The 69,732-nt window shown below is 35.5% G+C and overlaps 8 protein-coding genes, 1 long non-coding RNA gene and 1 pseudogene across 20 annotated transcripts in view; 5 read left to right on the top strand and 5 right to left on the bottom strand.

Annotated features, from left to right (window-relative positions):
- The window catches only part of HAP2 (hapless 2), a 7,060-nt gene extending 6,843 nt beyond the window's left edge, over window positions 1-217 (top strand). The window contains exon 18 of the mRNA XM_086257599.1: window positions 1-217. This exon is cut by the window's left edge and continues 249 nt beyond it. Coding sequence (XP_086113725.1) covers window positions 1-155 — 155 coding nt within the window. The 3' untranslated portion in view covers window positions 156-217.
- A 28-nt stretch (window positions 218-245) lies between these two features.
- On the bottom strand, window positions 246-3,458 carry LOC147273969 (cytochrome P450 87A3-like; annotated as a pseudogene).
- Window positions 3,459-5,108: 1,650 nt separating this feature from the next.
- LOC147273968 (uncharacterized) lies at window positions 5,109-7,575 on the top strand. The gene is made up of 3 exons (XR_015119583.1): window positions 5,109-5,214; window positions 7,309-7,390; window positions 7,490-7,575. It is a non-coding gene; the product is annotated as an uncharacterized LOC147273968 (long non-coding RNA).
- On the bottom strand, window positions 5,713-8,339 carry CYP87A2 (cytochrome P450, family 87, subfamily A, polypeptide 2). Its single transcript, XM_086227508.1, has 9 exons — window positions 7,835-8,339; window positions 7,407-7,728; window positions 7,175-7,324; window positions 6,771-7,022; window positions 6,584-6,673; window positions 6,407-6,485; window positions 6,205-6,311; window positions 5,935-6,062; window positions 5,713-5,839 (listed from the first exon to the last, which is right to left on the bottom strand). Exons 1-9 carry the CDS (start codon window positions 8,026-8,028, stop codon window positions 5,713-5,715), a joined length of 1,449 nt encoding a protein of 482 aa, XP_086083634.1. The 5' UTR covers window positions 8,029-8,339.
- Window positions 8,340-16,001: 7,662 nt separating this feature from the next.
- On the bottom strand, window positions 16,002-25,643 carry LOC147273966 (GPI transamidase subunit PIG-U). 3 transcript variants are annotated; one of them, XM_086227817.1, is made up of 15 exons: window positions 25,334-25,643; window positions 25,205-25,252; window positions 25,038-25,098; window positions 24,660-24,692; window positions 20,494-20,618; window positions 20,197-20,331; window positions 19,044-19,120; window positions 18,851-18,914; window positions 18,652-18,718; window positions 17,551-17,607; window positions 17,285-17,453; window positions 17,082-17,139; window positions 16,914-16,999; window positions 16,775-16,831; window positions 16,002-16,440 (listed from the first exon to the last, which is right to left on the bottom strand). In XM_086227817.1, the coding sequence occupies exons 1-15, from the start codon at window positions 25,515-25,517 to the stop codon at window positions 16,345-16,347; spliced, it is 1,317 nt and encodes a 438-aa protein (XP_086083943.1). In that variant the 5' UTR covers window positions 25,518-25,643; the 3' UTR covers window positions 16,002-16,344. The 3 variants fall into 3 exon arrangements, with proteins under 3 accessions (XP_086083943.1, XP_086083942.1, XP_086083944.1); XM_086227816.1 differs by having other exon boundaries at window positions 18,652-18,914; XM_086227818.1 differs by lacking the exons at window positions 17,551-17,607; window positions 18,652-18,718 and having other exon boundaries at window positions 17,285-17,439; window positions 25,334-25,642.
- A 3,487-nt stretch (window positions 25,644-29,130) lies between these two features.
- Window positions 29,131-34,344, top strand: LOC147273965 (plant UBX domain-containing protein 8-like). 2 transcript variants are annotated; one of them, XM_086227937.1, is made up of 11 exons: window positions 29,131-29,422; window positions 30,717-30,787; window positions 30,886-31,435; window positions 31,552-31,635; window positions 31,717-31,832; window positions 31,901-32,108; window positions 32,234-32,434; window positions 32,513-32,644; window positions 33,564-33,707; window positions 33,794-33,850; window positions 34,070-34,344. In XM_086227937.1, the coding sequence occupies exons 1-11, from the start codon at window positions 29,339-29,341 to the stop codon at window positions 34,175-34,177; spliced, it is 1,755 nt and encodes a 584-aa protein (XP_086084063.1). In that variant the 5' UTR covers window positions 29,131-29,338; the 3' UTR covers window positions 34,178-34,344. The 2 variants fall into 2 exon arrangements, with proteins under 2 accessions (XP_086084063.1, XP_086084062.1); XM_086227936.1 differs by having other exon boundaries at window positions 29,136-29,422; window positions 30,886-31,477.
- A 3,028-nt stretch (window positions 34,345-37,372) lies between these two features.
- Window positions 37,373-40,158, top strand: LOC147273964 (GRAS family transcription factor). The gene has a single exon (XM_086227798.1). The coding sequence runs from the start codon at window positions 37,890-37,892 to the stop codon at window positions 39,987-39,989; it is 2,100 nt and encodes a 699-aa protein (XP_086083924.1). The 5' UTR covers window positions 37,373-37,889; the 3' UTR covers window positions 39,990-40,158.
- Window positions 40,159-51,993: 11,835 nt separating this feature from the next.
- Window positions 51,994-54,813, top strand: LOC147273963 (F-box protein PP2-A12-like). The gene is made up of 3 exons (XM_086256353.1): window positions 51,994-52,536; window positions 52,906-53,024; window positions 54,113-54,813. Exons 1-3 carry the CDS (start codon window positions 52,216-52,218, stop codon window positions 54,534-54,536), a joined length of 864 nt encoding a protein of 287 aa, XP_086112479.1. The 5' UTR covers window positions 51,994-52,215; the 3' UTR covers window positions 54,537-54,813.
- A 259-nt stretch (window positions 54,814-55,072) lies between these two features.
- LOC147273962 (putative transcriptional regulator SLK2) lies at window positions 55,073-58,954 on the bottom strand. The gene is made up of 9 exons (XM_086228051.1): window positions 58,481-58,954; window positions 58,195-58,326; window positions 57,853-57,901; window positions 57,549-57,763; window positions 57,359-57,427; window positions 57,104-57,204; window positions 56,682-56,775; window positions 56,536-56,605; window positions 55,073-56,046 (listed from the first exon to the last, which is right to left on the bottom strand). Exons 1-9 carry the CDS (start codon window positions 58,937-58,939, stop codon window positions 55,268-55,270), a joined length of 1,968 nt encoding a protein of 655 aa, XP_086084177.1. The 5' UTR covers window positions 58,940-58,954; the 3' UTR covers window positions 55,073-55,267.
- Window positions 58,955-62,805: 3,851 nt separating this feature from the next.
- On the bottom strand, window positions 62,806-66,402 carry LOC147273961 (uncharacterized). 9 transcript variants are annotated; one of them, XM_086257521.1, is made up of 6 exons: window positions 66,286-66,402; window positions 66,140-66,195; window positions 65,331-65,385; window positions 64,363-64,816; window positions 63,631-63,982; window positions 62,806-63,544 (listed from the first exon to the last, which is right to left on the bottom strand). In XM_086257521.1, exons 5-6 carry the CDS (start codon window positions 63,979-63,981, stop codon window positions 62,912-62,914), a joined length of 984 nt encoding a protein of 327 aa, XP_086113647.1. In that variant the 5' UTR covers window position 63,982; window positions 64,363-64,816; window positions 65,331-65,385; window positions 66,140-66,195; window positions 66,286-66,402; the 3' UTR covers window positions 62,806-62,911. The 9 variants fall into 9 exon arrangements, with proteins under 9 accessions (XP_086113647.1, XP_086113644.1, XP_086113640.1 ...); XM_086257518.1 differs by having other exon boundaries at window positions 64,399-64,816; XM_086257514.1 differs by having other exon boundaries at window positions 63,631-64,557; window positions 64,694-64,816.
- Between the last annotated feature and the right edge of the window lie 3,330 nt (window positions 66,403-69,732).

The following is a 69,732-nucleotide window of genomic DNA, read 5'->3' as shown; positions in this document are numbered from 1 at the left end:
GTGATTATGATTACCATCTTCACCATGTCCACAAAGACAAGCACAAGCATCGGCGAAGTAAGAATTCAAGTGTTGTTATGCAGAAAGTTGATGAAGATACTGGTTACCATGGTCAGAAAAAAGAAAGGAGACTAACAAAAGCTTATCCAAAGTGACCGGACACAATCAAGTGAAGCAAAAGTGAATTTGGTAAGAACATGGGCTGTTGGGTAACAATAATTTTTTTTTTGGCCAAGACAATAATTTTAAGCTGCATGCTGAACAGAAAAGTGGCACTTAAAACTGACACCGTCTTAACTTTTTTTTGGGTGCATGGTGAGGGTTGGGGAGAGAAATGTAAGTATTTTGGCATTCTTTGATGTGGTATTGCATTACTAAGGCCTAGTTTTTATTTCAGAATATAAACAAAAAAAGAAAAGAAAAAGATATGCTGAAACATTTTCACACGGAATGTTATGTCTTCTTTTTGATAGTTTGTATTATACTTTGTAATATTATATAATATTACAGTTGCAGATGCTTCTTTTAGATTTATAGTGTCTTCATATGATGACCATTGTTGCAATTTTGTGTGTGCTGCCTGTTCAATTTCAGAGAGCATATTTTTAAGGGTTTCAGGGCCAACAAGATGAAGCACCATGTTCTTGAGGTATTTGAAAATGGGGCCAGCCATACAAGAAACATATACTTCGTCGTTCCGGGCCTGTTGATATTATAAGTGGTCTTCCCACCAAACTAGTCTTGATTATTGGCCCATATCTGTACGTAAAGTGCAAAATCAAGTATTAGGGTTGTGTTCTTGTTTGGTTTTTAATTACTAAAACCAACTTACTTTTGGTTTTAACAACCACATCTTACAAATCAAAATAAAAAAACTGAAACCATTATCCAAGTTTAATTGTTTTCCAGTTATATGGTCAAACTTTATTGGGATGTAAAGGAGTTTAGATTTAGCTCTAAGGTGGCCTAAACTCTAGGATGTATCCTTCCCTCTAGGGCCGGGAATGTGAGTTGGACTTAAGTACTTAACACATTTAATGAAATTAGTAATTCATTCAAATAAATTCAATTCTTAAAGGCGTTGTACTTAGTTGAGCACTTCTGAATTCTGATCTAACAAAATAATAAGGGTTAAATACATTTTTGGTCCATGAATTTTAGGGTGTGTCTCAATTTCGTCCATTAATTTTAAAACGTGACAAAAATGCCCATGAATTATCTAATCTGTCTCAATTGAGGAAAAACGTTAGTTTCCATCTACAAAACTAACGGAATGATTTTTTTTTCTTCTCTCCCACGCGTCTCTCTGCTCTCTCACTCACGCCCTCGGATGGATGGCGATTTCGCCTCCATCTAGCCATCAATGTTGACAAAAACGGTCCCGTTCTCTCCCTCTTCCTCTCCTCTTTCTCCCCCAGTGCTCCGATGCCCGAAATCCAACCAATAGAAAAACCCAGCGTCGTTCTCTCCCTCTTCCTCTCCTCTTTCTCCCCCAATGCTCTGATCAGCCCGAAACCCAGCCAAGAGAAAAACCCAAACCTGAGTCTGATTGTCAACTTAGTCCCAGATCAGTACAGACACTCAAAAAAACTGGAAATCACAAAGCAATACAAAATCAACGTCTCCAACGCCACCACTTGTAGCGGTGGCCGTGAGACCCAAACTGATTTTTCAAGAATTCTCAACAATTGGCCAAAACCACTTTAACAAAACTGAAGAACACAAAGAGGGGAATCAATTCCATACCTGGGTTGACGAAAAAGGTCGCCGGAAAAGCCAGAAACAACAACGGAGCCGTTGCGGCTTCTTGGTGTTGATTCGCAGGCTCTGGTGGTCTGATGAGGAAACTGAGGCCACCCTCATGCCCAGAGTGACAAGAGGAAGCCTTTGAGGGTGGTGGGAGGTTGCGACACCGTCGGAATCACGAAGTCACCGCCGAAGTTGACTATCAGAGCACGAGGGTGGCCGTGAGACCCAAATTGATTTTTCAAGAATTCTCAACAATTGGCCAAAACCACTTTAACAGAACTGAAGAACACAAAGAGGGGAATCAATTCCATACCTAGGTTGACGAAAAAGGTCGCCAGAAAAGCCATAAATGGCGACAGAGTCGCCGCGGCTTCTTGGTGTTGATTCACAGCTCTAGTGGTCTGATGAGAAAACTGAAGCCACCCTCGTGCTCAGAGTGATGATAGGAAGCCTTTGAGTGTGGTGGGAGGTTGCGACACCGCCGGAATCACGAAGTCACCACCAGAGTTGACTATCGGACTCGGGGGTGAGTTTCTCTTGGCTAGGTTAAGGCTGATCGGAGCACTAGGGGAGAAAGAGAAGAGGAAGAGGGAGAGAACGAGACCGGTTTCGTCACCGTTGATGGTCGGACAACGGCGAAATCGCCGATCAACCTGTTGGCGTGAGTGACAGAGATAAGAGAGCAGAGGGACATGTGGGAGAAAAGAGAGAAAAATCATTCCGTTAGTTTTGTATATGGAAACTAACGTTTTTCCTCAATTGAGACAGATTGGATAATTCATGGACATTTTTGTCACATTTTAAAATTAATGGACCAAATTGAGACATACCCCGAAGTTCATTGACCAAAAATGTATTTAACCCAAATAATAACTTAATGAGTGGATCTAACTTTTTTGTATTTTTTTATGTGAGTTGGGTGGATCTCATTTAGATTTCATTTAAATATTGATTTAACTCATTATTAATTAAGTGAATTTCTCTCTCATCATTTAAATATTGGGTTTGTCGTTTATATTAAATATATATTTGTAACAAGTGGATCTCATAATTCAAATGTCACGGGTTGGTATTGGAATTTGGACCTATTGGTAAGGCCTAAAAGAGAATAGAATTCTTTTTTGTATGAAAAGAGCATATATGTTCAAATCCCAACTTAAGAATATATTTTTTTAAAACAATGCAATATAATTAAAAGAATGCACATACCATTCTTGTATCAGTGGATGGATAATCTAAAGCTCTGGGCCAAATTTAAGGTTTACGTAAGTAGGCTGGATTAATCCGAATACATCACGAAACATAATTAAAATTGTCATAAACATATCGGCCTGATCAAACAAATAGAAAAGAAGGCCTCATACAATCATATACATGCAAATAGTAAGATGAGCAAGAAGATGCATGTAAGATTGTGCATGTATAATTAGTTTTTTTTTACAAGGAATAATTAAGTAGGTGGTTATGAACTTATGAGAAAGATTTCTCCTTTACATTGTCCTTGAATCTTGATGAAGGGAGAAATGTAGGATGAGGTGTATAGGGAGTAAAGAAGAGTAAGGTCTCGCCAAGTATCGGCCAAGTGGCCAACCCATTGAACCTGGTGGAAGTTTGCCATTATTGCATCTCGGATTTCTCCACCTATAAACCCAATATGTGAATCTAATGCTTATTATAACCAATATTGCTCCAATGCACAAACCCCACATCTTCTATAATTGCCAAATGACCAGTTCAACTACGTGAGAAGAGATCGATCGATCGAATTAAGACTGAAAACAAAAGAGAAGGAAGTGCTGCCCTGCAGGCATGCATATGAGCATTTCATTAGAGCATCTTAAATAAATAGACATCTCACAACTAACAAGTAACAACTAATAAAAAATTAATATTAAACTCTTTTAAGTAAAATATTTTTTGTCGCCTTTGTTATTTTTAGTCTTTGTGGTTTCTTTATATCTTTTGGAAAAAATTTATCTATCACGGTTGTATACACTCTATGTGTCTATTTCTCTTATCATGTGATCTAGCACGTGATAAAAAAGATAAACACAATATTATATATACCCATTACATGGAAGTCTTTCACATTCCTTTTTGTTTTGTTGTCGTTGTTGTTTTACTCTTTCTGACTTTTATGCCCTACTTGTTTATACTTCAGCTGCTTTCTTGTTTGCATTCTCGTAGTCAATTGCTTTGCAAGCAACTTGTATTTTTTTTTTTTTCAAAAAAATTTGAAGGAGTGAGATTCGAATTCAGGATTGTATTCTTATAGTTCAGCTTATACAAGGAACTTAACATGAAGAACAAGTAAAGTACAATACATTTAATAATTAAATATAACATGATTGTAAAATTAATAATTTATTAAAATAAATCCAACCAAAGTAAAATTATAAATTGGTCTGAAAAGTAAAGTTGTAATAATGTGTAAGAGCTTTAGATCCCATTTAGTTTGCAGAATGGGGTCATTGGGAATGTTATACCCATACTTATTTCAGGGGGATATGAATGAATAATTCCCATTACAATGTTAATTTAGAAATGCTGGGAATGGTAACAAGGAAATTATTATCACTCTCATATTTGGTTTGTGCAGTAATAGGAATCAAAACTTGTTTTTCAATAATACCCTTATTATTATATTTAAAATAATATTTTTTATTGTTAGTAAGGGTAATTTTGTAATAAACACTACATTAAATGCTTTCTTTGATGTGGATAGCAAACCCAAGGGTTTAAGGGTTCAAATTCCCTCATTCATAAGAATAGCATATCTAGCATATCTATGTAAAATATAACACATTCTCATAACCGTGCTCACCTAATATAGGAGTAGAATCTCAAACCCATTCTCGAGCTCTGACTTTGCAAACCAATTTTGTACCTTAATCTATTCTAGGATTGTCTGGTAGGACAATTGGCAGCTTTCATTTTTAGGAAAAATTATTGGGTGTATCTGATACACCGTTATGTGGTGTAACTAATCTAATGTGTAAGAGTATTATTAGATAATATATTTATATTAGTAGGGTATAATATTAATAACATTCACCTATATTATGACACGTTAAATTGGTTACTATACGACGATGTATCAGATATACTAAATAATTTCTCCATTTTTAGGTAGATTGGTGGAGTGGGAAAAGAAGTTTGTGCAGTTTCTTTTAAAGCCTTGTACATGCAACTGTAAGGCCGTAAGGCCCGTATTCCAGCCCAATGCTCCCAGGCCCAACCCTCCCCTCCCCTCCCTTAGTGACTCATGCCCAGTTCCCCTTGTGGCCTTCTTCTTCTTCTTCTTCTTCTTCTTCTCTGTTGAAATGTTGTCACTATTTCCCCGTCCTAAAAGCATTTGCTAAAAATGGTGTCTGCCTTTGATGAAGGGATGCCAAGATAGTGGATACAATGGTCAGAAACCCAAGAAAGGACCAGACACCATCAAGTGAAGCAAGAGTGAATTTGGTAAATTCATGGACTATTGTCTGTTGGTAACAACCAGTTCAAGCTACATTTCAGTATTATACTCTTTTTAAGTGAAACTTCTTTGTAAGACTTTGGCATTTCTATGATGTTTTTGTTGCAGTACTAATGGGTAGTTTCTATTTAAATAATGGTGCTGAAACAATTTCACAAAGTGTTGCAAGTATATCTTCGTTTTCATAAACTGTATCATATGTTGGGTCCTATATTTGTCTGTAACCTGTTTCTCCCTTTTTTTGCTGCTTCCACCCCCATTACACAATCAAACATTGAGAAAAATTGAAGTAGAAGCATCAAAGTTTGTGTGTGACCTTAAGCAAAAATATATGTCGGTCTTTGTTTGTGGAGAGACAACGATAGTTGCCTTTCCTCTTTGTGCATTTTCCAAATGTGATGTTGATCAGTCATCCTCTTTGCAGCTTGAGAATAGCAATCCTGGTGGGAAATATGTCAAGGTGGATTTTTCCCAGAATTTTTTGTTTAAGTATCTGGAGTTAAATCCTGTTTCCTGTCCCTTATCTCTTTCTCTGATATCCGAATGTGAAAACCATCTGGAAATTGTAAACCGGGAGTTCGGACTATATTTCCTCCTCTGATTGCTTCCCACCTGAAAAATTTTGGATGTGAACATGTTAAGTCTCTTCCTCCTTACATCTCTCTCTCCCCTCTCCCTCTCCCTCTCCAATTGCAGAACACTCTTACCTGTACTTTGTAACTAAGCAATGGAGAAACACAGCCATTTGCACCTTAGTAAAGTCCGTTCCAATGCAGAATCTCATGCCACCACCAAAAGCCATGAAATGTTTGGATGCCCCACTTATTTCCACTCCCTGTTATTCCACCATTTTGTTCAGTATAATTGAGGGCTAAGAATAATGCATTTAGAGGTTTTCAAGCCAAGATCAATTAGTTTATAGTACTAAGCAGCTTGCAGATAAACTAGAGAAATGCCTTGTCTTATAGTCTACCCACCTCCCATCTAGATGGATTGAAGGCCACAGGATCTTCATATTTTTCTGGGTTTAAGTGTACCGCTGGGGGACAGACCATAACTGCCCAACCTGCTGGAATGGCATATCCTACAGAATTGGTAACATGTCAAATTAGGATGATATTTGTGAGTGTAACTGATTCTATAATTGGAAAAAATACTGTATATCATTCTTACACATACCCTTAAAATTTATCTCTCTTATTGCTTTGCGAAAGATACCTGGAACTATATTTGCCAGTCTAACCGTTTCGTTGATGAGCTGCAAGTTGGAAATGTCAGTTTTAAAACAGAGCTATGAACAGCAAATTATTTTTTGCATTTCCTTCTGAATGCTGAAAGTGGAAGTGTGAGACTAACCTGAAATGTGAATGTCATTGATTTGTATTCTTTCCATGTAAGTCCAGAACCAGCATTTTCCCTTTGTTTCAAAATCATTTCATGTTCTTCCTGGCATTTGATAGAAATATCAAGAACATGTTAGGTGGGGTAACAATAACCATTGGGAAATCAATAACATGGCTTGAAATTCTTTGAGAGTTCGGACCGTTAATTGCTTTAGCACCAGAGGATGGTCTGACAGAAACTTGACGGCTAAAGTTATAGCTAGCGAAGTTGTTTCAAAGCTCGCGAAAAGTAGCACAAACATTAAATCCAAAGAAATGTCCTCTGTCAGGATTGTTCCCTCTTTCTTAAGTTCTTCAAGCACGTAATCGAAAAAATCGATTGCCTGCTTTCGGGGATTTGCTCGTCTTTCGTGTAGCTGGTTTTTCAGCATTCTCATTGCCCTTTTCCTTCCCTGAGAAATTGTTTTTGAAAGAAAATGAATCAAACTTTTAGTAAGTCATTAGCACTTTTGGGGATAATTCAGTACCTCTTTTGAACTTTTGTCCATTAATTCATGAAGAAATGAATGTTAGAATGATACCGGTGCATCAGATTTATGTTTACCTGTAAACATTTGTGATAAGCTGTTCCAGGGATGTCCAAAGGGAAGGATATCAATCCCTGAATAAATGCAACGAAGTTTTCCCTTAGATTCTCCGAGGACCCATTTGAATCATAACTGATAAGTTTCTTTGCAGTGAGATCAAATATCATCTGCAACAACCAAATTAATCAGATTCAAAAGACATTCTTGGTGGTTTTTCAAAGACAAGAACAAAGGTTAGCCTGAAATTACACTTGCAGTTGCGTCTTTCAATTCTATAACATCCTGACATGACCATTGTTGTAATCTTCTGAGTGCTGCCTGTTCAATTTCAGGTATCATCTTCTTGAGGCTTTCAGGGCCAAATAGATGCAGAACCATGTTCTTGAGGTATTTGTATATGACCCCATGCAAGGAACCCACATTTTGTTTGCCAAAAATCTCTGTGAAGGTGTCTGGGTACCAGCTTTGAAACAACTTTCCCTCTTGTTGGAAGACAAAGTAATTCAGATCCGGGTCTGTTGATACTATTACTGGTCTTCCCACCAAACTAGTCTTGAATATTGGCCCATATCTGGAAAGTGCAAAATTCAGAATACATGTTAAGAAGATGAAAAAGAAGTAGAAGATTGCATGAAATTAATCTTTTACAAGGAAGTAGCTGGTTATCAGAATTTCACCTTTTCATCCTTTTCTTGATGAAAGGAGGGATATCAGAAGAGGTATTGGGAGTGAAGAAGTGTAAGGTCTCTCCTAGTAGTGGCCAACCCATTGAACCTGGTGGAAGTTTGCCATTGTATCTGGGATTTCTCCAGCTGTAAACCCATTGTGTAATGCATATAATAATCAATGCTCCAATGCACAAAGCCCACATCTTGCCAAACTGTCAGTTCAAGTTCGGAGGAGATCTTGAACTGAAGAAAGAACAGATATGCTGGACTTGATTTTTTGACAGAAAAGGAAAAGGGACAGTATGAGATTGCCAGAAATGAGAAGAAGTTGAGTGGGGGAAAACGTGGAAAGAATAGACAGGGAGGAGAAGGAAATGCTGGCATGTATCTGATCAACATCCATTGGGAGATCTTCTTAAATAGACGGGCCAGAAGTTCCAACTTGTCAGAAAAATAATATTAATTTTGGCTTCTCTTAGTTGGAGACAGAATAAAATATCTTAGAATAATTATGTCTAGAGGACACTTATTACCCTTTGTCAACGCCATCTATAAAATTGTGTTAAAGATCAGCCTTGCATGACTATGAAGCTCACAGGATGCTTCCTCTCTCTCCCCTCTCTCTCTATTGGTGAATGATTTTTGGTTATTGTCAGGATTGCATATAAGTATATAACACCAAGCTGAAGAAGCACGAGGGCAGAATTCCGGCCTTTTTTAAGGAGATTTTGCAGGAACAGGACACTTCCCTAGATTTTGACTAGATAGAGGTTCACAGTATGTGTCTAACCAAGCTTAGGCATCTGAAACCAACTCCATTGGATCTTAATTACTAAAATTTCAAAAATCTAATTGGGTTTTACCAGAACATGATCTGAAATCTTATAAATATCTATGCTAAATACTATAGTATCTATGTGGTGTTGTAGTTTCATTTTCTTTGTATCTTTGTTTGTTAGAATGAGATCTTTTCCTAGATATTTGTCAGATGCTATCATATTCTAACACTCTCAATCTTAATGCATACATCAGTGTTGATCTCAAATATGGAGAGCTCTAGAGGTGCATGTAACTACCATAAATGCTTTTGTATGAAATTTCATATTGAAAAATTTCAAGGAGTACTAGTAGGTTGCTAATTGCCTAATTCCTAAGCTAGTTGATCAAATTAACCCATTTGGACACATAGAGCACCGCCCCATTGAGCCACGGACTAACTGGGGTGCAACAACTACCACCACAAATGTAGGTGTAGGTCACTGTGAATCATGATCCACAATTATTTGCAAGTTTTACATTATATAATGTTTAATCCTCTCTGTCACCACAATATAAGAGAGAGTTTCACATGTAGTTCATCAATGGAGCTTAGGCTATGCTTAGGGTAGAAAACATAAGTATTGGAGACCCTCCAACTTTGTCTGCAGATTGTTTTTCTTTTGACTTCTTGTATGCAAATCTGAAATTTGGTGTCACTCATTATCTGGGTTTCCAAAGCTAAAGTTCCATGCCATTGCTAGGATTGTACCTGGTGTATTTATAGCTCATTGGAAAAATTTTATGTAAAATACGAGAATGTGACAACAAATAGTCTTTATGAGAAATTCTTACCAACCACCGGTGTATGCAATTCTTTTTACATTCATCTTCTAAAGTGTGGTCACTTAATCAGTTATTATGAAAAAAACGTTATATATACGAGTCTCTTTGAAAAGTTTTTGGACTTTCCAAACAATAATGACAGCTCAAATTGCTCATAGTTTTGAGGTTGTAAAATACTTATTTGTATAATAAATAGCATAAAAGGCATTGTTCTGAGGACAAGATTTCTGCAATCTTAGACCTTTAAAATAAGGTTTTCTCGATTTATATTTTTGTTCTTTTGATCATTAAGTAAGATTTAACATGGAAAATTTTCATGTCTGGTGGAGGACTTGGAATTTTGGGGTCCTACCTGTCTTGATTCTACAACGGCAAAAATCAGATGGTGGGAACCCAATCAAATTAAAGGGTGTCATCTGAAGATCTCCTATGTTTAGTTTCAATTATATCGGATGACTTCACCACCCTCATTTTGTCTTCCAATCTTATAATCACAGGGTGGCAGTGTGGCACTACCTGTATTAGGAAATCTGTGTGGGTGTCATTAACCATCAATTTTTTTTGGGGGTTTTTTTTTTTTTTGGCCAGGAATTTTTTTGGGGGTTAATCAGAAAAAACAACTATGAATGGCGAGAGATTTTCAGTTGAGCGGTGCGATCTCCAATGATATACGTACTGGCATGTGTTCTTATTTCAAGTAAAGTTTACAATTTTTTAAATTAAACAGTACACATAGCGTCATAGCACTCGACGGTCATGTACCACACGTGTGGTACGACTATACACCTTGTACAACTACTCATTTTAGACTTTCATGAATGGCCAAACCTATATACAAGGACTTATAACTCTTAAAATCATCACAATATAGTTATGAAACTTAAAATTTGATTTATTAAATTTAAGTAGTAATGTTATCTTATCATACAATTTGATATGTTAATTAGGAATGTTGAATAGGTGAAATTATATCAAAATTTTCAGTCTTGATTGGCAATCTGACAATATAAAGGTGCAGTATCTTTATAATTTTTGACTAGTAAGTTATTACTGGCAGAATCCGCCTCTAAAAGTGTTTTTAATTAGTGACTTTTTTTTATCATAATGTTTTTAGTTTTGCCAATGTTATACATTTCCCTTGTAGTTATAAACTACTTATAACATATCATGTTGTCTATATAAGAAATTAAGAAGTGCTCTCTAGCCAAACAAATCGACAACATAAGGTGGTATGGATTATTAATTATGTTGTTCTACATAATTAAACCTTAAACAAATCGGCAACATTAGAAATGTTCTACATTCGATGCTTATGTGGTTAGATTGTGAATATGAATTCTTAATTAAGTTGATTCTTATATAAATATGTAGTATAGATTCACAATATGGCAGCATAAGCAACTAATTATGTTGGTAGATCGACTATCTAGCAAGACAACATTACCTTTTCTCAATCATCTCCTTCTTTTAGTATCTCAAAGACAACATACCAAATATGAGAGAAGAAAACATTACTTATTCAAAGAGATTAAAAGCAAATTTAATTATTTTGTAAGTTGATATGTGCTTCGGGATTGAGTTACTCAAGAAAGGAGAGGATTGAGGAGAAAGTTGTTGGTTGTGTCTGTACCGTGCGCATTGGGAATGCGTATATATGAATCAAAAACCTAATTAAGCAACACCAACAAATAATAGTTTTATATATATATATATATATATATATATATATATATATATATATATAGTAGGAGTAGTCAAATGAGCAAACCGCCTTTCACAGTTGGCATTATCATCTACCCTAAATTATGCCAAGACTTTGAACCCCTTTTGAGATAAGAGTGTCATATATATAAGACAGTTAAGTCTTACCAACACGGGCACTAATTAAATTATGTAGAATTGTGTTGGGAAGTTTACCAACACAACGACATCAATTACTTAATTGTGAATTAATAGCAAAAGCTAGCTAGCCAACCCAGCCTATCTACAAAGATTATTATAAGAAAACAAGTAAAATTAAGTTTGAAATCTACAATATTGATGTCACATTCAATTCTTAGGATGTTTATATTTTTATGTGTATAATAAAAAGCTTGAATTGTTCACTCATCCAAGAGAATCAAGCAAAAGTTGATTCTCCACCCAAAAAGAGCGTTCAATCAAACGTGCCACACATTACTAAGTGCAGAGTGTTTATGTTTACTTCTATATTGGGATTTTCTCAATAGACTCAAAAAATTGAAAATGGTATTAAATTAGCAAACACGCATGAATGATTCAAGATAGATCGATATTATTTACAACTTAATCATCTAGCTCCAGCACAAAGTGTGACCAATGATTCAAGTGTGAAGTTTTATCTTAAAGACATCGGTAAAGTGATCGATACTAGAATATGATTTACTATTTATAATAATGTAAATTATCATGTCATCTTTCCAATATGAGATTAACACCATACACTCATTCAATTTTGGCCAGCCACACATCCCAATAATTTGCTTAAATACTCCATTTGTGCTCTCAAGTTGCCATGGAGTTGTACACGAGTACACGTCATGTGTCGATGATACGATGTATGTAAGCAAGAAACCAGTTGGGTTATGCTTTGTAATTAAATCTTCAGAACTGAGGGCAGAATGATTAATGCATATATATATATACACATGGTCACCAAATTAAATGATCATAAAATTAATTTTGGCGTATGGAAAAATCAAACATGCATGTGTGCGTATTATAAACTATATATGGAAAATTCTCGAATCATGTATTAATCATCTGGCGTTAATTAATCAACGACAGCTTTCATTATATTTTTGCATATTACCAAAGATCAAGCTAGTGATTATAAAACACCAAGTACTTGACTTATTAAGAGTGGCATCCATTAATTTCTCTATAGAACTCCCAAATAACGGGAGTGGGGGAAGGCAATTAATCTAATCCATATGCTTAAATGTTAATCAAGAAATTAGAACCCAACCAGGCCATTATCATGAACATACAACAACTCGATAATTTCTATGTTTTATAATAGATTTAGAAACTCAGCGTGGCTTCAAGTATACACTTAATGGGGGGTCAGCGTGGCCTTAAGTCTCTTTAGTTTCTTGGGTCATCTCTTCACTAATATATATAGACATATATAGTTCGTTTATACATATCAACTGTCACATCAATTGATAATTAAAAATTGAAATAATAATTAGTGTCTTCTTTTATTTTTTTAAAAAATAATAATAGTTAGTGTTTCTAATATTATTAAGTTAAAACATATATATACAAGCTCATTTAAGTGCGAATGTTCGCATGTTCACACCTGACGCCGAGCTTTTGGCGACCACCGCCGAGCGCTCGGTGCTGCCCAAAATCTCAGAGTTAAGTCTTAACATAACGCCTCCACCAAACTAGTCCATTCTATATCCTAGGAGGGGATGATGTGAAAAGATGAAGATTTATTCTTAAAACCTGGAGGTGGAAGCAGCGGCGAGTGCTGCAAGTGTTAAAAAATCATTGCGAGCACTCGGCGACGGGTACACACATATGTACATTTGCACCAAATCCAATATATATACATACACATAGAGCTTCAAGTGTGGGATCCCATATTTATGAGATCCCAATGTGGAGCCCACTCCACATTGTATTTCAACGATTCGAACCGTCTATTTTTTTAGTTTATATTCAAAGATCATTATTGCAAAAAATTAAAAAAATCGGAAACCATTTAACCGTTGATTAAATGGTCACAATTTCAAGTGTTTATTGAAAATATATTGTTCGTCTATTTGTATCATCACAATTACATATCTTAATGATTTCTGATTTGTCAAATTTTTTGTAGAGGTGATCTTTGAATAGACACTAACAAAATAGACGGTTTAGATCTTTAAAAGACAACATAAAATGGGTCTTATGAAGGATCCCTTAATAGAAGGGGTTCGTATATATATATATATAATTTCTAGAGCAATTAACCGTACCACATTCGCTGATCAACTGACAAGTGTGAGTTTTTTTGTATCCATTCATCAATTAGAGTTTTTCTTTTAACTAAATTTTAGACCCAAAAACCAAGTGTTAAACCATAAAATTTAAATTCTAAATAATAATTTTACACCCAAAAGTAATCACCCCTGTCGAAAGTGGATAAAAAATAATCAGTAATGCTACACTTACCACATTTTTATACCACAATTTTATACCATCTTACATGGCATTTATACATTGGATACTACAAATTAAAAAATAAAACCTAAAAAAGAAAAAGGAAATACCCTTCCAATAAAGTAATGACACATCAGGTGGGATACAAATGTGGGAAAAAAAATGTGGGACAACTAGCATTATTGAAAAATAATTGACAAATTTCAGTTGTTGACAATTCCACAGAGCTCTCAGCAGAAATTTTTTTACATGGGGCGCACAAAAAAAAAAAAGGTGTGGGCCGTTCACCCTAGAGAAATACTATATATATATATATATATATATATATATATATGCATATAGACATCTTCTAATAAGAGATCTCAAATAAAATTCATTCCGCATTGTAGTTTGATATTGAAACTATTTATATTTAAAATCTTTACTCAATAATCATGTGGGATGTCACGAAAAGGCCATTTTGACCATTTTCATCGAGTTGATATCTTTAAAATTTAAAAACAGTTTAGAACTTAGAATTTAATTCTCGAGCTAAGTAGTTTACATACTTTGATTCTCCACTTATTGTACATATTATATTTCTTGCACCCAGAAAGTTCCCAACAAAAAACCCTAGATAAACTTTCATTTGAATGCTGGTACTCTTAATTTAATATAGGTATATATATATATATTGCTGAATAAATAAATAAAGCTACTGAGCTAAGCAAGCTGAAAATAGTGGCAATCATTAATTTTTATGACTTAAGACCTATCAAAATTCATGGGCCTAGGAAACATGACGCGGCTGGTAGGGGTTTGAAAATACAAAGCTTGCCTTGTGAAACATTCAAATCCCATTCAAATTCATGTATTCAACAGTTTCTTGATTCAGCTGCACTGATGGGCACATGTTCCTTAAAGATTTATAAAAGTCAGCCTTTACTTAACCCTGACCTTATTAGACTATTTGCATATCTAATGGACTTGACTGGGCTACCTGGACCAAATTCAAACTACATATTATAGTCCTGAAAAATGAACCCAGAACTGGAGTCTTGGACACTACGATTTCACAATTCATCACTAGAAACACCCATATATAATTATATATGCATGTCCCCATAGGCCACAACTAAATGTGAACCCTGCAAAGATTAGTACACAACATGCCAGACAAGCAGAACCCACTTGTATAGGCGAATCTCCAAGATGGTAAGTAATTATATAATTATTAGATATTATACAATTAAAAAGATAATTGTATCACATTTTGTTAGGGAAATCACATTTTGAGTATCACATGTGTATAATTGTTTAATAAATGTGAAACCTACTTGTATTGTTGGGTCTCACCTTTATTAGAAATGTAATATTCAAAATATGTTTTCCTTAACATTATGTCATGGCAAAATTATGATAGGTGATGACTACAGTTTCATCCAATGTACCATTGGCATTAACATATATATGGACCAGAAACACATATGTACTGACTCTAGCATTATTCATTTAGGGAGAAAGAATTGGACTCAACCTCGAACTCTCAAACACATAAGTTACAAGTTTACGATTAGAGTGTATCTTAATTCTTAGTATGTGTATATAGTGTATTAATTATACAAAAAATGAATGGGCTTGGGAGTTGGGCCTGTCTTTTTTAAATTTGATGACCCACTAACCAATGTCTAGGGGGTTGACCTTTTAAGAATAAAGACTTAACTAATATGGAAAGTTCTCCATCCATGAGGTCAGCAATGATGAATTGGAACCCTCCATTAGTGGCTAAAAAAAGGAACTTCGTCAACCAACAGTCCAACATGCATATATAGATCTTGTTTCTTGCTTCCATGGATGATAATAACTGGCACCATGTGGGCATATTTATATTTGACCCATCTGAAATGGCCTAATAAAACTACTCAAGGTGTAAGGTCCAAACTCAATACACAAAGACATGTATCAGAGAGACAAAAACTTTCTTGCAACAGAGATATGGCTAATTTGGTATCTCAATCCAATAACATTACGACACATTTGCTTTTATATTTCATCACATAACACTTTCTCTAATTTCAAAACCTAATCTATCTCTTAGAATGCCAAATCAACTTCTATCCTTGTTATATAGGTAAGTTTTTCTCCATGCATCAATATTGTCGAAAATCCAAATACCATGTGGATGCTATGTTGGTGGGTTAAGATGAATCTCATTAATTTAATCTCATTCGTCCATATCTAATCTAATGATTCAGATTGCCACCCCTAATCAATTTTTTCTTTTTCAACTTGAAAGTTAAGTGCAAGGGAAAGAAGACCATATTTTCTCCCTCTACAAGTCCCTGTTTTTCTATAGATAAATAAAAGCAAAAAAGAAAGTAAAAACAAGTTTAGATCAAGACTATCATCTCAAGTAAATAATCTGTTGACATCAATCTCATATGTTGACATTAATCTCTCTTTGAGTGAAATTTTGTATCTGATTATTCTAATTGTTCTAATTATACATATCCTCTATGTTAACAAAAACCCACCTTTAACCAAAAAAGGACGAGAAGGAATTAAAACCCCTATAGCTACTGATAAAAAAAAGATGTGTTTCAAAAGAAGCAATGACCTTCTAATCCATAATGAACACCGCCTTGAACTATTCTTGGTGCTGCAAGCAGTTAAAAGAAGGGCCACTGCCGCTACACTGCTGCTATTCTTGGTACTGCAAGGAATATACTGAAAAGCTTGATCAGACAAACTGCATTTGTGGGAGTGATTTAAGATTTGCCGTCTTGAAGCTTTGCACTAGATAACTTTCTTAGCTTCCTGTCATGATTGAGCATTGCACTCACACTCTCCACCACCAAAACAATCTGCAGGGTCCACAACACACATTAGTAGAGACTAGAAGGTATTAGCCCAAGTATTCCATAGATATAACAGATGGATACTGATTGTGAATCAGTTATTGGTTTACCAAGATTTTATAGATTACAACCTCCGTATCATCTTCACTTATTTAATAGGTTTACCATGTTCCCCTTAATCAGTTGATCTTAAGCGGAAATCCCTATGTCTCTCTATTTAGATTGACAATTCCAGATGTCTCAACTATTTTTTCAAGAGAAGAGAGTCAACTTGAAGCAGATAATAAGGCAAAACTTGTTTAAATTAAGGAGAAAGAACAACTAATAAAAGTCTACAAACCTGCAAACAAGCATAAGTAATTGCAGTCGCGAAGTAGAAATTTGCATTGCCAGTGCCCTGCAAGTTTGAGAAAGTCAATATTTATAGTTAACACTACTATCCATTTGAACATTCAGAATAACTATAGAGAGAGCCATACCCTCCATATCCATAGGTTGTGCATCACGGGGCTAAGGAGGGAAACTCCAACATAAACACAGAAGAGGCAGAACGAGAATTGCATTTCTGCATATATGAAAGTAGAAGGTTTAGGATGCCAACCATGTCAAATGTATAAAGGGAACAAAAGGAGAACCTACTGACTTGCCTGACAGTTCATTAACAAACCAGCCCAGCAAACCAAAGTACAGAGCTGAATCCCCAACCTAACCGAAAATGAAAGAATATTAGGCAAGGGAATAACAAAAATCAGATTGCCTATATAAAATAACTTCGAAAACATAAACATTGAAGACTTAAGCTTCAACACAAGGTAAAGTAGAAGACTTCTGCAGCAAAGGAAAAACTTACAGAAGGATAAGACTTAAGCATTGAAGAGATTGTGATGTAGACAAAAGCAAGAAAGCAGGGACGGTGGTGCAGCCGTATGGCCAATGGGAATATCATAAAAAGAATATTCATATGGAAAACAATCAGGAAAAAGTTTCTGAAGAAATCAAAGACCTCTGCAAAGAAATACCTGCATCAGAATATTAGATGGATGATCAAATTAATGCCACACCTCAAAAGTAGAATTTAATTACTCCAGAATCTAATACAGGTAATTTGGGGCTCACCATAAGACACCTATATTAGGAGACAAATCTTGGACAGTGAGAATGAAACCATACATTCTGCAAAAACCAGCCACAAACTTAGGAACAATTTAGACTGCTGATTGACAAATAAGATAACAATTACTAAGAGCAGCCCTTCTAACCAGAGCAAGTATGGCATTTATGAAGCAAAAGCTAATACACATTAAAATCACGAATAAAATTCTAATTGTTGTTGTTCTATAAATCATGTTATCAAATAACTCACCTAAGAAAGGCCAAGGAAAGCAAAAGGACTTGTTACCATTACAAATGCTTCCTATGGAAACTATTGACAAACCATTGATTATCAGGTCCTAGACACGGGTGTTGTCATAGAAGATAATATTATAAGGATGCCCCTGGCATGTAACTGGATAAAATCAGTATTCAGTTATCCAAGGAAGAATTTACTTTCTGGTAGTATCAATCTTCTCTTCTTTTATTTATTTATTATTTTTGTGGTGGGGGTTTATGAGATAGCATCACTCATCCAGTTCCATTGACCAAAGGTTAAGCTTCAATTGCTATGCTCTGGATCTATTATAGAAGCAATGGTCATAGCATACACAGGACATCCTGTGGAGAGCTCTCATCTCTATGCAGCTGCTCTTGCCTCAATACTGATTTGACCAAACTTTTCCAAGAAAATTGGAATAGCTTTAAAACTGTGCTATTTTTTAGCTGTTTTCTTGAAAATTGATTCTCATATCCAATTGTCATTGACTAAATATTCAATCACCCAATAAAGGACTTGATCAGTCATAATGCTCAAATGATCAGTCCACTCTGTCACTAACAAATGAGAACTCTCCTCTTGAAGAGATATTTTTAGAGTAACGTTGTTGGGACCTTCCCAGCTGACCATATGAGGTGTCAGTTGATCTGTTAATCTCGATTGCAGTGTTAATGGAGATGGCATGTACAGATCAACTGACACCTCATATGGTCCAGCCCATATGGTCAGTTGGGAAGATCTCATCAGCATTACTCATATTTTTATATCTTATTTTGCACAGACACGTAGAAAATTCAAACAGAAGGAATGCATATATATATATATATATATTGTTTTTCTGATACCTTGTAAACATCTCCCAGAGACCACCATACTGCTTAACAGATATGCCACATAGAAGCAACAGATAGGCTGACCACATAAAAGTCCACAATAAGAAAAGCATGACAGGTCTCCAAGAGAAAACATTGGGTAGTTTCGATTGATTAATAACTTTATCTTGTTGTTGACAACCATCACTTGAGGAGTTATCTTCAACTTTACCATATCTCCTCAGCAGGAACAATGTCCTAGGAGTATCTGGACCATATCCTAGTAAAAGAATCATCTGGGAAAAAAATGAATATGGATTACTATATGCATGAGTGAGCAGGAAAACAAACAAAAAATAATTCATATGTTGCATGAAAATTTTATTAATTACATCAAACACGATAAGTCAAAAAAAGGGGCATACCGGAATAATAAGGATCAAAGGATAAAGAGACAGATGTGTTGCCATGACCCATCCAAAAGCAGCCAAGGGAACCAGTCCTGCAGTCCATCAGAAGAACAATATTGAGTAGGAAAATGAAGTTAGAAAAAGAGCACAAGCCAGTGCCCACATCCCATCACCCATTCCTATATCACCTGCTAATATCCCACTTTGAAACATGCTGATGGTGGACAAAATGTCTTGTTAAACAACAATCAGAAAATAATGTCATCCTTGAACAAAGTGTCAGGCGCATCCATGGAATCAGAAAATTATTCTATCAGGAAATGAATGTACGTATGTCATGTGACTGGACTTGCATGGTACCATTTACCACTTAAGATCAAGTGATCAAGTGGTCAAGTGATCAAGTGATCAAGTGATCAAGTGATACTGCTTCAGTAAGAGTTATAATGAAATTTTAGACCGCAAAAACTTTATGTATCATTAAATTTTTTTTTTTTTGTAATATCTAATCTGTCTATAATACTTTGCCACATCAGCAATATTAAGGCAGAGACTTGCATGTGGAATGCCTATCACATGAGTGCCTATATAATCTGACTGCAAACAAGAAATTTTGAAACCAAAGTTGAGTATAATTCTACTTCTTCTGGCTTTTTTTTTTCTTTCTTTCTCTTATAATGTTTACGAAATTTAGAGGGTTCAATCCTTCAGGAGCCAAAAGGAAATTTTAAGGTATACATGTACAACAGCCCTTTGACTTGAACTAATTTCCAGCTAGCTAGTGCCTAAATTTATTACCCACTGAAATTGTGAACAAACTAGGAAAAGGTAGAAACAAGCATGCAGAAGAAGTTGTGTGCAGGGCAGATTCATTATAGTGCCAAGAAAAGCAGCAGAAGCCTTAAATCAAAATCATCATCCATTGCTATGACAAAAGTACAAACATTTAAAAGTGGATATCAACATGGAAAGAAGTATAGAACACTGGACTTTTTTTTTTTTTTTTTCCAGGGAGGGGGGTATTAATAAGATCATTTTACGGAAATAATAATTCCCAAGAAGAAATTGACCAAACAAAATTCGGAAAGAAGAATACTTAAAATAGTCTAAGAAAACCACCATAGAAACATTTAAATAGCCAGTCACAAAGATTATAGTTACTTCTTACGTTTACATGCTCCATAGAGGGCCAATATGATGGCCAGATTTTCAATTGGAGATATTGACAAACCCACACAAGCAACTATTGTGAAAGGATTCCATAAGTACACAAGAGCAGCAATATCTCCGGAAGGTAGGATCTCTGAAAACAACAAATATAAAGCCTGTGAAGGGCTCCGGAGGACGGGAAGCTTTTGCATTTTAATGTAATTGGATAAAATGATGCACATAAATCTGATAACCAAATGTACCTATTCATAACAGGATTAAACAAAGTATGTTGAACTTTAAATGTTAGAATTACCCATGCTTTCTGATATCGTATCAAGATCTAGTGATTTCAAACTCCGCCTATATACAATTTGAAGATTCTGACCAGTAGCGCGAATAAGCATTGCACTCAATATATCTGCAACCACAAAAACCAAACTGTATCCAAGAATGTTGATATCAACTGTCTGACTACATGTCCAGAATAAGTCAAACAACGAATGAAGAAAAGTAAGGCGATTCTAAATTACTGGAAAAAGAAATGTGGCACACTGGCATAATATAAAGAGGATATTTTGTTGGCGTCCTCAAAGCAGGCTGTTAAATACTTATCACAATTAAACCCATGAACTTTTATTTGGGTGGTAAGGTGTGGGATCAAGGATGGATAGGTCTCAAGTGTAGTGAAAAACACCTTTCAGCCTTGTCTTAGATGTATTCTAGAGTTAAAACAGATATAGCAAACACACATATAATACCAGCAAAATAAGACACACGAGAAACACCAAGATTTGTTCTCGAGGTTCGGCGAACTTTGCCTACGTCCCCGTGTGATCCTTCGAGAATCACAGCTGCACTATGTATAGAATAAGAGTACAAGAACTTATTGAAACCCTAGACTACCCAACTCGCAGCCGCTCTCTTCTCTCTTGCACAAATAGCTCTCTTGTGTTTTTCCCTCTTGAAAAACCCTTCCCTTGAAGTCACTCACCCTTGAGTCTCTAACCCGAGTCTCCCTTTGAGTTTCTTCCCTAGAAGTCTCTAGCTATATATTTTTTTTTTTATGAGACTTGCAGCAGCCTATTTATAGAGCATAGACTTACCACTTACAATATGGATTCCTAATCCTAATAGAATTAGGTAATCTACCTATTAGCTAATTCTATTCCCTTGTACACAAGGAAAACCCTTTAGAACTCCTTCCCACACTAGGAAAGTCTTGTGCAAGTCCTATTTGTCTTCCAAAATCGTACCCCACTAGGAAAACAACAAACTACCCCACTGCCCAGTCTCCCTACTGCTCTTGGCCAGACCTGTAGCTTCCTCCAGAAATTTCCGACGAGACAAAAAACACAACAATCTCCACCTTGGCGAGTCGGAACCAAAGCCATGAATGTTGTACCTTCGAGATATTCTCTAGTCTTGAAGTAACCTCGAACAAACCTCCAAGAACCCCTTCACATTGGCAAAAAACCTATTGCCTCAATGCACCTTAAGTGAGAAGGTACTCCACCTCAATCAACTAACTTTGAATATTGAGCAAGCTCAACCCGAGCTTGTACCTTCGAATCTTAATTGCAGCCTCAAGATTCTCTTCACCTTCTGTTCCATAAACCCATTCATAGCCAACATTCTCCTTGGATTTAGGAACTAACTTCCAACTGAAGTTCCTTTGTAGAGACAACCTAGCACACCTCCGACGTTCCCATTCCTTGCTCTCACAAGCCCCCTTGAATGTAGCCGGATTTCCCTTACTAACACCATAGTAACCTCTGTCCTTTTCCCACCAAAACTTGTGAGTTAGCTTGATGGTACTTTTGGGCTTGGACTGCCTTGTGCTCTTTTTCTCCACCTGTTCTTGAACCTTTGTTGATTGTTGTTGCTGCCCAAACTCTTCAACCCTTGTGTTATGCTCCACCAGCTCAGAGTTGGCCTTCACTTGAACTGGATTTACCTTCATAACCACCTTGGTTGCCTTCATGGTTGCATCTTCCTTAACAACAATCAAACCTTCCTCATCTTTAGTGACTTCCCTTGCTGCATCCTTGAAGTCAATCTTTGATGAATAACTAACCAAGCAACAATCATGGTTTGTTGCTTCTTCTTCTTTAGCCGCAGCATTTATTTGACGAGACTCTTCCTTTGTGAGATGATGCCCTTGCTCTCCCTTGTTACAATGCTCCATGAGCTCAACATCCAAGCTCTCTTTGGTAGACGCAGCTACTCCATCTATCACTGTAACCCCGGAAAGCTTGTAGAGATTATTAGATTGCACAACTCCCTTCAGGATCACACTTGATCCTTTTGAGACTTGGAGCTTCCCTGCTCTAGACTTGAATGCATACCCATTCTTCCCTAGAGTTCTAAGAGAGATAAGATTTCTCTTCAATGTAGGAATATATCGCACATTTCCAAGCAACCTAACAATTCCATCTTGCATCTTCACCTTGACTGTGCCAACGCCATGAACCTTGCACACAGAGTTATTTCCTAAAAAAACTTTGCCCTCACTAGATTCCTCATATGTATGAAACCACTCCTTGTTTGCACACATATGAAAACTACATCCGGAGTCCAAATACCAAGCATGTGGAGTAGAATTACCAGAAGATACCACCAAAAGCTCCCCATTGTCGACCACGACGTTACTTGAGTTTTCAGCCCTTTTCTTCTTCTTCTCCAGCCATATCTGGCAATCCCTTTTCCAGTGGTCTAATGAACCACACTCGAAGCAACCACCTTCTTCATCGGAATCATTGGACTTCCCCTTTTTGCTAGATCTGCCCCTCCTTTCCTTCCCTCGACTCTTCTCCTTGCCCTTAGCATAAAGGCCTTGTGATGACTGAGTGCCTTCGGTCAAATCATCTAACTTTGCATATGACTGAAGCGCTTGCACCACGTCATCAAGCTTTAGAGTCTCCTTTCCAAACATCAAAGTTGTTCGGAAGTGCTTGAAAGAAGATGGCAGAGATCTCAGCAAGATGATAGCCTTATCATCATCCTTGTAAACTTCTTCAACCTTGTCGAGATTAGCTATGCAATTCTGAAATTTGCATACATGATCCGCTACATCTCTACCTTCTTCTAGTCGAAGTCCGAAGAGTTCATCCTTCAAGAAGAGTTTATTGGACACCGTCTTGCCCATATAAACACTCTCTAACTTGTCCCATGCTTCTTCTGCTGTCATCGCCTCTGTGATGTGAGACCTCACGGATCTTGTGAGGTGGATCTCTATTGAACTCTTGGCCTTCTTGAGAACCTTGTTCCATGTTCCTTCTGGCGTGGTTGTCGGCTTCTCACCAAGAAGTGCATCATCCAGATCTTGCTGCACCAGCACGTTCTTCATCATCCGTTGCCAATCTGTAAAATCATCCTTGCCATCATATGGCTTCAAAGCAGGCCTTAAATCCCCTAAGTCCATGCTTCGACCTCCTCTAGACATCGCAGAAACCTTCTAGCCAACCTGGCTCTGATACCAATTGTAGTGAAAAACACCTTTCAGCCTTGTCTTAGATGTATTCTAGAGTTAAAACAGATATAGCAAACACACATATAATACCAGCAAAATAAGACACACGAGAAACACCAAGATTTGTTCTCGAGGTTCGGCGAACTTTGCCTACGTCCCCGTGTGATCCTTCGAGAATCACAGCTGCACTATGTATAGAATAAGAGTACAAGAACTTATTGAAACCCTAGACTACCCAACTCGCAGCCGCTCTCTTCTCTCTTGCACAAATAGCTCTCTTGTGTTTTTCCCTCTTGAAAACCCCTTCCCTTGAAGTCACTCACCCTTGAGTCTCTAACCCGAGTCTCCCTTTGAGTTTCTTCCCTAGAAGTCTCTAGCTATATATTTTTTTTTTTTATGAGACTTGCAGCAGCCTATTTATAGAGCATAGACTTACCACTTACAATATGGATTCCTAATCCTAATAGAATTAGGTAATCTACCTATTAGCTAATTCTATTCCCTTGTACACAAGGAAAACCCTTTAGAACTCCTTCCCACACTAGGAAAGTCTTGTGCAAGTCCTATTTGTCTTCCAAAATCGTACCCCACTAGGAAAACAACAAACTACCCCACTGCCCAGTCTCCCTACTGCTCTTGGCCAGACCTGTAGCTTCCTCCAGAAATTTCCGACGAGACAAAAAACACAACATCAAGAACAAATCAAATAAAGTAAAAAGAAAAACCAACAAAAAAATATTAGATTACCATACAAATTTCCAATGTTGAGCAAAATGTACTACCATGAAGAATATAAATGTACGAAAAAGCAGTGTCATGTTGCTGTTTAGAACTCTCAATTTTCAAGTTTTAGTCCACAGCAGAGGAGAAAATGATCTACATCACTTACAAGATAATAATTTGAATACAGGACATCTAACCATTTTACAAGATATCCTGGCATTGAGAGAGAGAGAGAGAGAGAGAGAGAGAGAGCAAAGAAAAAGGTAAAAGAAAAATAAAAACATTACCTGCATAGAAGATGACTAGGTTGCCCTTCGATTCTGCACCACCAATTGAAATGTCCAATAAATTACCAAACTGAAAAAGGAAAAAAAAAGAAGTTCCAGCACCAGAGTTTTGCATTTACTGAACTGGGCTTCATTGAATCAACTTTAAATAATTTTCATAAGAATAAATGCTTCACTTGAACTCAAGAAACCATTAACCAACCAATGAAAAATAGAAGAGGAACTAAAATTGGAACTGGCACTTGGGCATCCAATTCCAAGACTTAGACCCAACTAATGAAATCAAACATAACCAAAAATAAATCACATAAACTGATGCTAATGGGAAAATAAATTTGATAGATTTGAAAAAGAAAAAAGCTTGAGCTGAAATGGTACCGTTTGACTGTGAGTGGCCCAAGAAGTGAGAGTAACAAAGGAGATCCGTGGTACATAGATCCTGCAAACCCAGTAGAGAGAAACATAAACAAACAAAAAAAAAAAAAGAGTTACAATTTTAAAAAATTAAACTTAAATTTTGAGAAAAATGAAAAGCAATGAGAAACCTGCATAGGGAGACATTGATGACTGCTTCAACCAGTATCCCTCAGCCACTGAACAAAATTAAAGAAAATTAGAAGCTAAATTGAGAAGGTTAGGGTTGTGAGCTTGAGAGAGAGAGAGAGAGAGATTACGGCGACGAATGCTGGTGAGAGGGGTGGAGACTTCGGGGCGAGAAGAGAGGTTGAGATTTTTGGGGAAGTAAATGAGAATGAGCCTGAATAACACTGATGCTGCCACCCATGTCCAGAACCTTCCTTGCTTCTCCTGCTCCTTCTTCTTCGTCTTCGTGCTCTGCTGCTCCTTCTTCACCTCCATTTTACTTACAGTTTTTGTTGGTTGTTTTTTTAGGAGCGAGGTCACCGGCAGAGGTGGAGCGAATTTGGAAGGACTGAAACGGCTTCGTTTTGGTGGTTTTGGGCCGGGGATATGGATCTCCTTTTCGGTTTTTCTTAAGGAGGTGTATTCAATTAAGATTTTAATAGACTTTTGTAGAGTTTTTAAAAGTCATTGACTTTGGTAGAGATGGATTTTTAATGACTTTCATAAACTCCACATAGATTTTGACAGAATTCTATTAGAGTTTCCCTGACTTTTCTCATAGATTTTGAAGGAGTTTTATAGACTTCTAATAACTTTGATATAATTTTTTATTATTTATTTTAGGATTTCTCCAATATATTTTTTATTTTTTTGTCCTCTGTAAGTGAGTAGAATGGGGATTAGCTTCAAGACCGAGATGCATGTGTTATAAATTGTCCTAATATTGCAAACAATATAAAAAGTTGGGGCTACAATTGTAGGGACCAAAATTATTTTGTTCCATAATTTATTGTAAGTGTTCTGAATTTTATGTTTTTATGTTGTTAGATTGTCAAATATTGTGTTTTAACTAGTTGTTAGAATTTGTCTAATTGAATTGATAGGTTGAGAACATTATCTGATGTGGTGGTAACATTATTTCTCAAATTATGAATATATAATCTTGTGATTTTGTTGAGTACTTAAAGACTGTGAAGTGGTTGGTTTGAATATCTTCTGTTACATTGCATTGTGTCAACGCTATTGGTTCCAACCCAGGATGAGAAGTCAATTAAATATAAGAGAAAAAAAAATTAATATAAGAGGATATAGTAATTAGAAAAAAATAAATTAAGAGGTGGGTGAAAAAATAAGATTAGGGGGTTTAGCATCACTCTTTAAAAAAAAATAAATACCACTTTTTTAATAGTTTTTTAATATTTGAAATCCTTTGAAATCTGCAAGGGAAACGCTGGAGAATTATTGACTTTGATATAACATAATTTACAATACAAAGTCCATGAAAGTCTTTTAAAGTCTATCATTTAATAAAGTCAATGACTTTTTGAATACCATGTCACTTTTATAGACTCTCTAAAAGTCTTAATTGAATACACCATCCTTATTTTTAGTTGACACCATCTTCGCCAAATATATATATGCAACATTTATTTTTGTTGTTTATTTGCAAAGGGAGGGAATTCGAACTTAAATATCTCTAATAGACTAATATTGTGAAAATAAATATTATTAATCCAATAATAATTGATTTGTAGAGATACCACTAAATTGGATTGGACTAAATTAGAGTCTAAAAGATCACGATCTATTTTAACCTCCACTCCTAATCCACTACAGCCTCTATCTCTTGCCCACTCGAGTCTCCATTTTAAGCTCATTTCTCTTTTATAATTTAGTCCATAATCTCAATCCTACACCTTTGAAAGTTCAGCTTACCTAAATTTTGAATTTTGGCTCCGCTCTAGACAACATATTTTATCTACAATCATATGTCACATGCAATTTAGTTTCTTTGATGGAATAGACTTATAGACATATTTCATTTTGTATTGATTATTATTGAGCAAATCTCTACTTATATCTCGATCCAATAAAACAATATTTGGTTGAGATTTTAGGTGATATGAAAGTTGATATTGCTCCCCTAATGTCCTCGATGTTGAAAATAGTGAAAATTAGAGATAGTGGTTAAGGCTAATTAATAAAACACATAGGTCCCGTTTGGTTCTCTAATTGGGTTCCTTGAGAAATTTATACCCATGCTTATTCCATAGGGATAGGAATGGATAATTCCCATTGAAGTGTTTGGAAAAGCTGAGAATGGTAAACCAAGAAATTATTATCATTCTCATGCTTAGTTTGTGTAGTAGTTTATTATTTTCCAATAATACCTTGAAATATTATGTTTTAAATAATATTTTTAATTTCTAGTGAGATTAATTTAGTAATAAGCACCCACAATAAATATTTTTTCAAGTAATAGGAGTAGCAAACCTAAAGATTTCAAATTCCCCCCATCATGGCTATCTCATATCCATGTAAAAGGTAACACATTCCATAAATGTGCTCACCAAACATGGAATGGAATCTCATATCTATTTCCAATCGGAAAATTTGCAAACCAGCGGGCCCATGTATACCATCATTGATCACGAAATTGCAAATACAAATAGTCAAGTAGGGGCCTGGGGGCATATTTAATCTTTGGAATTTGTATAAGACCCCATCTTATATTCTAAATATGTATATATATATATATATATATTGATCGAGAAGGCATTATTTGCACCCGAACCTCTTTCAACAAAGTGAAGAAAAACTATCACCAGTTCACCACCAATAGGCAATAGCTAGGTAATAATACCATTGTATATTTGTATTTGTAGCATTCTACACAAAAATATATGGGAAAAGGAGGCAGGTGTAGCGGTGGGCTTAAAAATTGTAGTCGTGGCAGTCGTGGGCTTGAAATTGGGTTGTTAGGCATGTGACCATCGTTGTCATCATTTTGGGTCAGAACTGAGAACAACTAAACTTAAACAAGGCTGGTATCCCAATCATTTGAATGCCAGATTCCTCACATTTAAAAAAGAAAATAAATTCCACAAAATTCTGAATAATATTTCATTTGCAAATTCGCAAAAGAAATGGACAAAAGAATTACAATTTCATAAATATATGGCAAAATACACGTTAAAAAAAGAAAAGAATATTCTAAATCCTTTCTTGGTATGAGACTTTTAAATTGCACAAAGATATGGCAAAATATAAAAATAAATAATGAAATGCGTGACAATTTATAGTTCTAGTAGTACAACACTAATCAAAACTTGAAAAGTTTTGAATACTAATCTATGCCTCATTCTTTTTAGAAAGAACAAGAAAAGTTTGAAACTTTGTAAAAATTTCAACTCAAAGACACAACTATTTTGTAGAATTTTATAAATGTAACTCTTAAGTCTTAACTAGTGCAGGAGCTTCAATTCCTCGCAAGCACTACTCGACAAGATTCGTCTATTACTGTAGAAAAAATTGGTAGTATTGTTATACTTATTTAGTAATTTGTTTTGAAAACAATTTTGGTAACCCTATTATTGTTGTACTAATTTAGGAGAAATTCTTTAATAGGGCAGTCGTGTTATATGCATGGTGCGACCTCCAATATTATATTGAAATGTACAGTTATTTTAAGTAAAATTTACTTTTTTTTAAGTAAATAATAAATATAGCGTTGTAGCACTGAGTGATCATACCAATACATGTAGTCAAACAAAATATCTATGTCAAAATTCGACTTTTCTATTCATTTTTTGATAATTTAAGGTGGTATTTTTCTTTGGAAATTTAAAATGGTTTAGTTTAACTTGGTTTGGTTTGATTCGAATCGCTTGACCAATTTAATTGAATTCATCAGTTAAATGGGAAATTACCATTAAACCCAACTTGTCAATTAATGGCGTGCGTCCTTTGGACTTTAGAACTGCTTAGACAACAAGTTATCCTTCTGCTTTTGCTTCGTATTTATATTATACTTTACTCTCCAAAGAGACCTAGAAGATTGGAGAAGGAAGACACCTAAAAGCACTATCACCATTTTAATTTTTAATCCGAAAAAACTGTCTTCCAAACACGCCCTTAGTCCCTCTATATATAAATACATATTAAATCCAGCCCATATTTTTCCAAACACAAATATCTATATTACTATTTACTAATGTACTACCATTTCTCTGAGAAAAAGAAATTAAATTCATAAACTCAACACTGAAACTGAAAATCGCTGCTCAGAAATTGCTTAAAGCACTATAGCGATTTCCATGGCGAGGCCTGATCAGGAAGCAATCGACACCTTCATCAGCATCACCGGCTTCTCCGAAGCGGTCGCCGTGCAAAAGCTTGAGGTAACTCCTTCAAGTCCCAAATTGAATTCCGAGGTTTTGATTATAATCGACATATTAACTCTCGATTTTATGCCATTAAATAGCGTAATGTTGCGATTAGGGTTTTTAATTTTAATTTTATTGCATTGTGTAATGAATTTTAATTGGGAATTTCGGTTGAAGAGTCTTCGGATTGGTTTTATTGAGAATTTTGAATTTGAATAAGGGTTAGGATGGTGTTGTTTGCTTCAGCTTATTGCTTCCGTTTAAATGAAGTTTGCATTTTTTTTTTTGGTCTGATGATGAAGTGTGTATTTTGTTCCTCAACTGCTCTATGCTAAAGGTCGTGAAAGATTAAAGTTAAATAGTTGCACTACTCAAGTACACATGAAGATATATAAATAAAAGGGTTGTGAATGGACGGAGAGGAAGGAGAGGGATAGATGGATTTTTGAGGATAAAGGTTACCAATGCTAGAAATATTGGTAGTAGATGTAGTTATTTAGAGTTCATAGATTAACTACGCTTGTAAATTTACACTGTGTATTGCCCCTTTTCTTGATTAGTACAATTGATTATGTGACCAAAAAAAAAAAAAATAGAAGGGTTGTGAATGTCCTGGTACCGGCACAATTTCTGGGTGTTAAAAGTTGTTTCAAGTGTCTCTTGCTAGAGCCATTAATGGTATGGCAAGAAATAAAGGAATAAGGTGTGCACTATGGTTGGTCTTTTGTGTGAATATATCTCTACAAATAGTTGGAGTAGAAATTGATGCAATGCTTGCCGGATGTTGAACTATTGGTACCTAATCCTCTTGTATTTTGTAATAAAAGCAACTAGGTTAACTTCTTTTGTACTCGATTGAGTGTAACACTTAAGAAACTCTCGGAGCATAATTTGCCCTCTTAATATATCTGGTTGTTTCCATGTTGCAACTGTTTTTTCTTACAGTTGTCCTTGGATAGACTTTAATGCTTTCAGGTGAGAAAGAAAACTTGATTCAGCTCCATCTGATATACCCTTTATATAAACTATGGTTGATCTGTTGGCTTCATTTCATAAGATAGTTTATACTCATCTACTATTATAAGTGAATTAATTAGCTTCTTCTTAGAGTATGTTTGTGTTTTAGTTTCTTGGATTTTTGTGTTTTAGTTTCTTGGATTTTTTTGGAAGTTATTTCTTTTTTGACTTATAAGAGGACTGAGTCTAAAAAATAAATAACTAAATAAAAGAATAGAAAAAAGCTTTAGCATGTTGGCCGAGTTATTACTTATATATATCTTATTCTTCCATCATCTTTGCTTGCAATTAGGAGCATGGTGGCAATCTCAATGAAGCTGTGAATGCACATTTTAGTGAAGGAGATAGAAACACATCAGTGAAGTATGCTTTTTCATCTGCTGTTACTCATTCTTAAATCAATTATTGGACCTTGTCTCTAGGTTTAACATTGATGTCTCAATTTCTCTTTTCCTGTCCAGTGTGCATGAAACACCTGTTGCCACTCAAGATGATCTCATGGATATAGATGATCCAGTTCCAGTTGGACCTCGGAGAGATCCTTTATCACTTCTATCTGCAACCAGAGATATAAATCCATTTTCTCTTCTTGATCCAAACTTTGGTAGAAACATCTTTGATAGTGGTACTAATTTTACAAGCCGTACACCATTTGTCACTCATCCAAGAGAGGTGAGGGAGATCCCCATAGAAGTCAAGGATGGCAGTCCTCCATCTGGCCATCCTGGCCATGCTCCTACCATTGATGCTGTCTCTGGAACAGAGCATGAATATGGCTCTGGTATCCGTGGGACTGTTATACTCGATGATGAAGATGATGATGATATTCCAGCTGCCCCAACCATTCAGGCCGCGCAAGGGAGCAGACCACAAGATAATTCTGCAGTTGATGGATTTCATCATCCAAATATTGGACCTAGTGCTCCTCCTCGGTTTGATGGTCCACAGGATTATAGCAATGATATTGAAGAAGAAATGATTCGAGCTGCCATCGAGGCTTCAAAACGGGAGGTTGAGGAAAGCCACCCAAATCAACAATTTGTTGCATCTAGTGTATGTGACAATAGCCTACACTGTTGCGGTAGTACTATGTGATTGTCTTAGTATTAATTTTCATCTTGATGCAGGAGTTTGATGATAATGTGCCTCAGCAAAGGCCGCCACCCCTAGAGGATGCTGAACTTGCACATGCAGTTTCATTGTCACTGAAGGTTTGTCATTCTTTTTTGTTTTATTTTCCTTATTGGTATCCATATTCCATATTGGTGTTGCTTAACATGAACTGAATCCAGACAGCAGAGCAAGAGAAAGCATTGCGTGAGCTGGGGGAAAATGTTGGAGCATCAGGGATGGGGACTTCTAAGGCAGCTGAGGTGGAGCTGGGTAAAGTAGCAGCACCAAATGGAAGGTATATGTCTTGTGTTGCTACTTTAGTGCTATACAAACTTTAGTTCTGATTGCATTGAGTGAATTTAGGTTGGAGGCAGGAAGCTCATCCATCCAAGATGAAACTGAAGATGTGGAGGAGCAGCCTCTTGTCAGGCATAGGTCCAGGCGCATGCCTTCTGGTTCTATGGACTCTGCCAAAGAAGTTGGAGTTGAGGCTAGCACACCTTCAAGTCCTGGAGAGGAGGATACGGATAATCATCCTAGGCACAGTGGGAGCGCCTTCCCTTCTGATGAGGTATTTTCCTTTTTGAAGTTTATTATAATTGCCAAATGAGTATCTGAAGTTGTCAATTGGCCATGTTGGGTAAATGTTCACACCAACTAAAATTTGACCTTCATTTATTCGTTTTTTGAATGAAGTGGGGAGGAATTTCTTCAGAGGAGCATGATGAAGCAGTGATGCTTGAGGCTGCAATGTTTGGTGGAATTCCTGAAGCACCTGGATATCGCTTTCCCTATGCACCTCATCAGTTTATGCAAACTGAGAGTTCATATCCCCGGCCAGTACCTCGTCCTCCATCACCCACTCTGACAGCACAGCGGTTGATACGGGAACAACAGGTTTTAAATACTGGAAAAATGTCTGAAAGTTGGTCACCAAAAGTTGTGTGACTGGTTTTACTAACCTAATACATGCAGGATGATGAATATCTTGCATCACTGCAAGCTGACAGAGAAAAAGAACTGAAGGCTATTGAGGAAGCTGAAGCTCGTCGCGAAGAAGAAAGACAAAAAGAGGAAGAATCTCGGAGGAAATTTGAGGAGGAGCAGGTACTGATATATATGTGATGCTGGTTATGTAAACTATCTCCCTCTCTCTTTCTCTCTCTCTCACTCTCTCTCTCTCTCTCTCTCTCTCTATACATATATATATATCTATTACTATACATCTATCTCTATCTCTCTTGCAAAGATCATTTAATAATATATGTTTCGTTTTCACTTTGAGTTATTCTAGATCAGCAGTCTTTTGTATCATCAATAACTTAACTAGGAACCAGGGCTATTTTTTTCCATTCATTTATTTTAATTTATTTTGTCAATTTTATAAAGAGTGGTTCTTGAAAGTATTCTTTACTTTTTTATTTTACTCTCATTATATTTCTTTCAAAATTTTAAAAAGTGACCGGGCAGTCATGGCTGGTCACTGGCATGGCAGCAGGCCATGGCCAGTGGCCCTCAATTTTTTTTTTGAAATTTTTCATGTTTTATACAGTATTCCAGCCGGAAAGTGTCTTTGATAATGACTTGAAGTTAGACTGAAGCCAAGGCAATAACTGAACAAGGACTAGTTAGGAGTGTTGCTTTTATGTAAAACGGGTCTACACATATAAGCATAATTGAGAGTTAATTGGGAAATTCTTGCTTTCACTCATGGCAGTGTTTTAGTTTTTGGGTACGCTAGATATAGGAATCATTTGACAATGGGTTATTTGAGATGAATATTGACTCTTATTTCTCTACTCAGATGGTCTGGAATTCTTAATTATGTTCAACAATTATCACTCTATGGTGGAAGTAGTGCATTCAATGCATGTGTTTGTACAGAGACATACTTGGCCTCTGCTCACTTTTATCCTTCTTTACATTAGTGGCACGTTCCTTGGACAGGAAAGGACAACTCCATATCTTGGTGAATTTTACTTCAAAAGTTGTTTACAACTCCATTCTGTATGACTCTTCCTTGCAGGAATTGGAGAGACAATTAGCAGCAAAAGAAGCTACTCTACCTCAAGAACCAGCATCAGATGATGAGAATGCTGTAACCCTTCTGGTGCGAATGCCAGATGGCAGCCGCCATGGCCGTCGATTTCTTAAGACTGACAAGCTGCAGGTAACATTGTTGTGAAGGAAGATCCATCTTACTCCATTATCTCTTTGCACATCCTTTGCTAAAACAGGTTGTGGTTTGCTTTGCAGTCTCTTTTCAACTTCATAGATATTGGCAGAAGGGTCAAACCCGGCTCTTACAGAGTGGTGAGTAAAGTTTTCATTTTATTAAATACTTGTCAAAGTGTTAGGAAGTTCCATGTTGTCAATCTTTCCAAATTATTCTATACATTTAATTGCTTTCATGGAGGAAAAGGACACAATTGCATTTGAATGCTAGAAATCTCAACCAAACTTGAGATGTTGTTTGTGTTTGTGCCTTTACGTCATATTCTGTCTGGCTTTAATTTTCATTGCTGCAAATAGGTGAGGCCATACCCTAGGCGTGCTTTCAGCGATGGAGAAAGTGCTTTGACACTGAATGAACTTGGCCTGTCCAGCAAACAAGAAGCTTTGTTTTTGGAGTTGATTTAGCGGAAGACTCCAAAATGTAGAGATATAGAACAATTTAAATTTATCAACATATATTGTTCTGGGTTTTCATTTGACTTTGGGGTGTTTGGATGAAATACTTCATACATGGATTTGAGGACATGGGCAGATTTAAAAGGCAGAATAATTATGGTCATTGTTTATTTCCATCAGTGGTGTGTTGTTCACAAATTTTGGGGAATGTTTTCTATGTATTTGTGGTCTAATATGGATTTGTTGGATGGATTTGATAGAATTTCAATTGTGTGCTTATGGGGGTGTAACCTGGTTAAGTTAATTTGGACCCAATTTGAGCTTAACCGTGATAATGAATAAGCTAGGGTTGGGAAACACAAGCTAGGAGTGGGGTTAGGGCTGAAATTTGCAATCCCAATTCATGAAAAATTGGGTTGGGATGGAGCTCAGCTTGAGCCAACTTAAATCTAACCTATAAATTTAATAATTTTTTTGTTGAACATATGTTGAATAAAAAATGTGTCAACTTATTTCACACTACTGACTGATTTATATGGATTATTTGTTTATGTGTGATAAGCCGATAACTATGAAATTGCTATTTCAGATTGTGCACAAATGGCAGTCTGATCCTAGCTTAGGGCCCGTTTGGCACTGCTTCTTAGAAGCATTTTTATTTAGTAGCGCTTTTATCAGAAGCGTTTATGTTAAGAAGCACATATAAATTTTTATAAAACTTCTAAATTATTTATGCAAAAGCACTTGAAAGTGCTTCTTGAGAAAGCACATGTCAGGTGCTTCTCAAAAAACCCCTTAGAAGTGCTTTTATAACTCAAAAGCACTTCTAATTATTTTTGCCAAACGCTATCAAAAGTGCTTTTACTAATTTGAAAGCGCTTTTGACAATTTTAAAAGCAGTGCCAAACGAGCCCTTAATTTTAACTGCAAATTTAAGATTCTAAGCCAATTGGAACAAGATTGACTTTCAACTTGGTCTAGTTTTCTTGCATCCTAATTTATAATCTCAATTAGTATATAATGAATACTTACCGGCCACCACTCAATCTCTACAAGTAGGTTGGAGCACTTGGGTCCTTTTATGGGAGAATTTTTTCAATGTAACTGATACACCGTTATGTGGTGTAACCAATTCAATGTGTAAGGGTATTATTGGATGATATGTTTATATTAGTAGGGTATAATATTAATAACATACACTCATATTATAACACATATATTGGTTACATCACATGACGGTGTATCGGTTACACTGAAAAATCTTTTTTTCTATAGTTCTTTGACGCTTGCTTTAGCAGAGAGAAATTTGAATTTAGGATGACATATCGTCTTTTTTTGTCGGAAATAGATTTCGAGTTCAAAACTATAGACGCAAATTTATTAATAAAAAAAATTCAAAGATTGATATTTTTTTTATTGTTATTATTAAATCTATATACAAAATCCTCTAGAAAGTAAAAAGTAGAAAGTAAAGGGTAAAGGGCCATCGGACATTTAACCTTTTGGTATAGGAATCTTATGCTTCCAGCCTCTCCTTCGCAGCAAGTTCGTTTGCTGAGGCGTTTTTGGTTTTATCATCATATGCACAGCATCATGCCCTGCCAAAGTGATCTTGGTTTTCCAACGAGTCCTCCCTCTACTTTAACAGTCTTTTACACTTTCACTTTTTCATTTCAAATCAGAAGAGTTTGCAGGATTATTGGGACACAATTTCATTAATTTCCATCCAATTTCTAAGCATTTGGGAATGATTTCAACAATGCTAATGATATGGTATGGTAAAAGCCAAACCAACTGCTTGTGGCAATTTCTATGCAAGTGATACTAGTAGCATATTTTTTTTCACCTCACTTTCCTTCCCATATATACTTTTTGTTTTTTTTTTTGTTTTTGGTAGGAGGAGGGCCAAAGGCCCAACTTTTGTTTTTTCTTTAATAAGGAGGACTTAAAATTTACTTTCTTATCGAGTATACTTTAAAGTAAACTTAACATATACCACTTATGAACAATATATATTGTAAATTCAAATATTTTATATCATTAAAGATTTAAATTCAGGACGTTTGAATTACAACTCACCTCATATTCATCCTTTTATCAGTAAGCCACTTATACAAGATAAACATACGTATGTACTTGATGTCTTTCTATGCGGCCTCCATTTGTATTGACATCAAGAAAAGTTGGGTTCTTTATTAGAAGTTCATCAAATATTATTTTTCTTAGGCTAATATATACAAAGTGGACTTGGGTTGGACCTTAATTAAAGCTCCAAATTTGAGATATAGGGCCGGACATTATGTTAAGAGAAGTAACATATTTTGTAAAGCATTTTCCTTTCCAAAACTTATTAGATGAGTTTGCATTTAACCATTAAAACTGAATACCTGATAAAGTTCTCATTAAATATTAAATATACACAAAGTGAAGGTACACGATGCGTGGGGCACCACGTGTCCTGAAAGTGAGAGAGAGTAGAGGACTCATGAAAGAAGTTAAAGAAGTTATGTTTTACTAAAAAAATTTGGAGCGAAATTAAACAAAAGCCGATGGCCCAATGATGATGCAACCGAACGGTCAAGTGCAACAGTCACGTGCGTCGCACGTGTACACCTTCAGAGCTCACACCCCCTCCCAAAATAGAAAAGAATAACCTCTCCGTACACCAACTCCCCTTCCTTCCCTCCCAACGGTCATATTTCACCGACACACTCCAACGGTCATATAGACCTTAACTCTCCACCGTCTGATCACAATCCCACGGCCACAAAACCCAGTCTCCCTCCAACCCAACTCTTCTCGAACACCCTTTTCACTCCTGCCATCAAGTTACACAAGTTAAAAAACACTAAAAAAACAGAAAAGAAAAGCAATGATAGAGATAGTCATGGAAGTTGTAGAATAGGAAGAGAGAGAGAGAGAGAGAGAGAGAGAGAGAGAGAGAGAGAGCAGGAATACTCGAACCCTTATAGTATATAAAACACCTGGTTTCTTTGATTTTTGGTTTTTTGGGTCTCCTTGTTGTTAGTTGATCAGCTTTTCCATGCACATTTGAAGGGATTCTGGGTTTTTCTTCTGGTTCTGTTTCAGCCATGGTGGTGAGCTTCATGGAGGTCTCAAATGCTTATCTGGGTCTGAAAATGTCTGAGTGTTTCGTCCACCAGTTTGATGATGTATGTTTCTACACTTCCTATCATTCTGTTGCTAGCTCCATTGTGAACAAAGGTCACAGCCTTTTCCAATGAGCTTTCTTTAAAAATTTTGGAATCCGATGAACTTGTTCTTGTAGGTATTTATATACATATTCTTTGATTAATCTCCAAATTCTTTCATTCTTTTTTTTTTTGGGGTTGGGTTGTTTTTGCATACTCTGTCTCTCTGTTCTTTCTTGCATAAAAACACACACATAGGAACACTCAAACTTATACACACAACCTTTTGATTGATTTAATCACTCATCGGATTCCTATTGTTTTTATCGATTTCTTCACACACTCACTCACATAGTCTATCTCTCTGGGTTTCTCTTTTCTCACATATTCATTCAAAGTTCATAGACAGTTTCTACAGATCAAACACCATTCATTTCCACACTCTTTAAAGAGATAGCTAGGGAGATAAAGAAAAAGAAAGAAAAAAAAAAAAAACAACATTGGGTGGGTGATCAATCATAGTTGCACAAAAATAAAACCAAGATTAAAAATTTGGAAGATTATAGAGAATGTTGGCTGGGTGCTCTAGTTCCACATTGTTGTCACCAAGGCATAGATTGAGGAGTGAAGCAGCAGCACAGTTACAAGCTTGCCATTTCCAGCTACCATCAATGAGCACGCAGAGGTTGGACATGCCATGCAGCTTTCCTCGGAAGGACAGTTCTCGATCGCAATCCATTAGGCCTGTGGGCCTTTCTGTGGATCAGAAACAAATCGAATCCAAGACCACCAGTTGTTCTCTGAAGCAGAGTATCCGGCTGCCTCCTCTGTCAACAACCAGTGCAGCTCAGACGGCGTCGTTCGTGGAAGCAAGGAAGGAGGCTAAAGATCAGTTTTGGGAGAAGAGAGGGAAGAGGAGCTTGAAGAGGTTTGCAGAGCAGGGCTCAGTGGATGATGATGATGATGAGTCTTGCACAAACAGAGCCAAGAGGAAAAGGGGTTGCAGTGGAAATGGGGAAGGTGATGATGAAGTTCATGAAGGTGGTGATGGTGGTTTGAGTTTAGGCCAATTGGGTGCTGGAAATTTCTGGTATCAGCCTGATTTCCATGTGCCTCGGTCAGTTCAAGAAGTCACAGGCCTTAACCCTCCTCCTCATCACCTACCTTTCTCTTTGACATGTTCAGGGGATGAAGAGAGGGTCTGTTTTGTTCCTGCTGAAGTGATTTCACAGCCTCTGCCATTGTCAAACAATCCTTGGTTGGACTCTGTTGTGACTGAGATCACTAACCTTGGTGAGAAGGATGGCGAGACGAGCCATGGACCGGTAAGAGAAGCATCAGGGGATTCGAGTACTTCGTCGGGGAGCCAAAGCTTGGGGATGAGGCTCAATGAGAGTGCCTCTGAACATGAAGTGGGTAATGGGTCTGGAAATCCTTATAATGTTCCACGTGGAGGTGTAGGGGTGGAGGCAGAGGATGATGATGATGAGAGTCAAGTGGAGCCCCAGGGGTTTGAGCTTGTTAGCTTGCTTACGGCTTGTGTGGAAGCAATTGGGTTGAAGAACATTGCAGCAATTAACCATTTTATAGCTAAGTTGGGGGAACTTGCTTCTCCAAAAGGAACCACTATAAGCAGGCTTACTGCTTATTACACTGAAGCTTTAGCTCTGAGAGTCACAAGGCTTTGGCCACATGTGTTTCAGATTAGTACTCCTCGTGACTTCGATCGGGGGGAGGATGAGTCTGGCACTGCACTTAGGCTTCTAAACCAGGTTAGTCCAATTCCAAAGTTTCTCCATTTCACTTCAAATGAGATACTGCTGAGAGCTTTTGAAGGGAAGGACAGGGTTCACATTATAGATTTCGACATCAAGCAAGGGCTGCAGTGGCCTAGTTTGTTCCAGAGTTTAGCTTCTAGGACTAATCCTCCAAGCCATGTTAGAATCACTGGTATAGGCGAATCGAAGCAAGAGCTCAACGAGACAGGAGATAGGCTGGCAGGATTTGCAGGGGCATTGAACCTGCCTTTCGAGTTCCACCCGGTTGTGGACAGGTTGGAAGATGTGAGGCTTTGGATGCTTCATGTGAAGGAGCAAGAGAGTGTGGCTGTGAATTGTGTTTTCCAACTGCACAAGATACTTTATGATGGGACTGGAGGAGCTCTGAGAGATTTTTTGGGACTCATCCGAAGCACAAACCCGACAATAGTCCTTATGGCAGAGCAAGAGGCTGAGCACAATGAGCCTAGGTTGGAGGCAAGAGTCTCCAATTCACTCAAATACTACTCTGCCATATTTGACTTGATTCATTCTAGCCTTCCCTTGGACAGCCCGGCGAGGATCAAAGTAGAGGAAATGATAGCGCGAGAAATTAGGAACATCATTGCTTGTGAAGGAAGTGACAGGTTGGAGAGGCATGAGAACTTTGAGAAGTGGAGGAAGTTGATGGAGCAAGGCGGGTTTCGATGCATGGGGATTACTGAGAGGGAAATGCTTCAGAGCCAGTTTCTGTTGAAGATGTATGCTTGTGAGAATTACACAGTTAAGAAGCAAGGACAAGGTGGAGCAGCACTCACTCTAAGTTGGATGGATCAGCCTCTATACACAGTCTCAGCATGGACACCAATTGATGTTGCAGGAAGCTCATCATCTTTTTCTCAACCAAGTTAAATAGTCATCCACGTTATTAGTTTCTTCATACATACCATCATCAATTTACATTCCATTGTTGCATACAGAAAAAAAGGGATACACAATTCTTTGTAGGTAGGGAAATCTGTCATTATTCTTTCATTCTTTCCTTGCAGATAAGATTTGTCATCAGTCCAGTAGTAGTGTCATAGACTCGGAACCATTATTTTGTATGAATACAGGTTGATACTGATTTCAATTCTTTGCAGGCCATGTTCTTAGATTTCAAGGCACTAGTATTGTGAGTCGATTTGTGTTTATTCTTTGATTCTTTTGTGTATGTTGAAATTCTTTTTAGTCAGTCAAGTCATGGTACGTATTTGATCTTTTGTTATTAATGGACCATGTAGCTGAAAATTCCATTGTTATATAATATGGTTGTACTGGTTTGTGTTAATTTATTCATGAACTTTCTCTTCATTGGTTATTCTTTCTAAAATAATAGTTCAATCTCTCTCTCTCTCTCTCAGGGTAGCAATTTCCCATAAAATTGCTACAATCCCTCTCTTCTTAGTGGAGGGTTCGCCTGCATTTACAAACAGTAGTTATACACAGACATTATCAGAAAATGCCTGAAAGGTGTGCTATAAAATGAACTTCCAATTAAGTTATACCACTAAGACAAATAAAAGGACCTGCACCAAAGTGCTAGAATATGAGATCATTCTGTTTAAAATCAAAAGTTGAGTTGAGAAACTGTTCTGATGAAATATTGAGGTTTCTTTTTTTTAGTTGTTTACACTCTATTTTGGTTTTGGGCCAGATTCACTGCTAAGCCCAGTTTTGGTTGAAGTTTGCAGCCTATAGTCCAGTCCAAGCCCGAAAGTTGCAAAAATCTAGAAGAATCCAAATCAATCCTGCCAAGTTCTCCTTGGTAGATTAGGAATTCTAAATCAGAAAAGGAGTGGGCGTAAAGGAAAAACAAGCTAGAAGTTCAAGTTCAAATAGGAAAAGTTTTTCCTAGAAGATATGGAGGTGATTACTATATAAGGAGGCACCAAATATGAAGAAATGGCTCTCAACAACCTACAATCAACACAATTTCAGAATTCTTAAGATCTCAAGCATCTCGTATACGTTCTTCAAGTTCTCAAGCTTTCAAGCTCTTTGTTCCTTGTTTTTAGCTCTGTTAGGGTTTATTTTCCTTAGTATAGGTCTTGTTTAGGGTTTTACTTCTTGATTTTCATGTTCTTTTACCATGAGATTTGTTGTTAGAACCACAATTGTGACTCGTTTTCACGATAATCAAAATTACTCATACTTTCTTCATAAAAGTCCATTACTTTTTTGTTCATCCAATCACTCAAGAAATAATTCTTCACACTTACGAGTTCGAAAACAAAGTCACTGAAACCTACGATTACTAAAGTCTTTGAGGATCAAGACAGGAAGAACCTAAGCAAGTTTCTTGTTCCTTACTTGTTATGCAATTGTTTGGTTAGAAGTTAGATCCAGTGCAACTCACAAACACACATCTATTCTGCAAACGGCCCTCGGTCGAAAGCAGTGGCATGACCGCAAACATATTTAAAGGACTTCAGTGTTTTTATCAATTTTCTTGGCAATCTCGCCGTGATTTTTGAGAGTAACATTAGTAAATATCACATAACACGATTTCTAATGTTTTCTTAAATTTAAAATCAATCAATATTTCCTGGACTTTGAGTTTGCTAAATTGGCATGATCGAAGTGCTTCTATATACTCACTTCAAAGAAAGTTAGTAAATTATTATCTTACCCATAGTCTTTTTGTCTTTTCAAACTTCAAAAATTAAACAAAAGAGAATCATCCTTTGTAATAAAAAGGAAAAAAATGGCCTTGGCTTGCCATGAACTTTTTTTTTTTGTTTTTGATTAAGGGAAGGGGGATAGAACTTTAGTGCATGACCAATTTTACAGCCCTTCTATTAGGCTGCTTAACTAACACTTTTATAGGTCATAAGAATCTCTTTCTCCTTTTATCGATCACTCCTATTTATTTAACAATTGTTGTGCAATTCAGATTACTCACAATTTATCTTTCATGAGTGGACGCACATAAATATTTATTCAGATGATTTATGAATACTTCAGCGCGAGCTTTGTCTAGTTGGACTGTTGACCCCTAAATGCCGACTACCTTTATGAGTAAACAAAATTACATCCAGAGAACCCCAAAGGAGCCGAAGAAGGATATACATGTACGTTGTGTTCTCCCGCAGCTCTTTTTGGATTGAGAAAAACTTATCTATAATAGTGATAGGAGTTCTCTTGGGATGCCCAAGAGACAAAAACTTTTTTGGAATTAGAAAAATCTTTATGTGATAAAATTTAAGAGTATATGTTTTATCATAATATTAGATTAAGATATCAAATCAGTTTTATCTCTGTTGTAGGAAGTTTCTCTCTCTTGAATTTTTGCAGTGGAGGTATTTTAATGTGAGAATTGACAAATGCTTGAGATAGGAGCATGCAAACTTAGTGAGGAAAGGGGTGCTTGACGTTAGTTTAGGTTGATTGGCTCCACGAAGGCTTAAATGAAAAGAAATTATGTTTTGATGACACTTTGGATTTTTGTCCTTACTAAGTGTGCCAAATATTGCAAGAGAATAATGAACTTATTGTTTGTCATTATGCGAAGTTTAATGGTATTTTTTTACAATGTTGGAAAGGTACTAAGTTCGATTTTCCTTGCTCCAGATTAAAGAGAAAAAATGACCAAATTTAAAGTGGCCACTTTTAATGGTATTCTTTCTTGTATTAGATCGATCTTTACAATCTGTATCATATCTATTGTATTTTGTACTTGTATTACCTCTCACACACACTCTGTCTCTGTCTCTGTCTCATATAATTATATTTGATTAAGATAATGCTTTTTTATAGTTATATCTTTCAATACACAAAATATCATGAATAAGTGCACATCAATTCAACACAAAATATCATGAATAAGTGCACATCAATCATGAATTTCAGGTTGTCGGGCATGGATTCAACGGACATTCAACTCTCTCACTGTCTTTCTAGCACAAAATATCATGAATAAAGTTCGCCTATATTGACACAAATTTATGACTACGACACTATCACCACCCTAGGAAATATATATATATATATATATATGAATGAATAAGCTGAATTCACGAAGCAAAATAACAAAGAAAATTTTGTTGTACGAAAGCTTGAATGTGAATGAAGACCCAACATTTTTTAAAGCTAGTATTTGTTGGGTCAACCTTGAATGTGAATAAAGACCCAGCATTCATTTTTGGTCTGAATAAAAAGCCAACATTAATAATACTGGCGAGATACTGTAAAAATGTCCAAATATTTGATACATTAGTCATTCAAAAGCCTATTTTGGAGGTAGTAGGCTGAGCTTAAAGTGTCTTTCCTTGACGCATACGTTGCCGCTTTAGCACCTTTTGGTGCAACAAAGGCTACAAAGCTAGTTTATAAACTTCGGCAAATTATATTTGTTTCTTTACACCTATTTTCTTTTAAAAATAAGTTTTATATAGCCATCAATTATAAAGTAATTGACACCCCAAATGGTAGCAGGTTGAGGATGGATCAGATGACTTAGAAAAGTTTAGATAATATATGTCTTCAAAGATAACTTATAGTTGAGTCATTGCATTTGACATATTCATATATGATGCTGAAAAATTATACTCTAGTAGAAAAAATGTGAATCTTGTCAACATTTAAGGGTCAGACGTACATGAGCCTAGTGAAGGCAATTGCCCACATCACCATTTTCTTTACCTATTAAATTGTTCTAATAGCCCAACTTTTTGTAAAATATGATGTTTTCTTTAAAGATCAGGAACAAAATACTTGATAAAATGTTTCAAAGAAACTTAGGCATATATATACAATGAAGAATATTTGAGAGCTTCTTTCTCTTCAAACAGAAAAACATTGAAAGTTTCATCATCTTTGCCCCATGAGAAAAAATTTCTGAATTCGTCATTGCAAACGTGTTTGTTTTACATGCTTGTTTGCATAGTAAGATTTTCAAATACTTCAAAACAATCATGAAATGATTTGAGTTCAAGAAGTTATCTAATAGGGTTGATTACACTTTGCATCCTCTAAGTTTTGGTCGTCTTTCACTTTACACACTAACCTTTCAAAAGTCTACGATATATACCCTAAAGTAAAATTTATCTTTCAATTTCTATCATTCGTTAGTTTGATTATGTGTGATCATCCTTTGAAGTGTTATTTGCTTATGTGGAACTATGAGATCCACACATTTTCTTGCATGACATGTAATGAAGCATTCATCCTGATTTTTGTTCAGGGAATTTTTTCTAATATCAAATGCCTATTTTCCACCCAAATTATTCATGTGTGTCATCTCACATTGAACATGCCCCAACATGAAACCAAGATGAACGCCTCCTCACTTGCCACATAAGATTTGAATCTCATGACTTCCACTTAAGCAAATAATACCTCAATAGGAAACATGTGTCATCTCAAATATGGTCAAACTATTGTCAAGTTTTAAAGGTAAGAGTGCAAAGTGAAAATGACCCAGATGTAGAAGGTACATATGTAATTCACATTTTGAAAAGTTGAAATGACAGATTGTGAAACTTTTGGCAATAGTGTATGTATGGCACCGTCTAGCTGGGGATGGTAAAGGATAAGTTGGTGGAGAATGTAGATGGCCCACCGCCCACCTACTCCTTAGATTTGCCGCTAAAGTCGATATCAAAACCTAAAATTGGCGGTGTCAATTTGTTCCGGTTCATGTCTTCTCTTTCTTAAATTTTCACCCACCTCACTCGATCGTATACATCTCACTATAATATTCACTTATTCAGGCTGCCATCCTCATCAACAAGGTTTGGAGACTTGGAGGTGTTTGCTTAGTTGTTTCCTACTTTCCTATATATAATATCATAGTAGGAAAACTTACTACTCATAGATCGATCACCATAGGACCCTAGCTATATATATAAATATCTGTGTGTATTTAAAATAATATTAGGGTACGGTTTGGAAAATGAAGTTTGAAAGAGATAGAAAAATTTAGTGAACACATTCATTTCACATTCCATATTGGAAATAATTTAGGTATGCCCATTGATCTTATTTGGCCCTGGATTTTTTTGTGCTAAAAATTGGTCTTGGAATTGTATCAAAATATATAGCTCTTATTGTTAGTTCAGTCATGAATTTTTGAAGTCAAAGTTCAGGTTACAGCTAAAATATTTACTTGTCGATCACTAGCTAGACCTTTAATAAGTATGGTATATATATGTGACATCGATCTTATGAAACCCATGTAATCAACCACGAAGATTGTGTCGGCAAACAGAAAAAGAAAATAAAAACAATTGATGAAGACTAATTAATTCCCATTTTGAGCAAACAACTGGATAAGAAATACATTGAACCTAATCCTTGTATTACTTAGCATTGCAACTACTAATTAAAAGTATATGGTAATTATTTACAACCATTTATTTTTCTCCCCGTCTACGTGGAATGATCAATGAACTTAGAGAGATTAGAGGGGTTTTCTGGTTAATTTGGTCATGCATTAATTGCACTCTCCTCCCTGTTATGTTTTTTTGGTTTAATTTCTTTTTATTTTTATTGAAAGATATATTTTATTGAAAAAAACTAAACAAGAGTTACAATCCAATAAAAACTATTGTTGGATGTTGTTTTTCTCTCTAGCGGCTAGGGTTTGCTTTCAAAGAATAGTTTTTGTTTTTGTTTTTTTTCTGGTTCATAACTCACAATTAATTGTTTTTGCTTTAAGCACATATTTTGTGTGTACTCCCTACTAATTCTTCTAATAGCATTTCTTAACCGACCAAGAATTCATGTAAATGTGCAATCGTGTTATTGTCACAAACCTCAAAGTTTTGAGCCAATCCATGAATGAAAATTAGTTAAGAAAAATTTTACTGTATGAATACATATGATATACAAATATAATTTCTATTTATATTTCATACATTGTCTGTAATATAAACAAATTTACTATTGAGAAATACAAGCTATATTCTCCTTTCAATCTTTTTTTTTTTTTTTTCCACCTTCCCCTTTTCTGTACATTTTCTCTTTTTGGCCTATTCTGCAGTGCATGTAGTTAAATAAACCGTTTATTTTCTAAATTATTCTTCAAATATTAACTCTATAAAAAATTAATTAAATAAAAAATCATTTATATAATTGAAATCCATGCATAGTTATACAACTTATACTCTTATAGTTTGGCACACAGTTTCCCCAAAGAAAAGCAGCAGACCTAACGATATATTATATATATGCCAAAAAGCCGGCCAATTCTTAATTTGGTAGGTGACATTTAGTCTTCACTCTTCCCTTTGTGCACGTTAACAAGTACCCATTGGCCTCTTATAGATGTCCTTTAAATAGTTCTCCTACTAATCCTAGCTCATTAGCTCCTGCCTAAGTGGGAGAGTCAACACTTGGTCCACTCCAAAGCTAAAAGGGTAGCTCCCATGCTCCACATATGGTTGTAGCTTGTAAAAGAAGCTCACTTGAACCTGCAACAAACCATCGCAAAATTGAATATTAGACATTTATAAGAAATATTCTCTTAGCAGATACTATTTAAAGTCACTGATATGATCTAAACTCTTGTTGGCTAAATGTATGATTCAAGTTTACAACCTAAAAATTAATAAAATATGTCAAATGAACACTAGCCTATATATGTATAATTTTTCTCAAGAAGGGTAACCACATACACGTACTACAGCTATGGTCGAACAGGAGCTCAATGTGTTTTGTGTGTGTGCGTTTTCTTATTTCTTATCTTTTTGATCCGGCCATTGCCCAACATGGTTTATTACTTTAGGTGTACAATTGCAGTTAAAGTTTAGGTTAAACTCGTGAGAGTATGTTAAACCTAAAACTTAAACCGTAAACAAAATTGTTTTCAACTCTTTCTTATACTACGTTGTTTAAACGGCCAGCCAGAGCCTTAAAATCGATCAAATTGTATATATATGTATACACACATATAAAAGAATGATCTTTTACTACATTATGAATTGTATGACATGCGTATTCAGTAATAATTCCACTTAATTTTCATTTCCGTTTTACAGTGCGTCTAACTACATATTATATTATATCAGAGTGTCTAACATAATAATATTACATACACTATGTGTGTATATATATAGGCACATTCAGGTGTGAACGTACGCACGTTCGTATCTGACACCAAGCGCTCAGTAGTGTAAAATTTTGCAACTATCGAGCGCTTAACTAAACCCTAACATAACACATCCACTAAGTTCATTCTATATCCTAGAAGGGGATGATGATTTACCCTCAAAACTCAATAGTGGAAGCAGCGGAGAGCGCTGCTGTGTTAAAAAATCATTGTCGAGCGCTCGACGAAGCTATCTAGTGCGCACCGCAGCACTCACATGTGTTAAAAAAATCAATGCAGAGCGCTCGACGGCAGGTGCGCACGTTTGCACCTGATCGAATCTGTATATATATAGGGAAAAAATTTTGTGCCCTAATCTAATGTGGCAAATAAATCTAATACACATCATTATTAAATTGGCACATCACATCATTTAATTACCATGTCATTTTAAGTTAAATACCAAATAACCTATTAGGGTCAACTCCATTTAAATCCAACCTTTAATTCATCTTAACCATTGTACTCATTTTCATTCTTCTTTTAGATTTCCAATTTTTTCTAGATCTTTCAACATCCTGTTTGTAAAATTTCAAAAGACAAAAGTTGAGAACTATATATTGTAATCAAATGGTCATAGAAACTAAAAAATTGCTCTAAATCTCACGTGGTCTGCACTGAAATGGCAGCTAACCCTTGGCCAGAAAAACTTGAAACCATACAAAGAAAGGATTTTGGGGGGATGCAACCCAACCCAGAATCACACAACACCTAACAAACAATAGTAACAAAAAGGGAAGATTAAAGCTATTTAAGGAGAAGCCAAACAACTAAGAAAACAAAAAGAGAACTAGTTCCAATTGGCGGATCTAGTAGAGCCAATTGGCTATTGCTTAATCTTGAATTTGATAGGTTTTATAATTTGATAGGTCTGATAGCTAGGTTTGATAGGTTTTATAATTTGATAGAGCCAAGCTAAAGAGAACTGCAATACGTATTGATAGGTTTTATAATTTGATCTTAAATTTCTTTTATTTTTAATTTAATTTAAGTTTTGTAAGATTTTAATAAAGGTCAAATGAGTCTTTTTATAAGTTTATATTATTAAATGTATTTAATAATATTAAATACTCTAATTGACATGAAAATTACATGTTATTAGGGCACAATTAGGGCACCCTTTGTGCTGGTTACTATTGACAAAAGACAATTGACGGGATTTGTCCATTGAATTATCAAAAACTGGTCAAATGAATTTTATTCTTAATTAATAAAGCTTGCAATAGATCATTGCAACTTATTTCCCCAAAGATACCAACAAGTATATCGTAAAATACGAATCTGGCCAACATAATATTTTAAAGATCGAAGTGGCCCTACTCTCTACCCTTCCACCATGGCTTAAGCTGGCCTAGCTTCTCCCTTATCCTTCCTCCTAATTCCCTGACCATGAAAATAACGAGACACGTTTTGCAAGACTGCCATTCCACATCAGCATGCTGACTCAGATCCACGTTGAGGTGGATGTGCTTTTTCACACTTGTTCACATCTTCATTGGTCAACTTCTTTTGATCTCCTTGTTTATATTATATTGTTTTGGATCAATAGTCCACGTATTTTCCATTCATTTGATCAATTCAAAAGCAAACACCCCAACAACTCGTTTCATTTGAATGCCATGCATACAAAACATTGTTGATTAGTAGTGTAGGGATGAGCTTTTTTTTTTTTTTTTTTTTTTTTTTCCATATATTAAATATTATAGATTTGGTACTCTCGGCCATTTGGTATATATTATTGACTTTCCACTTATGAAGATCATAGCTATAAACCTTTTATATTTTCATCAACACTCTCACAAGTCACGATCCCATGTGGGCGGATTTGATCTTGTATATGTTGGGCCATATGTTTGCTTGTAATTCTGTATTATTGTGTTTTGGATCTTAATTTTTGTCCATAAATTATATATAGGGAGACTTAGAGTTCAGTCCATTTTATAAATCTTTTTTAGACTAAGACCGGTAGTGATTTAAGGTTTTTAATTAAGTCATTTTATTTTTCTTTTTTGACGGTTTTATGTTAGGTTTTAACTCCAAAATTTTGGGCTCCGCCCAAAATCTCAGAGTTAAAACCTAACATGAAGCCTCTACAAAGCCCACTCTACATCCTAGGAGGGGAAATACCCTTCAAATCAGGGAAGAACTTTATTATGAATTAAAAGAATTTTATTATAAATTAAAAGAACTTTATTATGAATTAAAAAGATTTTCTTATAAATTTAAAAACACCCCTCAGTCTCCATCTAAAAATTATTTTTCTAAAGGACCTAAGCCTAATTATTTCTTATATATATATTCAGGACCTTTATGTTAACTTATGTACCATAAATTATATATATTCACCTTTATGTTAACTTATGTAATGGTCGATACTGTAAGGAACCCTGGCCAAAAAAAAAAAAGATACTGTAAGGAAATGCAACAAATTATGTAACGGGGAGAAAAGTCCTGCTAGAGTCTTATTTAGAATTTTTTTTATTTTTTATTGAAAGATACTTTATTGAAAAAACCAAACAAAGTAACAATCAAATTGAAGTTGTTGTTGAAGCCATACAAGAGCTTCCCCACCCAAGAGCTACACAATGTAAAACAAACTAGGAAAGAACATGTGTCGTCCCGTTACAATAATAGATACATAACTACATCAAACCTCAAATAATTGAATCTAAAACTCTCTTAGTCTCCTCCAAAATGTGTCAGAGGCTAAATCCTCTCCCATCTTCTAAAATCGAATGAACTCCAAGAGAATAGAAGAAAACCCAGCACCCAAGACAAACCGGATCCTGTGAAAGAACGTCAATCTCTACTTGTTGGGAGGAAAGAGGAAGGGTCATAACCACCACAACCTCTTTGTGCGATCACAAACAATCGCACCCGCACCACACCACTCAGTCCAAAACGGGATTGAAAGCACAATCGACCGTAAAAAACAACGAAAAGCACACCAACAAGAAATTGGCTAAAGTTCATCTTTATGACAAAAAGTCAGAGAAAAATCATAGGCGACCCTTCTCTAAGAATAAGAAGGGACTCAACAAAACAAAACAAAAACTAACTCTCGATCAAGAGAGAAACTCAAAACCTAAGAAAATTAAATTAACAAAATTTTGGAGGTTTTTTCTCTCTAGTGGCTAAGGTTGTTTCCTCTCCGAGCATACAAGAGGTTTGGCAATAGATTTAGAGTTTAATTTCCTTTCGATGTAAACAAAAACAAATTTAAAAAGAAAAGTTGTTAATTAATAAGATTAAATGTAAGGAAAAAAGTTAATAAGATTAAATAAGAAAATAGGTGGAAAAATATAGAGAGACGCTAACAATTAGTACATCTTTAAGTGGTCCATATATGGATCTCACTCAAGCAGATCAGTCAACAACATTATAGGATTGTTACTATTAGTCATTGAAATCTAGTTATTGTTGCTCAGTTACAATTGAAAAATGGTAACAAATTAACAATGACTTTAATACAAATGTTTTTGCCTTTTTTGTTATATATACAAATGTTTTTGCCTTTTCTGTTGTATATACAAAAGTTTTTGCCAATCCGTGTTTCAGGACACGCATGGTTTTGTTAATGTTTTGGGCTAATTACAAAGTAAACCTCCCAGGTTTACTGTCATTTTCAATCCCCCATAAAGTTTCAATTTTTTCAAGTAATGCATATAGTTTTCAATTTAAGTCAATGTTACCCATTGCCAAACTTTCATTAGGTTAATCGTTTAGTCAATCATTAAACAGTGACATGACATGCATGAGACCCATTTTATTTATGTAGAAACCTAATTGACACTATGTAGACAATATATAATAACCATTTTTTGAGAAATATGATATTTTAAAAATATAAAAAGGAAATAAAATAAAATAAACTAAGGAAACTATAATACCCAAAAGTTTCCTACTATAGACACCCACACCACCCCTGCGTCCAATCCCCTCCTCCCCCTTGCTCCACCCACACCCGCTTAAGAATTCCTCTTCACATCCAATCCACTTACCTTATATGAATGGAATCCCTCAACCCACCGAGAATGGCTCAACCAGGGCTCTTGAACTCAACCCACCACCACCCACTCTGAAACTTCCAACGACACCGCCACAACTGCTGTATTAAAGTCCAACAAAGGGTTATATTAATCACATTGAGTTAAGTTGAAAACTACATATAGCATATTAAAAAATTTAAAACTTTATGAAGGATAATTGAAAATGGAGACAAATTTGGGAGGTTACTTTGTAATTGGCCCTAATTTTTAACAGCACCTCAACCTCTTTAAGATAAATTAAAATTTTAAAACTATAGGATTAAGTAAACAGTTGAATTTATTTTTTGGCCAGGAAGTAAACAGTTGAAACTTAAAAAAGAAGTTATGCTGCTTATGCAGTTATGCATGATGAATTCATTATCTAAAAACAAATTCAGATAGAAAATCGAAAATTCCAAAACCAGGAACAGTTTTGACCAACCACAAGTCCACAGCTAGCCACTATTTTAATAAAAAAATTGAATAAAGTATTCAAAATGAAAACAACACGATGGGCTTCCTTCGTCCTCTGTTTTTCTTCCCAATAATGCTAGTTGTCCCACATTTTTTTTCCCACATTTGTATCCCATCTGATGTGTCATTACCTTACTGGAAGGGTATTTCCTTTTTCTTTTTTAGGTTTTAATTTTTAATTTTTAGTGTCCAATGTATGAATGCCATGTAAGATGGTATGAAATTGTGGTATAAAAATGTGGTAAGTGTAGCATTACTGTTTTTCTTCCACATCAGACACCGCTGGCCTCCCTCCTTTTCTCGGAAACAAACAACCCAAAACAATCCCACAGCTTGTACTATGCGTCCCCTCTACAAAAGTGCATAGTCCATGCTAAGAGTCTTAAGACACCATGACCACTCCTACCATGCCCATCATCTCTCTCTTCCTCTCACAAAGCTCATTCCTTTAGAACTTTCTAACTTTCTACCCCTTTCTCTCTGATTGCTCTGTTTCTAGCTTTCTATGGGTGCGAGTTTCTCTGCCTTCAAAGCAGACCCAGTTAGGGCTTTGCCTCTGCAACCGAAACCCAGTCTCGGGGACTTGCCGGAGAGCTGCGTGGCACTGATTCTGGGCTATTTGGACCCGCCGGAAATTTGCAGTTTGGCGAGGCTGAATCGGGCTTTTCGCGGAGCTTCTTGGGCTGACTTTATTTGGGAATCGAAATTGCCTTCGAATTATCCGATTCTTTTTAACAAAGTGTTCGGTGATTGTTTGGGAAATTTGGGTAAGAGAGATATTTACGAGAGGCTTTGTCGGCATAATTCTTTTGATGGGGGCACCAAGGTGTGTCATCTATCCCTTTTTTTTTTTCTTTTTTTTTTTCTGTTTGGGTTCCGAGAAAGCGTGGGAAAATGAGAGAAATTGGAGTCTTTGATCTGAATTGTTTCTTCAGAAACCCAATAATCTGATTTAATTTTTGATGCGATTTTGGATTGATTAATTTCATTTTCGATTTCTTTTAATAGAAGTAGTTCTGAAAGAAGAAAATTACTATTCAAAGTTTAGATAGTTTCATGTGTTAGGGAAAGAAATTCAACTATTTGACTTTGCATAAGATTGATTTGATACTTTCTTCTTTCATTTGTATTGTTTTCTCGGTCATCAAACAGGATTTCATGTATTGACTCCTTGAAAATTTTGTGTTGGGTGCAGACAGTTTGGCTGGATAAAAGTACAGGATCTGTTTGCTTGTCCATTTCTTCAAAGGGATTAGCAATCACAGGCATTGATGATCGAAGATATTGGAATCATCTTCCAACTGAAGAATCTAGGTGAGAGATTTACTCATCTTATGTCTCCTTTTACTTATTGAAATTCCAGTGGAATGGGAAAATTCTTGTCAGCCTTGTTATGTATGTTATAGATTGCTGATGAACGCTCAAGTATTTCGTGGGATTTCATTGCTGGAATTTTCCGGAGTAGGTTTTTGTTTTTTTCGGGTTATCCTTTTTGCCATTTTTTGATGAAATGTTTCGATTTTAATGCATGATCTTGTGCTATCGCATGGAAATTTTTGGTTTATTGATCGGATGTGGTTTGTGACTTTAATGTTTTGTGGCCTAGCATATAAGAAGGGAAAAAAAAAAACTTTGGGCTCTCATCTCTCATCTCTCCCCTTTCTCTCAGATAAAAACAAGAAAACAAGAACTTATCAAAGAGACTCTAAATAATTTAGTTGATCCGCCAAAGCTAATGGTTATTGGCTACGAGAAGAGTCGTAGCAAGTTTTAAAAAGCCAACCTGCCTGGTCCCTTGTTGTGCAATGTAGTTAATGTGACTTGTATATTATTGCCGTTGGTGGGACTCTGAATACAACGTATTCATAGTACAGAATTACTGTTCTACCTGAGTTTATTTAAATTGCCACAAAAGCCTGTCAGAAATTATGAAGCATCTGACATTAAGAAAAGGCGGATCACTCTAACTGAATTTCAGCTTATTTAAATGGCCATGAGAATTCTTCAGAAATTAAAAGTTTCTGATATTAAGAAATGTTTGAATTATTCAACCTGGATTTGAGCTTATTTTGATTGCTAATAGACCTTTTTATGAATCCGTTTGTACTATGGCATTGCTGGTTGCCTTTATTTTTCCCTCTGGTACTCAATTTGGGTCTCATGACTAATACAATGCATCTTAATGTGATCATGTGAAATAAACCGAAAGGTTGTGGATTGCTTACTTCTGTTGTGGCTATGATGTCCCAAGTCCCCTGGTTCTTGTGTTTTTGGCACTGCATATCCGCCTGGTTCTGGTTTTCTGATTGAGGCCGTCTCACTGGAATAAGATGCTTTACCTGTTACTTTTGCACTAAAAGTATTCATGGAACTAAGTTGGAATTTTCTTTGCTTGAACACAGATTTTGCACCGTTGCATATCTTCAGCAAATTTGGTGGTTTGAAGTTGATGGTGAGGTTGAGTTCCCATTCCCAGCAGGGACATACAGCCTATTCTTTAGACTGCAGCTGGGTCGGCCTTCTCTGAAGAGGTTTGGTCGCCGAATCTGCAATACTGAGCATGTCCATGGTTGGGACATAAAACCAGTGAGGTTCCAGCTATGGACTTCAGAAGGTCATTATGCCACATCCCAGTGCTTTTTGACTGAACCTGGAAAATGGAATTACTACCATGTTGGGGACTTTGTTGTGGAGAACCCCAATGCACCAACAAAGATCCAACTTTCTATGACCCAGATTGATTGCACACACACCAAAGGTGGTCTCTGTTTAGACTCTGTACAAATATACCCTAGCGAATTTAGAGAAAGGTTGAAGCATTTTTAATTTGCGCTTAACCTTTTCAGGTAGGAAGTTCTGTATTATAGAGAGGTAGGCCATCTTCAGAAAAAAAGATAGTGGGTGTTTCCTTTGAACCCTGTGTATGTAAGCAAAGAAATGTGTACATTCATGTTCTCTCTTTGTATGCTTAGTAATTCATTTAATTAGTGAGAGTGTATCCAAGATTTTGTATGTTTTGTCTCCATAGTCAAGGGCTTCTGCCTCTTATGGGATTTTGTGAAAGCTACATATATTTACAGTATGAGAACTTTTCTTATTGCCATTAACTCTCTCTCTCTCTCCCTAAAATTTCCAAGTGTTTTCTTTTCAAATATTCATTAAAATACTAGTTGCAAATTATTTCCGATTGTTCCAGTCAATTCTTGCTTAATGACTGATACTGTTCAACCTCTGCGTTCACAAAAAGACGACAAATGAAAAGGGGAATGAACTGCAAAATCAAGAACCAGCTCGAGTAATAAAGACCAATACTACAAAGATTACATTATGTAGCTTCATACATATTGCAAAAGCTTGGGGTTGTCAAAGAGTCATTACATTTGTTTGGAACTGATCATGAACTAGTACTCAAAATGAACATTAGAAGTGCGTTGGTATCAACACCAGGTAATATTAGCAAAAAGATAAAACCTGCAGCTGCAGATCTGTACAAACTTCAGAGTAAGCAATTACCTAGCATACGCCAGAATCTCACAAAAAACCAACCCAAGAGCTGCTCAGGTCTTCCAACCATAGCTTATTCCATTGTTATTGCCGTAGGTGGTATTATGATCATGATACCCATGAGACGTATTAAGGATCAAATCTGGTAAATAAAGCTTTCCAGGAAAATCTGGTTCTTTGATGAAGCAATTATTGCCATGGACTTCAGAAAAGTTCCTATTGAAGGCATCCTTCGAGCTGTTGGTCCTTCCTGCTATATAACCCAACACATTTCCTGGGGCAGCTGCAGCTGTTGGGCATCCCCAAACTCCTGAAGGCAAGTCTACAACTGAACCTTTACCACTCCCCCAGTTGGCTTCTTCCCTATCATGCTTATTTGCTGTGCGGCTGTCCTTGATCATTTCCTGTAATAATTTTTTAATAGTGCGCTGATGCATAGAGGAATGGGAACTTAACAAGCCATTTACAACTGTGTTTTCAATCAGTCCTGATTTTGAGGTTTCAGGAGCCTGAAATGGTTTAGAAGAGGTGTCCTGGTTTATGATATGTGGTTCCTGGCTTATGCTGCTCGCAAAGGAGGTCAAGTTGTTTTGTCCCATCGATTTGTGGTGATAACCTGGCAGCAATAATGCTGCCTGTTCTAGGCTATTTAAAAGTTCTATACTCATAGGTGAGGTTTCAATTGCATTACTCCTAAAACCACAAGATGCAGCCATCAACTTATTCTTGTCTTTTGGCAGATCTCGAGCACTCTCTAGCTGCCTCTTTCCTTTTATTTTCTTTTTCTGGAGCTCGGTTGTGGCAGTTCCTCTGCAATAACTCTTCAGGCTCTCTGCAAATAAATTTGTAAGCAATTACCTCAACTAGGGATGAAATATGGTGTATAGTAACTGAAGCAACAGTCTACAAGGGTTTCTTTTTTTTACTTTAATTTTTTTCATTTTAACTTTCATGAGGGGAATGAAGGACTATGAACTTCCTAACCATAAGGAAAAATGTAGTCAAGCATTCAACACCAGAGATCAAAATTTATGTCCTCCAAAAAAATAATCCGTAGATGTTTTACTTGGAAAGTTTTGATACTTAATGAGAAAGGCAAGCATAGTTATTATGATGCCTTTCATGCATAAGGAGATGGGAAGAGCCATCTTAGAAGCTGTTGAACAACATATGTAAAAGACTAAAAGAGTACGTAAATTCGTGAGGCCCAAAAATATGTAGTGGTTCCATCTGTTGTCAAGGTGACATAGCCACATTGGAGGTGGAAAACCAAGGATTTGTTAACTGAAGCCATTAACAGAAAATATGGGTTGCCACTTACCAATTGGGCCAGTGTTATTATCCTGGCAAAAAGTCATTAAATCTTTCATAGTGTAGACAACCTCAGCTATCTGTTAAGAATGCATAAGAACCCATAAAATATTGGATAATAGCTCAAACTAAAACAAACTGAATGCATAGGCCTACCTGTAAGCACCGGGTGTATCTCTTCGAAAATCCCAAATCATCAACCAGATGTAGATCCAATTCTTTTTCAACTTGTCCTCCCGCTTCCAGGATCCTACAGTAATATAAATGATAAAGAACTATATTGAAATCACAATTCATGATGGCATTCTAACTGAAAAAAAAAAAAAAAGGTTAATAACTGTAACTATAACTGTTTCAGTAGACATCCTCTATCCCCAAGATGAGGTTTCTAGAATAACTAGAGAAGCAAAATATAACATGAACTAGCAAGTACCAACCACATGAAGCAAAATCATTTTGACAAGTACTTATTCACCACCAAGCGCAATAACATAACATGCCAATTTCTACAATCATAAATTGAGGGAAACCATCAACTGATTTCTCTAACTAGAAAAAGCAGAACCATTTGTTCTTACATGTTGCAATTTGCTTGTAGATATTGGAACAAAACCCCATCAGATCCTCTATCATCAATAGAGCACTGATAATTCTGTACAGCATGAACCAGCTGAATAACCTAGAAATAGGACATAATTGAAGAACTCGAGTTACAAGAAAGCATCTCCTGAAAAGAACCATAACATGACTGAACACTACATTAAAGAATGACCAAATAGGACTTCTACAACTGTACAAAATACACAAAACACAAAACAAGATAGAATTGGTACCGGAGGAGCAACCAAAGTTCGACGAAAAAAAACTTCATGTGAACATGCACAAAATTCCCAGGACAATATCTGAAAATTCATTGGACATATAATAGCACCATATTTTATGAAGAGAAGCACTGAACAAAATAAATATGAGTTATAAAACAGTTTGCAATTAACCCGCCAACTTTATACAATGTGGACTCACCTTCAAATCATGAGAGAAAATAATACAAATTCGACCTTCATGAACAACGTGAAGTTTCTCATAGACACTCTCTTGAACTGCTCTTCCATATTCCAGCATCATTAATCCAGAAGGAAACCTACTTTCACGAGGTAAATCAAGCAACAAGAGTTCATCGATCATACCACTCTCAAATGCTATTTTATTTAGCCTTGGAAGCACTTCAAAAATCGCCTCTGCCAAGTGGTAAAGGACCAATATAACTTAAACTAACAGATTTTCAGAGAATACAGATTAGTAATTAATAATGCAAGTTTGTTTTTACCAAATCCCCTCCCTGATTTACAACCACATATGTCACACTGCCATGATACCTGACAAGACAACAGCAGAAAAACTAACGGATTTAAATTTGGAGCAAAGAAGAAGCAATCTATATATGAGAGGAAAAAGGAATGAAGAAGAATTCGGTGCATTCATATGAAGGCATGCATGTTAAAAGCTACATTTGTGCATCTATTAGAAGTCATAAGTTACAAGAATGATAAACTCATAGACTGGGTGAAAAAAAAAAAAAAAAAAAGTTTGGGCTGGGGTATGCAATTAGAGAGGACGAATTGTTTTCTTGGTAAAGAGGAAAAAAATGTAGCCACAGATTGAAACTGACCATAGCTGCATGGGGGAAAACACCAATGGCATGGTGTCCAACTTCATCATACGAGGACAGACACCACCTTTTCTTAGCACTTGGGGCATAATACTCTGCCACAAATGTCCTCCAATAGGCTAAGTTATTGTCCTAAAAAGGAGGGAAATGGAGTAAGATTCTATTCAAGCAGTATAAGTTGAAAAGCAAAGAGGAAGCATTGATGAAAAATATGAAAGCGGAGTGTATAATGGTTATTTCATGAACAAATAGCAATAATATATTATCAAGTAAGCAAACAACTAACAGCTGGCCGATGTCGAAGATGATATATGTACTGCATTAGCCGGCGTGAACAAACACCTTCATCAAGGAGGTGCTTCGAAAATGCTAGATCCACCACCTCCTGTTGTGGCACTAGGTGCCTCATCTGTTGCTGCTGCTTTTCTTTGTCAACTCCCTTCAACCGTGGAGCAGAATGCAAAATATTTTGCTCATCTTGCTTTTGTGACATATAATGCGGAGACAGTGCTTGTATTTGCAATCTATTTCTCTGCAATTCCGCAGACTCCTGACTCTGCAGTAGCTGCTGAAAGACATGATTGTTCAGAATAGCCTCTTGCTTGACGCCTAGTCTAGGTTTCTTACGCCTCTGACTCGAGGTAAGAGATTCCTGTTTTCCACCATTAAGGAGCGGAGTGTGGTTCTTCAATGCTGGCTGAGAAGTAGCATTGAAAACCCTTTTTTGTTGCTTCCTTTTATGCATCTGGGAGCTTGTCTGTTCTAAATGTAAGGTCTGCTGCAATTTGGACAAACCATCTACAACTGAAGGGTTTGAAGTGCCTGAATTATGCAACAAGAAAGTCACAGGCGGTCTAAATAAATTAAGGGCTTTAAGTGCCTTAATTAGCATGTGAGGATTCTTTCAAAAGACCACGTTAGCATCTGTGACTAAAAGAACATGCCCTGAGAATCAATCTCTAGCTTTTCATATTGTTTAAAAGCAATACGGTCATATTAGTGTTTCCAGAGACCATACCCCATTCAACTTTGCTACTCTAAAAGTAGTACCTGGCAAGTTCCCGGAAGATGCATTCAAGAGAGAAGCTACAATAGCCTGGTAATGCCCATCATGTTGTAGTAAGTTATCAGATCCTGAGGACTTCACAAAGCTTCCGGTCATCTTAGAATTTAGATGGTGTTTCAGTCTGTACTCTAGAATTTAGCTTCTGACCATGTTTTCCACATGCAAATCAAAACAAGAGCTGAATCACACATTTACCAGAAAACAAAAGCATAGATTTTTCAGGCTTTCACACACATACATAAATAATAGCCAAGATACTGTTTGGTTTCCGAGAAACAAGGGGTAAAATTAAAGTAACAATATTTAGCACCCATCCCCCAAGAAAATTGTCCATAGATAAAGAGGGAAAGTATAGAAAATGCTTAAGAAGCAAACCCATGTCTGAAATTCTTTCTTTTGGTCATTTCTTCTGAGAAACTAAGCAAAGCCGTAATCTTTCTCAGTAACTAGTCCCGGAAAAAAGACCCCATCACAAATGGAGCCTGAAGGTAACGCAATATCTAATCTGGAAACCCAACAAGTTATAAAAATCAAAATTTTCTCTTTAAGTTCTTTTCCAACATTTTCTCGGAAACCAAACGGGCCCACCTTCTTGGCAAAACAATCGAAGCCAAGAAGACAAAGCAACGCAAAGTAAGAGAACAAAACAAAATGCTGAGTCTATTTTCTCACCCAATGCAGTATGAAGAGAAAAGTTCAAAAGGGTCAAATTTTTCTGTGAAATATAAAAAGAGATTCAGAGACTGTGATTAAAGCTTTGAGAAAGCAAACAGGTGGCGTGCAATTTGCCAGGAACCGCCATGGCCGTGAGGTAGCAGCAAAGGGTGGTTGGTGTGTGTATATATAGTGAGCGGGAAGTGGCACCTTTGTTATTATATAGTTTGATTGATTTTAACTACTAAATTTTAATAATTTTTTAATTTAAGTATCCAAATTAAATAATATTTTAGATTAGATATTAGTTAAAAAGTCAAATAAATTAATAAAATAAAAAATATTAGAATTTACAAATATTACATCACATGCCACTTGATGTAATACAGAAGCATAGGGCTGCTGTCCAGCTATAGTAATAGGGTAAAAACTACAGTAGAAAGGAAAATCCAGCAATAACAGTAGAAAAGAACGAGAATAAAGCTATAGAATCAAAGTTGGAACGTAGATAGATGAGTTCTAGGGTTTAGGAACCCAAAAGAAGCTCTCACATCAGAAATCTCTGAATAATATTATGCCAAAAACTCTCTATTACAACCTAAGCCTTAAGCTTATATAGGGAAAACATAAACCTAAGATAACTAGGAGAAGCATAAACCTAAACTAACTAGGAAAACATAAAGTAAAATTACCTTAAAAGACCTAATGAAATAAGGAAACTAGACTCTAAATCCAGCTAGGAAATAAAAATTAAAAAGCTACTAAAAAATAATAATAAGTCTTGGAACCCTAGGAGATGCTCCTGCATCAACTCCACCGGGTTGGGAAAAACTCGACTCCGGCGAGTAAGTCTTCACAACTTCTGCAGATAATCCAGATAAACTCTTCTTGAACTTATAGTCTTGAAATTGATTTCTTCCTTTCCAAACAAAGAGATATTTGGAATATTTGATCCTTCTTGAACAGTTAGCTTTATTGTCCATGATCAATCTTGCAGCGCATAATTTCTTCACATTAATGTTCATCTGATTTACAAAATCAATCAGGTTCTTTGCAATCTTGAAGTTCATTGCATCAACTCCAATAAAATCAACATATTCAAAAGTAATATCTTCTGTAAGGCCTTGTGACATCAAAGTTATGGGATCTTCAACAATATCTTCAAGAATTTCTTGTACCATCTTATCTTCTAATTTGTATTGATCCTTTTCCTTGAACCCAACTTTTTCTCTACTCTCACAAAATTTTTTGACAAAAGTTTTCTCAATCCCCAAACAAAAATCATAACAAATTTCACAATTGTCTTTTAGACAACTATCAAATATTGGAGGAAGATCTAAATTCAAGAAACTATTATCTTTCAAGTCATCCAAAGTTTCAACAAATGGACTATCCGACTCATGAGAATCACCATAGACCTTATCACCATTTTCAGATTCAACGCCATCATAAGCGGAACCTGGATAATCAGAACCGACCACTTCTTCCACAAAACTTTCATCCTCAAGACTACCTTCCGGTATGTCCGAGGGGTTGCGTCCGCCTTCCGGAATCTCCATATGGGCTTTCGCACGTTCCTGTTGTCGGAGCGTTTCCACCGCTCTTGACAGATCTTCGATCATGCGCCACATCTCTGCCATCTCTGTTTGTAGAGCTTGGTTTCCTTGTCCCCGGCCTCTACCACATCCAGCCAATAGTGCAGAACTAGGGTTTGCAACCAGGGTTTGCTCTGATACCAATTGATGGAAAACAGAAGCATAGGGCTGCTGTCCAGCTATAGTAATAGGGCAAAAACCACAGTAGAAAGGAAAATCCAGCAATAACAGTAGAAAAGAGCGAGAATAAAGCTATAGAATCAAAGTTGGAACGTAGATAGATGAGTTCTAGGGTTTAGGAACCCAAAAGAAGCTCTCACATCAGAAATCTCTGAATAATATTATGCCAAAAACTCTCTATTACAACCTAAGCCTTAAGCTTATATAGGGAAAACATAAACCTAAGATAACTAGGAGAAGCATAAACCTAAACTAACTAGGAAAACATAAAGTAAAATTACCTTAAAAGACCTAATGAAATAAGGAAACTAGACTCTAAATCCAGCTAGGAAATAAAAATTAAAAAGCTACTAAAAAATAATAATAAGTCTTGGAACCCTAGGAGATGCTCCTGCATCACCACTACAATAAAAAAAAAAATATATTACATCACAAATATTACATTAATTTATACTATATTGTATTATAAAAAAAAAAATCAATCAAGTCACAACTTAACTATGACTGTCTTATTAAATTAAAAGAGACAACTCACACCACTATATTATATATTATTTTGAGTAAAAGTATTGTTTTAACCTCTATTTATACAATATTATAGTATAATTTCTCTAAAAAAATTCACTTAAGTCACAACTTAACTGTGATTGTCTCACAACTTAGATGTAATTATCGTTTAGTCACAACTAAATGTGAAATTGAGACTACATTAACAAATTTTCAAGATAATATAAAGATCTTAAAAACAATTTTGTCAAAATCTTATAAATTTTAACTAATTTATATAAAAAACCTAATTTTCTATATAAAAAACGGTGTTAAACAAAGTTGGATTATAACTGAAAATAGTGCATTTTAGATCAATTTCTCGGGATACTTTGGCATATAAGCTCTTTTGATTTCAAACTTCAAGTGAAAGTTTCTTCAAGCTTTGGCAATTTCATCACTTAAGTGGCATGTATCCAAATATGAAAGTTTCTGCGAGATATAGAATTCAAAAGCAAAATATTTAAGTGTCATAGTCCAGTTTAGCATCCTATGCTTAATGATATATAAGCTCAACAAGGATTTAGTATAACTATGTTTAACAAGCATAATTATAACAAACAGTAGTCATAATCTCCATTAATGAGTAGCAACAATAAAATTATAATGATATTGTTATTCACAAAAGGTCGTTATAATTGGCTAGATAAAGAAATTCGACATACATAACATTCTTTCAGCATAAGCCATGCTCTAACAGATAGAAAACATATGCCTTCTTCCTTTCCTCAGACATGCTAAAAAACACTCTAAGCAGGTCATATTTAGTAGCTAAAATGTTTGTGGCTCGAAAGACTTGCAATTCAGTAAGGCCTTCAATTTTGCTCAACTCACCATGAAGTTTAGCTTGCAATGCAGCCACTTCCTTGTCAAATGAAAGAATATTAACCATCACATCAAACTTAGATGTCATTGCGGTCATGGAAGCTGACATACTCCCAAAATTCCTACTTATCTCTTCCATAACCTTCACTTTCACCCTACGACCATGATCTGAAACACTTGGAGTACTTTGTGTGTGTCTTCCTTGTTGGTCACTTGGTTGTGTAAATGATAAATCATACTCTTCCAACCCTTCAGAGTGTGATTCCATATTCATATCAACATTATTCAGATTCACATTTTCACCAAAATCATTGTCCACACCACGTTTATGATCAATGTTTGCATCCTCGCGTCTAATTTCCTCTTCATCATCATCAGCATTACCAACATTTGCACCAATAGCATGTTCTCTTCCATATATCTCTCCCAATATATAGTAGAATGGAAATGACTTACCATACAATCCACTTGCCTCCTTTCTTGTCTACAATTACCACATATCATAGAACATAAAATCAATAATTCATAAGAAAATATTAGCAATATTGAATAGGATATGTGTAGATTTACCTTGACCCATTCATCATATACACTTTTCTGACAAACCAGCATCATTTCTTCGTGATTCCAACCAAATCCACTTTGAGATAACATCTCAGATAAGGCACAATACTTTTTCTTCAACGTCTTAACTCGTGATTCAATGTGAGGAGATGCCTGTATTCCACTACCTGGCAGTTTGGCTTCCATCATAGCCTCTATCTGGGCTAGGTAACTATTTTTGAAACCATTATCAGCTCTCCACTTGAGGTTATGATATAATTCTTGCAGTGATTCAACTAATGCAGAATCTTCCTTGGTTGTCCAATAACGTTTATTCAGGCCCCTTCCTCGTTTTTTTGTAGTTGAATCAGAATTCATCCTACAATACAAAAAAAAAAAAAATGTGACAAAAACCATAAACACATAACATATACATGCACCAGCACAAAAAATAACTGCTTAGCTCCAAAAAGATTCCTGTGTAATTTGAAAAATCAGAAATGGGATTCCTGATTTATACAGTGCCTATGCGGGCCCCACATGACTTTTGATTCTTAGTGCAAGAAAACAATGGAATGACTTTGACTTGGAGTATGAATGATTCTCATACATTCCATTCCATTCTAGGTAAGTAAACATGCCATGAGTTCATTATAGTTCCCTGGTTATCTCTTCCTATAATTTAGGCACTTTGAGCAGAATCTTAGTAGCTCTTGCACTTAAAAGTTAAAACAAAGACATATTTGAATTGTAATGTACCTTGAAAATACCTAAGCACAACCAAGTAGCACTTACACTTCTTTTATTCCTTCCATACCATTTGCTTGGCAATATGTAGGACGAGTCCAGATCACCAAGTATCTGCACGTTACCAATCTAAACCAATGCTAAAGAAGCAGCATTGGACTTCACATAATCACATGATAAGTGATTGGAGTTATTTTGTTGAGGGGTCTATAATTCCAGATATAGTGAATTTTAGATTGACAGATCAAAAACATTATGCTTTTCCTGCATCTGGACCTCTGGCCCAGAAGTATAGTACAAGGGAAACAAATACACACACAAGGAGAGGGAGGGAGGGCATTACATTTCATGAGAAAAAATGGTTGTTTCCCTTACTTTTCTGCTTCCCTCTTTTTCCACGTGCTCAACCAAAATGGCAGTGTCAATATGCTTAGCTGGCTTGGCTAATTGAATATTAGATTTAATCCTGAAACAATATGACAACGGTGAAGAAAGTTGAACAGTAACTGAACTAATATTTTCTACTTTCTTTTTAGAAAAAAGGTTAAAAGGAATATATAGCTAGGTCAGATACATGAGAGATTTTTTTTTTTATACCCAGAAATCCCCTAGGCGGACCAGAATCAAAACTAAGGCCCCTAGTTGAGCTCTACAATCTTTGGGAGGCAAATAGCTAGATAGGTACCTTTGAGAAATCGAACCTCATACCACATGGGAGCAAACCAGGGCCTGACCACTCGACTAAACCCCCATTGATAGATAGATACATGAGAGATTTAGTGTTACATATCTTTCCAAAAAGCAAACAAAAACAATCCAAGATACGAGCTTCTTTTATTCCTCAATTGGGAGACTGGATATCTTTAATTGCTTTTGTAGTTCTTGTCATATCCGAAATCAAACTCAGGAAAAAAAAAAAGAATAAACACAAAGACAGAAGAAACTGAAGGAACAGGTCCACAACTGATTTAAGAAATTACCTCTCTTTCGTCAGGAAACTAATTTGCTAATAAAACATCATGTCCCTTCCTAAGCCTGCAGTATACATGTTATTTACTCAGAAAATATGCTCCCAAAGAAATATCAATAAAAGTATATTAAATCCTATGAAGTTTCTTATCAAAATTAATTCTTATGAATTTGACATGCTATTTTACCTCAAGATTTGTGACAACACTTTTGGATTAGAAAGTTAGATGTTTAGTAATCCAAAATTAGCAAATCAAATTTGGCACAAAAGAAAACAGCCAAAATTTGTAATATACACACACAGCAAGGGTGGAGATAGAGAGACAACATCAAAAAATCGGTCAAGTACCATCTCAACAAGTTTTATACTAAACAGTCTAAACTAGATAAATACAATGATGAAACAATAACATTTGGTTGATTATTGTTTAGTAAGGACAAAAAAAAAAAACAAAGATTGTTTATATCAAATCAGGTCTGATAGAGAGGAAAGAAATTGGAAACACAAAAGCCAAATAAAACAATCATAACCATACTTCCTATATTTCATGCTTCATATCAAACCGGGTTTGATTCCCAATACTACATAATAAAAACACAAAACCAAACAAGTTGCTGTTATTCATTGTAAAGTTTTTTTCATAGTAAAACATTCACATAACCTACTATTTTATCATAATAATAAAATAAAAATTGAGAACCCCATGAAACACAAAAAGGGGTCCAACGAATTGAGGTTGAATCATACATCCCCAATCGAATTAGCTCATACAAATTACAAAGCAGAACAAACTTCATTCACGCAATCCCAAAAGCTCACTCATTTTGGAGCTTGACCTCTCTAAGCCTGGCTTCTAGCAACTGACCTCCATTGGCCTTCACAAAATTTCACACACACATTCAGCTACAAAGACAATCAAAACAACCCAATACATGGTCGAATTAGCGATGGTCTGGGTTACTTACATTTTGGGAAGAAGAGGAAGATTTGTGTTGTTCGAGCTTGGCTTTGCTTGACGTCGCCATTGCGTTGTGAGGTCTGTCTCTTCAGTGTTCTGGACTCTGGGGAGGTTTGGTTCGAATATCAAAACCTTTTATTTTAGACGGCGAACAAGAAGAAAGACCACCTGGGCCTATTGGGTTGGGTTCAATTGTCGGGCCCACTCCAATACTAGCGGAGATCTTTTATACTTTTGGGTGGGGCTCTCGGAAGTCGGATCCGACCAATTTAGCTTTGGGAAATGGGAATAGCGTATTCCTTTCCTATATTATAATATTTGTTTATAATCGTTAAGAAATCAGGATTAGCATTATATTTATTGAGGCTATTCACTTTTTTCGATCCACAATTTTTCTTTATTATTCTCATTTCATATTTTTATAAGCGAAACCGTTCAATTTTTAGATAATTATTTAAAAATTATCTTTAAAAAAAAATTAACTAAATCGAAAATTATTTGGTTATGTAATCGTTATCAAATAAATAAACGATGATTTAATTGTTACCAAAATTATCTGTTTATTTTATCACAGTCACATAATCAAACGATTTCCAATTTGGTTGATTTTTTTGCAGAAATGATCTTTATAGTTATATCTAAAAAATGAACAATTCTGATTATACATTTAAATTGCAGAATAAAAAAAAAAAGAATAATGTATGGGAGGTGATTTTCGCACTCTTTTTTTCTCTATTTTCACTCATTCTAATTGTTTAAAATGTTTGTATATATTTTTATTATTTATTTTCCACATATACCCTTTAGCTTTTAATTATAGAATGTCACATATGCAACATTAAATCCTACACATTAAATTTTTTAAAATTGTCATAATAATATTTCTATTTTTATAACTCTCTTTTAAAAAGGAAGAAAAACTTATGTAATTTTCTACATTTTTGTTCGTCTTATTGATATATAGTACATCTAGCTCTTTTTTCTTATTAAGCTATCATGTGACATTTATTTTTTTTAAGATCAAATATGCTACAAATTATTAGTAGTTGCTATGAGAACATTTTTCTTGGCAGTGTTAAAAGACCCAAAAATGAGAAAGTTGATTAATTGAAAACCCCAATTAATTTCATAACACAAAACCCATCATCAAAAGAAGAAAATACATAAATCATAATCCTCATGAAGAAAAAAAAAAAATATATATATATATATATGACAGACTAAATATTTTCTTAATAAAAGTATAGAATGATAATTGAAAGCACGTACATGACTGGTTTATATAAATCATGACTCTCATGAAGAAAACGAAAAAAAAAAATATAACAAGCTAAATATTTTCCTAATGAAAATATAAAATGATGATTAAAAGCATGAACAAGACTGGTTCAAAAAAAAAAAAAAAGGCTTAGAAGACAGAAAGATGCAATATGAAAAAAATACAACGAGAAGGAGAGAAAATTACTTATTTTTTATTTTTTAATAACGATGAGAGAATTTAGGAAATTAATCATTATTGAAAGATAATTAAAATAAAAATTCAACAGTCATAAAGGGTAGATTTGAAAAAATATATAAAATACATTAAAAAAAAATGAGATGGAATGCAAATGGAGAAAATAGGAGTGCGAAAATCGCCTCCTTAATGTATAATGGAAAATGTGGATAGCATTTCACATATTTGGTTTGGTTATATTTAGAGGTGGCAATTTTTTACACAACTCTTTGCCAAAAAAAATATACACAATTATTTATATAGGTTAGAACTAAGTAGTATTTAATACAATCATGAAATGACACAACACAAACACAACCTACGGCCCCGTTTATGGTCACAATATCATAATTAATGATCACAATATAAAATATAACTAATTAATGACATAATACAATATAAAATATAACTAATAATGATCAGTACAAAAGTAATGCCCCGTTTTCAAAAGTAATGCTAATACAAATTTGTAACAAAAAATTTCAAAAACAAGTAAAAAAAATTTATTTTTACCAAACAAATAAGTGAAAAAGACACTTTTAGCATTATGTCCATTTTAGTAATTATACACAGCCATATCACTTTTACATTAACATTTACCAAACATTTTGATACTGTTTTTTACACTCACATCACTTTTGAAAACATAGTTTACCAAACACTCAACTGAAAACATAGTTTACCAAACACTCAACTGTTTTATTTTACAACTGACTTTACTTTACAATTGTTTTTCCTCACAGCAATACCAAACTTACCCTAACACAAATTGCCACCTCTACTTATATTAGAAAGTATTAAAATTCTATTTTAGTTTCTTAATCTAATTGAATTTGTTAATCGGTATCTAAATGAATTTGAATTTTGATACAAGTCAATCCAATTTGAATCTGGTTTGTTTAACTTAAATGTTGACATATCACAAGGTAAACCCATTTTTCAACTTTTTAATTGTAATTATAAAACCCCAGGCGAATTACCTATTGTTTTCCCACTCATGAAATCAAAAGGAAAGGAAGAATTTTACCTGGAATTTTTGTCCCAATTTTGAATGAGGACATATGATTTTCCCATTTGTAAAACCTCAAAATTGATACTCTCTTCAAAGACTTTGCAATAGGTAAGAGTAAAAGAAAAGAAAAATAAGATGCAATCTTTGAATTGTTTTTCTATCGCCACATGTATAGAAATGTTACATGATGTAACACTAATATTAATTAAATAGTATCATTAAACCATTGTGTGTTCACCTCTAACTACCAACTAATTTTGAAGCTCACTTTTAATGTCCGGAAAGGCCTAGTGTTAGGTTAGGTTTTTAGTATATGATTAGTCATGTTGACAATGAAATTAGTCAATGCTTATCCATCCAAGAAGAAGATCTCCTCATCTAGATTTTTATTAGCTAATAGTACCATACACAAATATATTTTTTAGTGCCTAATTTTAAACACCCTACTCACTAAAAAAATTTGTCTAAACCCCCACCCATCTATAAACTCTTTCAAAACCCCCTAAAACTTATAATCCTAAATTACCCTTCTGACGCGCGCTGACGCATGCTGACGTCACTGTAACTGTATTTTGGTGAAACTATTTTTTTTTTTTTTTTTTTTTGGAATTGAAGTTTTTGCTAAAACTCAATATTTCACTAAAACTAAAATCAAACACTGAAATTGAATTTCATTACGCTAAAACTGAATTTCAAAAATTCAGTTACACTGAAACTGAATTTCAAAAATTCAGTTACACTGAAACTGAATTTCAAGAATTCAATTACACTGAAACTGAATTTCAGAAATTCAGTTACACTAAATTGAAGAATTCAGTTATGAATTCACTTACTGAAACTGAATTAAGTGATAAAACAATTACACCTCGACTAAAATGCAATTACACCTTAATTAAAAAACAATTACACATTTACTAAAACAATTACACTTCACTAAAACAGTTACA

This window comes from Dryas octopetala, chromosome 9 (genome assembly GCF_963921425.1).
Source record: "Dryas octopetala chromosome 9, drDryOcto1.1, whole genome shotgun sequence".
In the NCBI taxonomy this organism is placed as follows: domain Eukaryota; kingdom Viridiplantae; phylum Streptophyta; class Magnoliopsida; order Rosales; family Rosaceae; genus Dryas; species Dryas octopetala.
The sequence above is the reverse complement of the archived record's forward strand: the minus strand, read 5'-3'. Positions and strand labels throughout refer to the sequence as shown.

What these genes read in the sequence shown, in the direction of transcription:
- CYP87A2 (XM_086227508.1), bottom strand. Translation starts at nt 8,028, where the DNA reads ATGTGGGCTTTGTGCATTGGAGCATTGATTATTATATGCATTACACAA. An exon ending in AAGAGAGATAAATTTTAAGG is followed by an intron (nt 6,312 to 6,406) that starts GTATGTGTAAGA and finishes CCAATTCTGTAG; the next exon opens with GATATGCCATTCCAGCAGGT. An exon ending in TCAATCCATCTAGATGGGAG is followed by an intron (nt 6,063 to 6,204) that starts GTGGGTAGACTA and finishes GTGGAATAACAG; the next exon opens with GGAGTGGAAATAAGTGGGGC.
- LOC147273966 (XM_086227816.1), bottom strand. Translation starts at nt 25,517, where the DNA reads ATGGAGGTGAAGAAGGAGCAGCAGAGCACGAAGACGAAGAAGAAGGAG. An exon ending in TCTCACCAGCATTCGTCGCC is followed by an intron (nt 25,253 to 25,333) that starts GTAATCTCTCTC and finishes AATTTTGTTCAG; the next exon opens with TGGCTGAGGGATACTGGTTG. An exon ending in GGGCCACTCACAGTCAAACG is followed by an intron (nt 24,693 to 25,037) that starts GTACCATTTCAG and finishes TTGGTGGTGCAG; the next exon opens with AATCGAAGGGCAACCTAGTC.
- LOC147273965 (XM_086227936.1), top strand. Translation starts at nt 29,339, where the DNA reads ATGGCGAGGCCTGATCAGGAAGCAATCGACACCTTCATCAGCATCACC. An exon ending in GCGCCTTCCCTTCTGATGAG is followed by an intron (nt 32,109 to 32,233) that starts GTATTTTCCTTT and finishes TTTTGAATGAAG; the next exon opens with TGGGGAGGAATTTCTTCAGA. An exon ending in TTAAGACTGACAAGCTGCAG is followed by an intron (nt 33,708 to 33,793) that starts GTAACATTGTTG and finishes TTTGCTTTGCAG; the next exon opens with TCTCTTTTCAACTTCATAGA.
- LOC147273964 (XM_086227798.1), top strand. Translation starts at nt 37,890, where the DNA reads ATGTTGGCTGGGTGCTCTAGTTCCACATTGTTGTCACCAAGGCATAGA.
- LOC147273963 (XM_086256353.1), top strand. Translation starts at nt 52,216, where the DNA reads ATGGGTGCGAGTTTCTCTGCCTTCAAAGCAGACCCAGTTAGGGCTTTG. An exon ending in CTTTTGATGGGGGCACCAAG is followed by an intron (nt 52,537 to 52,905) that starts GTGTGTCATCTA and finishes TGTTGGGTGCAG; the next exon opens with ACAGTTTGGCTGGATAAAAG. An exon ending in CTTCCAACTGAAGAATCTAG is followed by an intron (nt 53,025 to 54,112) that starts GTGAGAGATTTA and finishes GCTTGAACACAG; the next exon opens with ATTTTGCACCGTTGCATATC.
- LOC147273962 (XM_086228051.1), bottom strand. Translation starts at nt 58,939, where the DNA reads ATGCATAAAAGGAAGCAACAAAAAAGGGTTTTCAATGCTACTTCTCAG. An exon ending in ATCTTCGACATCGGCCAGCT is followed by an intron (nt 58,327 to 58,480) that starts GTTAGTTGTTTG and finishes CCTCCTTTTTAG; the next exon opens with GACAATAACTTAGCCTATTG. An exon ending in TTTTCCCCCATGCAGCTATG is followed by an intron (nt 57,902 to 58,194) that starts GTCAGTTTCAAT and finishes TTGTCTTGTCAG; the next exon opens with GTATCATGGCAGTGTGACAT.
- LOC147273961 (XM_086257516.1), bottom strand. Translation starts at nt 64,020, where the DNA reads ATGGTTTTTGTCACATTTTTTTTTTTTTTGTATTGTAGGATGAATTCT. An exon ending in TATATGATGAATGGGTCAAG is followed by an intron (nt 63,545 to 63,630) that starts GTAAATCTACAC and finishes TGGTAATTGTAG; the next exon opens with ACAAGAAAGGAGGCAAGTGG.